At 44.3% G+C, this 72089-nt stretch overlaps 1 protein-coding gene across 1 annotated transcript; it reads left to right on the top strand.

Moving 5' to 3' along the window:
- Positions 1-12504: 12504 nt before the first annotated feature.
- On the top strand, positions 12505-63246 carry BTC (betacellulin). Its single transcript, XM_069976769.1, has 6 exons — positions 12505-12717; positions 42335-42433; positions 51036-51153; positions 53842-53988; positions 58831-58932; positions 62047-63246. Exons 1-5 carry the CDS (start codon positions 12684-12686, stop codon positions 58928-58930), a joined length of 498 nt encoding a protein of 165 aa, XP_069832870.1. The 5' UTR covers positions 12505-12683; the 3' UTR covers positions 58931-58932; positions 62047-63246.
- Positions 63247-72089: the final 8843 nt, after the last annotated feature.

The raw sequence follows: 72089 nt of genomic DNA, 5'->3' as shown, positions 1-72089 counted from the left end.
TTTATGAATATATGGAATAAAGCCATTGATTTCCGACCTAGGGAAATAGTGTTCACTGCTCTGTGCTATGGTCTTTATACTTCAGTTAAATGCAGTCTACATGTAGGATCTATAGGAAGACTATTTGGCAGAACGGATTCTGAGCTTCAGAAAATATCCTTTACAGTGTTAACACCTTCCCGTGTCAGTCAGTACATTTACGTCCTGATGAAGGAGGGGGGGGGGGGGGTCCATATGCGCATGGTGACACCGCTCTGAACCACCGCAATCCCAGGTGCTATGTGTAGCCCAGGACCGCGGCCATTAGCGGGTCCGACCACCGCACCTGCTAATTATACACTTAAATGCATCTGTCAAAACTGACAGCTGCGTTTAAATGTATGATCTGCCCCTTTCCCTGGTGTGTAGTGGGGGGATCTCCACGGATCGCGGAGGGGAGATCCCTTCTGCTTACCGGCCAGGGCTTAGCGTCGTACTGACGCTGATCCCGGCTCAGCAATCCATCTATTTGGTCTGCTGCAGACCAGAGTAATACAGCAATGATCTGATTGATCAGTGCTGTATTAAGTACCTATACCAGATCGTCCACAGACAGGGGCGGAGACCCGCGTGGCCACCAGAGTCCGCAAGTGGATGCGAGCTGTGGAATCCGTAGTGTGCACAAACCCAAAAGTAGTAAATGTGGCGCACAGGAACTGTCCAGAGCAGTAGCAGATCCCCATAGAAAACCTCTCCTGCTCTGGACAGTTCCTGTCGAGGAAAGAGGTAGCAGCAGAGAGCACTGTGTCAGACTGAAAAGAATACACCACTTCCTGCAGGACATACAGCAGCTGATAAGTACTGGTAGACTTGAAATTTTTAAATAGAAGTAAATTATAAATCTGTATAACTTTTTGAAACATTTTTGCCGGAGTATCCCTTTAATTAATAGTTACCTTCACATTGTTTTTAAGGTGAAATTCCCTAGTACTTTGACATGTCCCAGATTTACATTCCCATCGGAGTCTATTGATGTAAAAATCTGAAAGTGATGAACCTGATGGTGCATTTGATTTAATTGGTTCCAGCATCCACCAATAGCTACTACTGTACCTTTATGCTTCATTGAAGAATGTACAATGTCATCACTACAGCGGAGTACTCTAAGAGCTCCCTGTACTGGGTGGGAGGGCGAGTGGGGGAGGGGATGGTCTGCATAGCGGGGTCTACAGCACTGTACTCTGACCCAGGAAGTCTCCTTCACCTTCCAAATCATAGCAGATCCACTTCAGGCTGGGGCTTGCATCAGGGGACAGGACTGTGGGGTAATCTCTTCACAGCTGTAACCCCTCTCTCCTAGACAGAGTGTTGCATTTTTGTGCCCGCACCTGCCCTGCTCATTCCTTCATACTCCCTGCAGTCTCTGTCAGTCCTTGCGTTTCCCATCCACTCCTTTCCTGTCACACTCAGCTATACACACTGCTGCTATAATGTGCATGCACTTACACTCAGCCATACACAATGCTGTATAGAAAAGTTTCTGTCCCTGTCCTCCTGCACAGCTCTGTGATTCTCACTTCCTGATTGGTCCATGCTGAACACACCCCTTCCCCATTGCTGTCATGTGACCACACAGACCTCTGACAGCAGCCCTGCTTCTCTATTCTAGCCTGTTGTACTACGCTACTGCATTATGGGGATCTGCATCTCCATCCTGTATGTACAAACTGCTGCTGTTTCTTCAGGGTTATGCACTTACTATACATTATACTCCACATGCTCATTGCTATACTGTACAGTAACTTATAATATCACATATTCAACAATTTCTCATAGTTTCTTTCATCTGTTCTACATGTTATTCAGAATAAAAAAAATCATTATTTTTGGAGTGTGGAACCAATTGACTGCATATCAATGATTTCTTATGGGAAAATTTGCTTTGGTTTAAGAGCGGATTTGGATTATAAGCATAGTCCCAGAACGAATAATACTCGTAATCCAAGGCACCACTGTGTGTGTGTGTGTGTGTGTATATATATATATATATATATATATATATATATATATATATATACCCCAAAGAAGTCATTGCCTTGTGTGTTCTATAGAACAGGTTTTCATGTAGGAGCTCGTGCACCTTCATGCTGCTAGGACTGCCCATAGCAGCTACAGGGAAGGATACTATCAGCTCTCAGCCTGGGAACATTGCCAGTAATAATGAAAACCAGGAAATGACTCCAGCGCTAACCTCTTCCTGACTGCATGACCCATAAAAAGAGAGCAGCTGTTACCTGGAGGAGGATAGTGAGAGAAGGAGTAACCCCTCCTATAGCTGAGCAAAGTGTCACATTTGGATCCTTGGTGCAGATCTATACGCTTTGTGAACGTTGTTTTTACAGGCTGGCATTTTCAGCCTGACCGCCCTTCTGTCATTGGGCGTAAATTTCTAATTAACACAAAGTGTAATGAGACTCTCCGAGCTCTGCCATTCATCACTGAAATTAAGGGTGAAGGTTTAACCAGGAACTTTATAGCCCCGGGTAGTTAGTGGGTAATGCTATCCAAGATTGTAGCCGTGGTTCTGAGTTATGGACAGCTTCACAATTGCAGGTGTTTGCTCATTCAGATGGAATGAATTTTGATTTATGCAAGAATATTACAGACAGTATATAATACCACAATCCTATACATCTACATGAGCACCTTCATTCAGGAATTGCAATAGTACAGAAAATACAGTATGAACTCAATATATAAAAAAAAAGGATTCCATTTAAGGGCTTACTTTTTGCGCCATAAGCTATTGTTTTTATTGGCATAAAGTTTGATGTAAATGGGAATGGGAGGGCTTTTTAAGCCCCTCTAGTAGACATTTACAAGCAATCATTTCATTGCATATACTGATCAATGCTATGCCATTGCATAGCATTGATCAGTATTATCGGCGCTCTGCTCATACAGTCTGCCTGAGGCAGACTCTATGACCAGATTACCGGTTGGACTGCACAGAGTGAGGGCCCTATTAAACCAAAAGATGTCTTTTTTTCAGCCAAAGTCAGGAACGGACTATAAATAGAGACCAGGTCGTAAACATAAGACTGAGATTTCTCCTCTTTTCAAATCCATTCCTGGCTTTGGCTGAAAAAATCTGTAAGATAATCTGTCAGACATCTTTTGGTGTAATAGGGCCTTTAGTATGAGACCTCTGGTAGTCAGGGAAACTGACTAGAACCACAGCAATCACACTGTGGGGGTTCCCGATCAGTCTATGACAGGTACTTCTACTGTCACTCCCTTAAACACTGCGATTGCTACAGATCGCAGTGCATATGGGGTTAATGACAGGCTGTAGTGTGTATGTTATTACGCCTGGTGCATTGCTTAAAGGATTCCCCTAGAGGTCTGTAAATTACTGTAAATAACAATTAAAAAATCCCATCCCATGTCCCCTTTTCCCTTTGTAAACAAACATATTTGTCTTTGCAGCATGGGGAATCGCCTGAACTATTAAATTATTGCATTCCTGAATGGTGTAAGTGCAATAGAATTGTGTAAAATATAAGAAGTTCTCATAAAAGCTTTATGAGGATCAGAATACAGCATTTTAAACACCTTTTTTTCAAGTTACTTAAAGTGACACTGTTACCCTCTTTGTGCATTCTGACATCTCTACACAGGTGTAAAGGGTAAATTTAGCGTTTTTCATACCTTTCATATCATACGTCATGGTGTTTGTTCAAGTAAAAAGTGTCCTTTTATCAACTGCAGATTGTATTAAGTGGGCGTGGCCTCGCGGCATTAGCACCACTTAGCCCCGCCCACAACGGCGCCGTTGGCGCCGCATCCTCGCCGGCCATTGGATCATGCTGGCCAAAAGGTCTAGACACCACCCCCTTTCTGTCGACCAACCAATGGGCGTCAGGGGGCGGGGTCAACTGTATAATTGTGGGCGGGGCTAAGTGGCGCTAATCCCGCGAGGCCACGCCCACTTAATACAATATGCAGTTGATAAAAGGACACTTTTTACTTGAACAAACACCATGACGTATGATATGAAATAAGGTATGAAAAACGCTAAATTTACCCTTTACACCTGTGTAGAGATGTCAGAATGCACAAAGGGGGTGACAGTGTCACTTTAAAATGCAAATATTTTTTTTTTCACAGCATATTTTGTGGGAAAAATAAGGGTGTTATTGCGAAGTACAATAAGGGCTCATATGGATCTGTAAGCGCAAAAAATGTAAAAATGAAAACTGGCGTGGCCCTTAACCCTTTGAGGACCAGGCCCAAAATGACCCAGTGGACCGCGCAAATTTTGATCTTAGTGCTTTCGTTTTTCCCTCCTCCCCTTCTAAGAGCTCCAGCACTCTCAGTTTTCTATCTACAAGCCATGTAAGTGCTTGTTTTTTACAGGAATAGTTGTACTGTGTAATGGCGTCATTCATTTTACCATAACATGTATGATGGAATTCCAAATATATTATTTATGAAGATATAAATAGGTGAAATCGTAAAAAAGAATGCAATATGGTAACGTTTGGGGGGTTCCTGTGTCTACGTAATACACTATATGGTAACAGCGACATGACACTATTATTCTATAGGTCAGCCCGAACACAACCATATGCAGGTTACACAGATTCTCTAATGTTATATATGTATTTTTTTTATGAAATTCTTTTTTTTGGCAATTAAATATTAATAAAATGGGCCTATTGTGACGCTTATAACGGTTTTATTTTTTCCACCTACGGGGCTGTATGAGATGTCATTTTTTCTGCCATGATCTCTAGTTTTTATTAATACCATATTTGTGAAGATCGGACGTTTTGATCACTTTTTATTGATTTTTTTAAATATATAATGTAACATAAAATCGGTAATCCGCGCACTTTTTCCCCTCTTTTAGTGTACGCCGTTTACCGTTCGCAATAACGCTTATTATATTTTAATAGATCGGACAATTACGCACGCTACGGTATATTATATGTTTATCTATTTATTTATTTTTATATGTTTTATTTATATAATGGGAAAGGGGGGTGATTTAGACTTTTATTGGGGGAGGGGTTTTGGGGTAGTGTGTTGGTGTTTTGAACTTTTTTTTTTTTACACTTTTGAAGTCCCTTTGGGGGACTTTTACATCCAGTACTTTGATTTTTACACTGATGAATGCTATGCCATGGGCATAGCATTGATCAGTGTTATCGGCGATCTGCTCATTGAGCCTGCCTGTGCAGGCTCAGTGTAGCAGATCGCCGATCGGACCGCACGGAGGCAGGTGAGAGACCTCCGGCGGTCCGTTTCAACGATCGGGACCCCCGCAGTCACACTGCGGGGGTCCCGATCGGTAAGTGACAGGGGACTCCCCCGGTCACTTACACTTAAACGCCGCGGTCGCGGCGCGATCGCGGCGTTTAAGGGGTTAATGACACGCGCCAGCGCGATCACTGCAGCGTGTCATTACCGGTGAGGTCCCGGCTGCTGATTGCAGCCGGCCCCCACCTGCTATGAAGCGCGCTCCGCTTAAATATATATATGTCATGCTGGTGCTGCTAGTTCTCCTGTATGCAGCTCCTGCTCTGTGTGTGTGTGTGTATACACACACACACACACACAGCAGGAGCTGTATACAGGAGAACTAGCAGCACCAGCATGAAATATATATATATATATCATCCTGTGACTGGGTCTGACTCCTCCAGAGTCTTGACTACCGCAGAGATCAGGAGATACAGGAGGAGAAAGATATGCAGCAGCCGCATGTTTCTTTTGCTGCAAATCTTTCCTCGCCTGTTTCTCCATGATTTGCTCCTCAAAAGGGCCCGCCGACGCTCTGTCGCCCAAGGGTCCACAAAAAGCTGGAGCCTGCCCTGGTTAATGCTATATGTTATCTGTTAACCAATCACAGGTGATTGTCTTATTCTGTCCTATCCTGTCTCTTCCTTTTCACATACACTGAGCCCCACCACTCACAGGAGGGTTTAGTTTTGCCCCTGTAGGAGGAGTTAGTCTTGGTAGAGGAAATCAGGGGAGGCCTTACTTAGTTTTAAGAGAGAGAGGACACAAGACCAACTAGTTCCTGCAGAAGTTAAGCCGGGGCCTGGCTTAGCCAGGACCCCTGACAGGGACAGGAGATAACAGCTACCGCTCCTTTTATGCAAGCAACTAAGTTCACTATGCAGTGCTAAGCTCACCTTAGGAAAGAGAATCCACCTAGGATAACCCAAACCCCAGCCAGGAACCTCTCTAAATAGTACAGGGCAGTCTCCTGAAACAAGTGGAACTGACCCCAGTAGGACAAATCTACCAGGGAAAAGGTCTACGTATCCTATTGCGCAGCACAGAACTACTGAGAAGTCTTGGCAGCCTGCTACACCCAGATAACCACCGGCTGGGGCTCGTATTACCCACCTAGGACGGGTACTTAACAACTAGGGGGCATAAGGCGGATCAGAGCCACTTCTGGCATTCGTGAGTACAAGTATCTTCTTATCTCTACCTCTACACTTATTCCGGCAGAGTACATTCACAACATTGGGCAACTTCTCACCTCTTCTTCTTTCATATCTACAAAGCACCTTCTACGTTTACAAGCACTGGTTACCTCTGTGTTAGTACTCAAGTCGTGTGTCAAGATCTGCACCATTGTATCACGTTAACTGTTAAATCTGAACCTTCCTTCAGTTAAGTGTTCTATTTTTTGAATAGACTCTGGTCTATTCTGTTGGCACCTGCACCCACACTGCGGCAGGTGGTCCCCAGCCATCACCGAAGTGACTGAGCATCACCCATCGCTTTGTGGTTTTACATAAATGTGGGGATGCCGGTGCCATGGTCCTTTTTTTGAACTGCGGCCAGGTTCCTGTGCACGATGCCAGTTTATTCCTGAGCACCAGCATGTGTTTCACACAGGCACTGGTGTACATAAGTGGACACAAAGCAGCCACAAAGCCATGTACCTGTCTCAGTAGGAGGTTATCAAGCCTATAGTCTGCATCCACAGACTATCCATCAGAATGAGCTATAGCATATAGCTATAGCATGGCCTGAGCCCACCACAGAGTGATCCTAGGAAGCCACAGTCCCCTACGTTCTACATACAGTGCAATCGGTTTCTCTATCAGCAATCAGAGTTCAAACCAATCTCTCTATTGCCGGCAGCATTGCACCTAGTCAGCGCGCCTGCAGTATCAGCCAGATTTCCTCCAGTCAGCACATCTTCTCCAAAGTTCAGACTATACACACAAGTTAACCAGTAACTGAAGTAATATTTCATAAGCACTCGGCACATGTAGAAAGTATTTACTGCACAACCCACACCAGTCCTTCATTCATATATCAGTTATCAGAATGCGCAAAACGTACTCATTACACATATACAATCAATAGAGGTTAGGCTCCATTCACATTATGAATAAGGTTAGGCTCCATTAACATTATGAATAAGGTTAGGCTCCATTCACATTATGAATAAGGTTAGGCTCCATTCACATTATGAATAAGGTTAGGCTCCATTCACATTATGAATAAGGTTAGGCTCCATTCACATTATGAATAAGGTTAGGCTCCATTCACATTATTAACGCTGCGAGTCGGTAGGTGTGAAGGCACCCTCAAAGTATTCTTTTTCTGTATGGAACTTAAAGGGGTACTCCAGCAAAAAATGTTTTTCTTCAAATTAACTGATGCAAGAAAGTGCCAGAGATTTGTAATTTACTTCTATTAGAAAATCTCAAGTCTTCCAGTACTTATTAGCTGCTGTATGTTCTGCAGGAAGTGGTGTATTCTTTCCAGCTTGGAGAGCAGGAGAGGTGTTCTATGGGAAGTTGCTACTGCTCTCAATTTTTACTGTCAGGTACATAGGTGGCAGCAGAGAGCACTGTGTGCAGAGAGTGGCCATGTTTTTCTAATCCAGCATAACCCCTTTAACCCCTTAGCGTCCCATGACGTACCTGGTACGTCATGGTGATGCGGGGGGAGCTCAGAGAGGGGTCCCGCCGTGACCCCGCTCTGAACAGCGCTGCTCCCGGCTGCTATCTGTAGCCGGGGAGCGCCTTTTATTAGCCGGTGTGGGTCCCGTTGTCGCGCCGGCTAATTAAGCATTTTAATGCAGCTGTCAAACCTGACAGCTGCATTGAAATGCTTTATGTCTCATGTCCCTGGTGTCTAGTGGGTCGGATCTCCACCCGCCATGTGATCACGGAGGGGAGATCCGTTCTTCGGGCCCGGCTGGGCCTCAGCGTCGCAATGACGCTAATCCCGGCTCGATAATACATTGCTGTGGTCTGCAGCAGCCCAAAGCAATGTATCACCAATCTAATGGATCTTTGCTGTGTATATAGAAGCCCCCCAGGGAGACTTCTAGTTTATGTAAAAAAAAAGTAAAAAAGTGTTTTTATTAATAAAAAAAATCCCCATCCCTAATAAAAGTCCAAATCACCTCCCTCCCTTTTTCCCATTTTATAAATATAAATAAATAAATAATATAAACATGTTAGATATCGCCGCGTGCATAATCGCCCAAACTATTACATTATCACATTCCTGATCTCGCACGGTAAACGGCGTAAGCGCAAAAATATTTCAAAGTGCAAAATTGCGCATTTTTTGGTCGCATCAAATCCAGAAAAAATGTAATAAAAAGTGATCAAAAAGTCGCATATGTGCAAACAAGGTACCGATAGAAAGAACACATCATGGCGCAAAAAATGACACATCAAACAGCCCCATAGACCAAAAAATAAAAGCGCTATAAGGATGGGAATAGAGCGATTTTAAACACATTTAGTTTTTTTAAAAGGTTTTAATTTTTTTTTAATAATATAAAAGTTATGCAAGTTACATATTAATTTAATCGTACTGATGTGAGGAACATAGATAACCAGTCAGTTTTACCATAGGGTGAACGTCGTAAATGGGAAACTCCCTGAAATCAAAACAAATGCCTTTTTTTTCAATTTGACAGCGCAAATTATTTTTTCCTGGTTTCGCAGCATATGTTATGGAAAAATAATGCCTGTCATTGCAAGGGACAATTGGTTTCGCAAAAAATAAGGGCTCATATGGGTCTCTAGGTGAAAAAATGCTAGTGCTATGGCTTTTTAAACAAAGTGGAAAAAGTCCAAAAACGAAGATCAATAAAATGGCAAATTGTTAAAGGGGTACTCTTTTTCTTTCAAATCAACTGGTGTCAGATAATTATATAGATTTGTAAATTACTTTATATTTCTTTTAAAAATTTATATTAAAAAAAAAACCTCCTATCTTCCAGTACTTATCAGCTGCTGTATGTCCTGCAGGAAGCGGTGTATTCTTTCCAGTCTGACACAGTGCTCTCTGCCGCCACCTCTGTCCCATACAGGAACTGTCCAGAGCAGGAAAGGTTTTCTATGGGGATTTAGACAGTTCTTGTCTCAGGCAGAGATGTCAGCGGAGAGCACTGGGTCAAACTGAAAAGTAAACACCATTTCTTGCAGCACACACAGCAGCTGATAAGTATTTGAAGACTTGAGATTTTTAAATAGAAGTAAATTACAAATCTATATAACTTTCTGACACCAGGTGATTTGAAAGAAAAAGATTTTAGCTGGACAACCCCTTTAATGAAGCCATAGATGCCCAGATTATTACTCCCCATTGGATTCATGTCACCTGTACATTACTGCTGCAGAGGTTGTGGCCACACCTGGGTACCTTGTGGCCCATCACTGGCCAGCAGTGTGATGGTTTGCTGGCCCCAGTATAGAGCCCAGTGGCTCCAGTTTCCCTGGTTATATAGTACTATATGACAGCAGAGCTCCGTGCTGTGAGGATTACACATGCCACCTATGAGGCAGGAGCTGCGGCTGTTTCGGGCAGGGTGATTGGCAGGCACAGGGGCGGGACATGTGGCCGGGATAGAGGCAGCAGGTCACCTCCCTATCTGCTCCTGTACACACTGTATGCCACAAGCCGAGACGCTGCTGCCGGAGTGTGAAGCCTCAGCCTGCCGGGCGCCGACCCCCATGTGCCAGGCGGGACACCTTGATGGACACCTCGGTGCTGCTGGCGCTTGTGCTCAGTAAGAAGGGGAGGTGAGGGGGGCGACAGCTGTGCTGGGACCTGTATACTACTACTACTACCCACAGTATACAGTGCAGGAGAGCCAAACATACTACTCCAGTATACAGCGCAGGAGAGCAGAGCCTTCTACCCCAGTATACAGCACAGGAGAGCAGAGCCTACTACCTCCAGTATACAGCACAGGAGAGCAGTGCCTACTACCCCAGTATACAGCGCAGGATAGCAAAGCCTACTATCCAGAGTATACAGCACAGGAGAGCAGTGCCTACTACCTCAGTATACAGCACAGGAGAGGAGAGCCTACTACCCACAGTATACGGAGCAGGATTGCCGAGCCCACTACCCCAGTATACAGCACAGGAGAGCAGAGCCTACTACCCCAGTATACAGCACAGGAGAGCAGAGCCTACTACCCCAGTATACAGCACAGGAGAGCAGAGCCTACTACCCCAGTATACAGTGCAGGAGAGCAGAGCCTACTACCCCAGTATACAGCGCAGGAGAACAGAGCCTACTACCCACAGTATACAGTGCAGGAGAGCCGAGCCTACTACCCCAGTATACAGCGCAGGAGAACAGAGCCTACTACCCCAGTATACAGTGCAGGATAGCAGAGCCTACTACCCACAGTATACAGCACAGGAGAGCAAAGACTACTACCCACAGTATACAGCGCAGGAGAGCAGAGCATACTACCCACAGTATACAGCGCAGGATAGCAGAGCCTACTACCCACAGTATACAGCACAGGAGAGCAGAGCCTACTACCCCAGTATACAGCACAGGAGAGCAGAGCCTACTACCCACAATATACAGCACAGGAGAGCAGAGCCTACTACCGGAGTATACAGCGCAGGAGAACAGAGCCTACTACCCCAGTATACAGTGCAGGATAGCAAAGACTACTACCCCAGTATACAGCAGAAGAGAGCAGAGCCTACTACCCACAGTATACAGCACAGGATAGCCAAGCCTACTACCCCAGTATACAGCACAGGAGAGCAGAGAATACTACTACCCCAGTATACAGCACAGGAGAGCAGAGCTTACTACTCACAGTATACAGCACAGGAGAGCAGAGCCTACTACCCCAGTATACAGTGCAGGAGAGCAGAGCCTACTACCCCAGTATACAGCACAGGAGAGCAGAGACTACTACTCCAGTATACAGTACAGGAGAGCAGAGCCTACTACCCGAGTATACAGCGCAGGAGAGCCGAGCCTACTACCCCAGTATACAGCACAGGAGAGCAGAGCATACTACACACAGTATACAGTGCAGGAAAGCAGAGCATACTACCTCAGTATACAGCACAGGAGAGCAGAGCCTACTACCCCAGTATACAGCGCAGGAAAGCAGAGCATACTACCTCAGTATACAGCACAGGAGAGAAGAGCCTACTACCCCAGTATACAGCACAGGAGAGAAGAGCCTACTACCCCAGTATACAGCACAGGAGAGCCGAACATACTACCCCCAGTATACAGCACAGGAGAGCAGAGCCTACTACCCACAGTATGCAGCACAGGAGAGCCGAGCCTACTACCCCAGTATACAGCGCAGGAGAGCACAGCCTACTACCCCCAGTATACAGCACAGGAGAGCAGAGCCTACTACCCCCAGTATACAGCACAGGAGAGCAGAGCCTACTACCCCCAGTATACAGCACAGGAGAGCAGAGCCTCCTACCTACAGTAAACAGCACAGGAGAGCAGAGCATACTACCTCCAGTATACAGCACAGGAGAGCAGAGCCTACTACCCGAGTATACAGCGCAGGAGAGCAGAGCTTACTACCCACAGTATACAGCATAGGAGAGCAGAGCCTACTACCCACAGTATACAGCGCAGGAGAGCAGAGCCTACTACCCCAGTATACAGCGCAGGAAAATAGAGCCTACTACCCAAAGTATACAGCACAGAAGAGCAGAGCCTACTACCCCCAGTATACAGCACACGAGAGCAGAGTCTACTTCCCACATTATAAAGCACAGGAGAGCCGAGCCTACTACCCCAATATACAGCCAAAGAGAGCAGAGCCTACTACCCCCAGTATACAGCACAGGAGAGCCGAGCATACTACCTCAGTATACAGCACAGGAGAGCAGAGCCTACTACCCACAGTATACAGCACAGAAGAGCAGAGCCTACTACCCCAGTATACAGCGCAGAAGAGCAGAGCCTACTACCCACAGTATACAGTGCAGGATAGCAGAGCCTACTTCCCACAGTATACAGCGCAGGATAGCAGAGCCTACTACCCACAGTATACAGCACAGGAGAGCAGAGCCTACTACCTCAGTATACAGCGCAGGAGAGCAGAGCCTACTACCCCAGTATCCACACAGCCTACTACCCCAGTATACAGCACAGGAGAGGAGAGCAGTATACAGGACAGCAGAGCTCCGTGCTGTGAGGATTACACATGCCACCTATGAGGCAGGAGCTGCGGCTGTTTCGGGCAGGGTGATTGGCAGGCACAGGGGCGGGACATGTGGCCGGGATAGAGGCAGCAGGTCACCTCCCTATCTGCTCCTGTACACACTGTATGCCACAAGCCGAGACGCTGCTGCCGGAGTGTGAAGCCTCAGCCTGCCGGGCGCCGACCCCCATGTGCCAGGCGGGACACCTTGATGGACACCTCGGTGCTGCTGGCGCTTGTGCTCGGTAAGAAGGGGAGGTGAGGGGGGCGACAGCTGTGCTGGGACCTGTATACTACTACTACTACCCACAGTATACAGTGCAGGAGAGCCAAACATACTACTCCAGTATACAGCGCAGGAGAGCAGAGCCTTCTACCCCAGTATACAGCACAGGAGAGCAGAGCCTACTACCTCCAGTATACAGCACAGGAGAGCAGAGCATACTACCTCCAGTATACAGTGCAGGAGAGCAGAGCCTACTATCCAGAGTATACAGCACAGGAGAGCAGAGCCTAGTACCCCAGTATACAGCACAGGAGAGCAGAGCCTACTACCTCCAGTATACAGCACAGGAGAGCAGAGCATACTACCTCCAGTATACAGTGCAGGATAGCAGAGACTACTACCTCATTATACAGCACAGGATAGCGAGCATGCTACCTCAGTATATAGCGCAGGAGAGCTTACCACCGGGAGCTGTCACTGTACTAAATATATTGGATAGTGACACTGCTATATATGTATCCTGTGGACCTGTGTACAGTATGGGGGGGGCTGTTAGGTCATCTGTCACTTACCATGTCTCATCTATCACTCTGTATCTATCTATCTATCTATCTATCTATCTATCTATCTATCTATCTATCTATCTATCTATCTAGAGTATGGAAGCGAGTGGCACAACAAGTCCCAGCGAAGCGGGTGCTGGCTGACTTGGGTCAGACCACGAACCTCAGTCAATAGGATAAACGATGATCAGCGGCACACCGGTAACGTGAAATAACGTGGCAGTTTATTGTTCAGACATATCAGAACATTTAGCAGGTGCAGCACAGCATAGCACGACGTTTCGGAGGGGTAACCGCCATTTTCACTTTAGCTGAAACGTCGTGCTATACTGTGCTGCACCTGCTAAATGTTCTGATATGTCTGAACAATAAACTGCCACGTTATTTCACGTTAGCTTTGTGCCGCTGATCATCATTTATCCTATCTATCTATCTATCTATCTATCTATCTATCTATCTATCTATCTCCTATCTATCTATCTATCTATCTATCTATCTATCTCCTATCTATCTATCTATCTATCTATCTCCTATCTATCTATCTATCTATCTATCTATCTATCTCCTATCTATCTCCTATCTATCTATCTATCTATCTATCTATCTATCTATCTATCTATCTCCTATCTATCTCCTATCTATCTATCTCCTATCTATCTATCTATCTATCTATCTATCTATCTATCTATCTATCTCCTATCTATCTATCTATCTATCTATCTATCTATTCATTATCTATCTATCTCCTATCTATCTATCTATCTATCTATCTATCTATCTATCTATCTATCTATCCATTTATCTATTATCTATCTATCTATCTTATCTATTATCTATCTATCTATCTATCTATCTATCTATCTATCTATCTATCTATAGCCTGTATTCTGTGTATAGTTATCACAGCCTGTATTCTGTGTATAGTTATCACAGCCTGTATTCTGTGTATAGTTATCACAGCCTGTATTCTGTGAATGGTTGTCACAGCCTGTATTCTGTATATGGTTGTCACAGCCTGTATTCTGTATACGGTTATCACAGCCTGTATTGTGTGGATGGTTATCACAGCCTGTATTCTGTGTATGGTTATCATAGCCTGTATTCTGTGTATGTTATAACAGCATGGATTCTGTGTATAGTTATCACAGCCTGTATTCTGTGTACGGATATCACAGCCTGTATTCTGTGTACAGTTATCACAGCCTGTATTCTGTGTACGGTTATCACAGCCTGTATTCTGTGGATTGTTTTTACTGCTTTTATTGTGTGTATAGTTATCACAGTCTGTATTCTGTGTAGGTTATCACAGTCTGTATTCTGTCTATGGTTATCACAGCCTGTATTCTGTGTATGGTTATCACAGCCTGTATTCTGTGTATGGTTATCACAGCCTGTATTCTGTGTATGGTTATCACAGCCTGTATTCTGTGTATGGTTATCACAGCCTGTATTCTGTGTTTAGTTATCACAGCCTGTATTCTGTGTATGGATGTCACAGCCTGTATTCTGTGTATAGTTATCCCATGTATTCTGTGGACGGTTATCATTGCCTGTATTCTGTGTATGGTTATCACAGCCTGTATTTTGTAGATGGTTATCCCAGCCTGTATTCTGTCTATGGTTATCACAGCCTGTATTTTGTGTACGGTTATCACAGCCTGTATTCTGTTTATGATTATCACAACCTGTATTCTGTGGATGTTTATCACAGCCTGTATTCTGTGTACGGTTATCACAGCCTGTATTCTGTGTACGGTTATCACAGCCTGTATTCTGTATACGGTTATCACAGCCTGTATTCTGTGTATGTTTATTACAGCCTGTATTCTGTGTACGGTTATCACAGCCTGCATTCTGTTTATGGTTATCACAGCCTGTATTCTGTGAATGGTTATCACAGCCTGTATTCTGTGTATGTTTATCAGAGCCTGTATTCTGTCTATGGTTATCAGAGCCTGTATTCTGTGTTTGTTTATCACAGCCTGTATTCTGTGTACTGTTATCCCAGCCTGTATTCTGTCTATGGTTATCACAGCCTGTATTCTGTATACGGGTATTACAGCCTGTATTCTGTGTATGGTTATCACTGCCTGTATTCTGTTGATGGTTATCACAGCCTTTATTCTGTGGACGGTTATCACAGCCTGTATTCTGTATACGGTTATTACAGCCTGTATTCTGTGTATGGTTATCACTGCCTGTATTCTGTGTATGGTTATTACAGCCTGTATTCTGTGGATGGTTATCACAGCCTTTATTCTGTGGACGGTTATCACAGCCTGTATTCTGTGTATAGTTATCCCAGCCTGTATTCTGTCTATGGTTATAACAGCCTGTATTCTGTCTATGGTTATCATAGCCTGTATTCTGTCTATGGTTATCACAGCCTGTATTCTGTGTACGGTTATCACAGCCTGTATTCTGTGTATGTTATCACAGCCTTTATTCTGTGTATGGAGCAGCAACCTGTATTCTGTCTATGGTTATCATAGCCTGTATTCTGTCTATGGTTATCACAGCCTGTATTCTGTCTATGGTTATCACTGCCTGTATTCTGTCTATGGTTATCACAGCCTGTATTCTGTGTACGGTTATCACAGCCTGTATTCTGTCTATGGTTATCACTGCCTGTATTCTGTCTATGGTTATCAAAGCCTGTATTCTGTCTATGGTTATCACAGCCTGTATTCTGTGTACGGTTATCACAGCCTGTATTCTGTGTATGGAGCAGCAGCCTGTCCTCAGTTCATCATGGAGTCACATGGAGCCTGAATTCCTGTCTGCCTTCCTGCTGTATGATCCCTTATACAGCCAGTGGTTACTGTAATAAGTATATATCAGGGAGCTGTTATTGAAGCAATTCCACGTCTATTAGTGCAGACACCTTAATAACTCTCCGGGTCAGGAGGAGCCGTAAAATAAACAGTTATTATGATGGGGAGTAGGCTGGCGCTAGTGCTGATCTGTCTGTCTTTTGTTTCTTATATACCTGTCTATAAATTCATATGTTACTGTACTGTATATACACTAATATATATATATATATATATATATATATATATATATTAGATAATAAGACAGAATAGGATATGAGCAGAGTGCGTGTATGTGAGGGAGTGTCATCACACTGATGAGGAAAATGCGCTGTTGGCTACGCACATGGGGACTACGCATACAAACAGATCCCCGTAAAGCATCCTCCGATTGTTATGTTACTGCTTATAGAGGTAATACAATAGGCTGGTGGGTATTGCTACATGAAAAACATCAGAAAAAATTCAGTGGGGGGGGGGGGGGTAAGTGCTGTAAAATAACAAAAGAACCATCAGTCACCTTATCTGCCTCAGTGGTCCACCTGTGATTGTTTATTGTGCTATGTACTTACATGACTGTCATAGCCAATCACTGCAGGAGAAACAGATCTCAGCGAGACCAGCCAAATGATAACATTGCCGGCTGCCGGCTAAAGCGATCAATGCATTGAAGTCCTAGGTGCATAGCTCCCTGGGAAACATGAACATGCAAAAGAAGAGCCCCTGGAGCCTCATTGAAGAGTCTCGAAACACAGGACTAGCCCGATATCCCTCCGGGGAGGACCCAGCCAAGGGGTGGCTCCTGTAAGGAAACCACCATATTAAGTGGCCCTATAAGTCAATGTAATGACAAGGGAAAAACCAAGGCCAGGTATCCATCCACATACAGCTGCTTCCCGGAGGGATATCGGGCTAGTCCTGTGTTTTGAGACTCTTAAATGAGGCTGCACGGGCTCTTCTTTTGCATATTCATGTTTCCCAGGGAGCAATGCACCTAGGATTTCACTGCACTGAGCGCTTTAGCCGGCAGTGTTATCGTTTGGCTGATCTCCCTGAGATCTGCGATCTGTTTCTCTTATGGCTCTACTCGGCATTGCTACCACCTAGCCTAGCAGGATGCTCGACACTGATGAGGGGCAACTCCCCGAAACAGCTGTATGTGGATGGATACCTGGCCTTGGTTTTTCCCTTGTTATTACATTGACTATATAGGGCCACTTAATATGGTGGTTTCCCTACAGGATCCACCCTTTGGGCTAGTCCTGTGTTTCGAGACTGGCCACACATTTCCCCAGTATATTCCTGCTGGCCGCACATTTCTCCAGTATATCCCTGCTGGCCACATATTTCCCCAGTATATCTATGCTGGACGCACATTCCTCCAGTATATCCCTGCTAGCCACACATTTCCCCAGTATATCCCTGCTGGCCACACATTTCCCCAGTATATCCCTGCTGGCCACACATTTCCCCAGGATATCTATGCTGGCCGCACATTTTCCCCAGTATATCTATGCTGGCCACACATTACCCCAGTATATCTATGCTGGCCGCACATTTTCCCTGCCGGCCACACATTTCCCTAGTATATTCCTGCTGCCTGCACATTCCTCCAGTATATCCCTGCTGGCCACAAATTTCCCCAGTATATCCCTGCTAGCCACACATTTCCCCAGTATATCCCTGCCGGCCACACATTTCCCCAGTATATCCCTGCTAGCCACACATTTCTCCAGTATATCCCTGCTAGCCACACATTTCCCCAGTATATCCCTGCCGGCCACACATTTCCCCAGTATATCCCTGCTGGCCACACATTTCCCCAGTATATCCCTGCTGGCCACACATTTCCCCAGTATATCCCTGCTGGACACAAATTTCCCCAGTATATCCCTGTTGGTCACGCATTTCCCCAGTATATCCCTGCCAGCCGCACATTTCTCCAGTATATCCCTGCCGGCCACACATTTCCCCAGTATATCCCTGCTGGTCACGCATTTCCCCAGTATATCCCTGCCAGCCGCACATTTCTCCAGTATATCCCTGCCGGCCACACATTTCCCCAGTATATCCCTGCTGGCCACACATTCTCCAGTATATCCCGGCTGGCCACACATTTTTAATTACTGTCTGCCAAACCGTATGATTTTGGTTGGACCAGCTGACCATCTAATGTACATCTGGAATACTATGTCAAAGATATTAATAAATTAGAACGGATGGGTTCAAAAAATGGTGGAAGGTAAAGAGTTAAAGGGGGACTCCAGCAAATTTTTTTCCCCTTTCAAATCAACTGGTTTCAGAAAGATTTGTAAATTGCTTCTATTTAGAATTCTCAAGTATTCCAGTACTTATCAGCTGCTGAATGTCCTACAGAAAGTGGTGTATTCTTTCCAGTCTGACACAGAGAGAGGTTTTCCGTGGGCATTTGCTACTGCTCTGGACAGTTCCTATCATGGACAGAGGTGGCAGCAGAGAGCTCTGTATCAGACTGGAAAGAAAACATAACTTCTTTCAGGACACACAGCAGCTGATAAGTACTGGAAGATGAGAGATTTTGAAATAGAAGTAAATTACAAATCTATAACTTTCTGACACCAGTTGATTTGAAATTCGCATGCGAGTTTGTCTCACCGTATTATACGCAGCGAGTCTGTACGTGTGAACAGACTCTTAGGGTGCTAACACACACAACCGATGCACAGCAGATCTGCAGCAGATTTGATGGTGCAGATTTAATGCTGTGTTCAGTTATTTTCATCAAATCTGCTGTGTATACCCTGCGTATTCGCAGCAGAGGGGGGCGCGGACACAGAGTCCGTGCGATTCATCATTTTTTAAACTGAAAGATACGCCGAAAACCTACTCCACCTTTAGGTGGCGTAGGTTTTCGGCTGTTCGCACCGATGCGCACAGGATTTATGTAGAGGCAGTCCGCCTCTACATAAATCTCCGTAGCGCCGGAGATGCAGGGACATTTATAAGTCCGGCGTAAAAAACGTCGGACTTAATAAATGTCCCCCTAAATGTGTATATTCTGTAGTAAGGGTGCCTTCACACCTACCGGATCCGCAGCTGTGAGTATGTGCTTTAACCCCCCGCTGCCCGCATCTCCCATTGCTGCCCCCATCAGCCCCGCTGCCGCCCGCAAATAGAGTTTAGATGGGAAGTGTTTTTAATAAAAAACTGAACACAAGAACAAGGGAACACGTCTGAGGTTAGTTGGGAGAAAGATCAGTGTATTTCAATGGCCGACATCCCCAACATATTCCCAACCTCTCGCAGGTCACACAACCATAGCTGGTAATGACGCCTGAGAGTAAAGCCCCTAATCCACGGGGTGACTATGAGGAGCAAACAAGTGCTGTCAGAGCTCGTTTGCTCCTCGTTCCCCACTCGCTGCTGCCGCTATTACACGTGGTGGCAGCGAGTGGGTGAGTGCGGGAGGGGCTGCGGGGAGCTGCAGGGGGGCTGCCCGGGTGATCGCTAGATTGTCCGGGAAGCCCATAGCATACAGCAGTGGTCTGCTGCCGCCGCAGCAGTTCATTGCTGTATGAGTCGTTTGTCTTTCAACATGTTGAAAGACAAACAACTGCAACGATCAGCCGACATGAACGATGGAATAGCAGAGCGAAGACCTAAAGGCATTCTGCTCCGCCATAGCTTTCATCTGAATCCACATCCTGAGAACACAGTTGAAAGTGGTGCTGGCCATGGTAGATGGGTCCACAGCCAACATCTGGTCATCCACTATATGCAAGACTTGTGCAATGTGCAGTCTATGCCTGGTAATGGGTCTCTATAGGTATGAACTAAATAATAAATAACCAACACAGCACTTAGCCAATGGCAATAGAAAGTCCATCCACATCCGTTCAGACCCCACTAAGTCTGCTTCCACTGTACAAATTCATGCAATAAGATGTGTGCAATAATATACGACAAATACCTTGTGCTGTTACGCTTGAACTCTTGTTCCTTGTCGCAACAAGAACCTATACTCACAACGATGTTGACCTTAAATTCAGAGTTTGCTGTTTATTAGGCTTCTCATATAAGACACAACAACATGCTCACTGGCTGATGTGTACTCTCTCCTCAATCCAAACCATCCACCCCCATGGCGGACATTTCGGAGGATAGAGGATTGTGAGTATAAGTTCTTGTTGCAACAAGGAACAAGAGTTCAAGCGTCACAGCACAAGGTATTTTTCGTATATTATTGCACACATCTTTTGGCATGAATCTCTCTAGGTATGATATACATGTCTTCTGTGAGTAAATTGAACTTGATGAGCTTTGGTGCTGGGGTCAGCAGGAGATGTTGGCTGAAGTGGGATACCACGGTGGCCAGTCATTGGCTTGGCGGCAAAGTCTTGTGCTTACCCCAGTACCAAGAAGTAGAGTGTAACAGAGACCTCATGGTTAGGGGAGTGTCAGGGTTAAGACCATATTACAAGGTGTGCATGCGGATGTGCTGCTCATGCAGGAATGGTGGTGAATATTGTACTTATATACAATAAAATCAGAGGAAATAGTGCACGGTGGATCCGGATCTACACGTAAAACACAGTCACTTCCTGAATAAGGTATTTTGTGTCTTTGGAGTCTATTATTAGGCAGCGTGAGAACTAAGGTAGGGCATGTTAATGCTCAGGAATGCACCTGCCTGGCCATACCTGTGGTTACAGGAACACCCTACACCTACACTCACATTTAGGTTGCCAGTCTGAGCTTATTTTTAGCTCCGTGTGTAAAGTGGATTTGGTTCAGGCTTCCATCAATTACAACCTAATGAAATCCAAACCTAGAATTATCAAGGCTGGGAACGATGACGGCCGTCCGGCTGCTGTTTTCATCAGAATGTCATCCTCATGAAAGTTTTAGTCGACCATAACTCGAATCTGAGCTACAATGCTGGATTGTGTGAAGTTGCCTATTATCTTCTCTTACTGTAAAGAATCCCTTTTTCTGCTGGTTTAGAAACTCTTCACTCTACCCGTCACCCAACTAGCTGCCTCATCCTCCAGCACCTCCATACTGTCATCCTCTCCCCCATCTGCCTCTGTGAGTGCTTGCTCAATGAGCAGCAGACTCCTTTACAATTTGGCAATGTCTCTCAGTGTTACCAGCTGCTCATTTAGATCCAGAATCTGGGCTTCCAAACCAGCAACATGAACACATCTCACGTTCTCTTCTAAAATCCCAGAATCTAAAGTCCTCGAATTTTAAGGTCCCACACAAAAACACACCAGATGAAAAACACTTGCACACTCTACAACCCGTTTATCAGTTAGCAGTATATAGAACTTAGGTGCAGTATCTGCTGCTAGTGACTCATCTGTTGCAAAAACTAGGCTGTACCCATGTTTTCTTGGCAGTCCTAGGGTGGCATCCAACTTCTTCAGTCACTCCCCCTTTCATCTCATTCCTCACCCTTCTTTCCTCCATAGACTTGTATGGGCAACATGTAACCTGATCCTCTTTGATCTGCTAGCCCTTCCTGTAAAGAGAAGACAGAACCGAGCTGTTTTCTCACGGTAAATGAAAGTTTATCAGTGTAAAGAAGAAGGGTAATCGGAGAAGGGGCATTTTTTACTAACATTTTCCTTATTTTTGTTTGTACTATTGATTTGTCTAAAGCGAACACTTCATGGCCCTTAAAACTAGTGCAATCAGAAGTTTGTCCATTGGAACAGAAAAAAGTCTGACCACCACCTGTACTATAAGGATTTTACAGCGAAAGTGCGTGTGTGTCTGCCAAAGGGATGAACAAATGTGTAAGTTAACCCCTAGACAACCCTGGATGTAAATATCTGTTACCAGATGACCCTGGACGTACATTTACGTCCTTGGCCTCTAGGGAGCTCTGAAGCGCTTCATAGCAGGTGGGCCCGGGCCCTCACCGTTAATGACAGCCTGTCACTAACCCCTTAAACACTGCAGCGACCACAGCGTTTATAGCCTGTCACTAAACTAACCCCTTAAATGCTGAAGTTTAAATGAAATTGAGTTTTTTTTTTCTAATTTTCTAATTGTAAATTTTTTTATTTAATTTTAGTACAGTATTATGGGGGCAGCCATCTTGATTAATCCCCTCCCGCTGCTGCACAGTAAATGAACGTTGCTGCAGCCTATGCCTGATGCTGCAGCAATGTTAATTTATGATTGAGGATAACACAGGTGCAGAAGTTGCGCCTGCGTCATCCCCAGCGGGTCCCGGCTATCAGTGACCTGCTGCAACCAGAGTGCTGAGAATTAAAGGGGTACTCCAGCGGGGGGCACTTTTTTTGCTGGGACAGGGGAGGAGGTGGCTGAGGGAAAAGAAGTCCACTCACCTCCCCGATTCCGAGACGTGATGTCTCAGCCAGTCAGTGAAGGAGGCGGGATCTGTTTTAAGTGCGCTCAGATCCCGCCTCCTTAACTGACTGGCTGAGCGGACCTGAGGCATATCGTCTCGGGCCCGCGTCAGACATCAGGAAGTGACCGGAGCGCCGTGATGCGGGACCCGCTGCTGGAACCGGGGAGGTGAGTGGACGTCTTTTCCCTCAGCCACCCAGGTCCCAGCAAAAAAAGTGCCCCCCCCGCTGGAGTTCCCCTTTAACCCTATAGATACTGCGGTCAGCACAACAGCAGCATCTATAGGGCTCCAGACAGAGAATTTTCCCTTTACAGAGGGAGAATTCTCTGTCTGCTGTCCATTGGGGCTCTGTGAAGTGATCAAAGAGCTCCGATGGTAGCCATGGAAACCGGAAGCCTCAGGCATAAGCTGATGTCCAAAAACGACCTGGGCATTGAGGAATCAATGACCCATGGTTGTGAGAGGGTTGAGCTTCCTTTAACAGCATTTAGAGATATGCTTTACAGCAAGTGCCATGGTCAATGACACGGTAGCCTGGAGCAGGTCCTATTTACAATAATAGAGGTCCTTTCTAGGCATGCTCTGTGACGTGTGACCTTGCAAAGACTATTCTACTGGGAGGGGGAGGCTGCGCTCTGAGTTCCAGTTATTGTAAATGGTGTATTATTTATACACTCTACTACTGTCCGTATTGATAAGTACACTGCCCAAAATACTTGATTTAGACAATATACTACTCAAAAAAGTTAGGGATACTTGGCTTGCGGGTAAAATTTGTGGACACTTTAGTGATGTTATATCATAAAAGCAGGGCATTTAAGTACAAGCATGCAATGGCAATTTCCTCATCTCAAAAAAAAAAAGTCAATGTCCCAATAACTTGTGTCATGTGCCTGGGGCATCAGTTACAGCTTGACAATGACGTCTCATACTGTTTACAAGTCGGCTTATTGTCTGCTTAGGCATGGTTTTCCTCTCTTCTTGAAGGGTGGCTCTAAGGTCATTCAGGTTCTGGGGTACAGAGTGATGAGACAGTACATGGTGACTCAGCTGATCCCATAAGTTTTCTATGGGATTCAGGTCTGGAGAAAGTGCAGACCACTCCACTCGAGATCCCCCTGTCTCCAGCAGCCGTTTCCTGATGATGCGACCTGGATGAGTTGGAGCATTGTTGTCTATGAAGATGACATTAGGTGGCTGTGTTGTTCATACAGAGGCACAATGACTGGATTATGATGTTAGTCAAGTAGTATGGGCTTGTTTCTGTACCATTCACAATGTGTAGGGCAGTTCTTTATTGACCAGATAAACCTGCGCACACTGTAACACCACCACCACCACTAAAGGCAACAGTGGCTGATGCATAGCGCTCTCCTTGACATCTCCAAAAGCTTTGGTGACCATCATTTCTGCTCAGGGTGAATCAACTTTTATCAGTGAACAGCACTGAGGCCCACTGGTCTCTCGTGGCGCCATGCCACAGTAAGTCGGATTTTGAACAGCATGAGGGTTGTTGTCAAGCACTGATGCTCAAGGGCACATGACAAGTTATTGAGACAGTGACCTTTTTTGTTGGGGTATACCCACCACTGGTGTTGGTTCTTGTTTCAATAAATTGTTTGAGATGAGGAAATCACCATTGCTGCTTCTACTGAAGTGCCCTATTTTCATGATATAATATCAATATAGCGTTTTCCATACGTTTAATTTCATTGTATCTTGATGCTGAATCCTCCCAGAAAAAAAGTGTTGTGAACACAACTTAAAGGGGTTGTCTGAAATATATGTTAAAAATTCCAGCCTGCAAGGGTTATAAACAGTGTTTAGTGGTTGCCGAACTGTTTAGGTTGTGCAATGTTTTCGGAACCTAAATGCTCAGCATTTGGCTCCCGGCGTCTGGAGAAGTCGGATGCCTAGAGAGTTATAGGCTGTATCCATGTTATCCTGGCAGCCCTGGGGGGGGGGGGGGGACCACCTTTTCCAGACACGGGAAGCCAAATGCTTAATATAAATGATTCTATTCCTGATGCTATTACTAATAGGAGGGTCTCGTAACTGGTTGTCTCTTTTCGATTGCCTTCAGGCTTGCTCCAGTTTTTCAGAAACAAGTGGCGAACACAGTAAAACGGTTGTCTCACCATAGACAGTAGCGACTTGCTGAGATATGCTATCAATGTTATATCAGCGAGGATCTATCTGATTTCGATGACTGTTATAATGTCTTGACTTAGAAACCTCTTCTAAAAAGAGTCCAACAGCATCAGTGATGGATAAAAAAGGGTTCACAAACTTACTGTGTGACCAGGTACAGACACGAAAAATATAATTGCAAACACATTGAATCACCACTGATGATAATAAGCCCCTATTACACAGGGGTCAGCACTCGCTTGCACCCTTTTCCCCGTTCGCTGCCGGCGCTATTACACACGTTGGCAGCAAGCGGGTGAGTACAGGGGGGGGATAGCAGATAGCAGCAGTCTACTGCCACAGCGCCTATTCCCTGAAACAACGGCAGCAGATCGCTGCTATATTAGTCATCTTACATGTTAAAAGACAAACAACAGCAACGATCAGCCGACATCGTTCGTGTCGGCTTATCGTTGCCTTCTATTACACTAGACGATTATCGGCTGTAACGGCCGATATGGGCTGAATACGTCCGATAATCGTTTCGTGTAATAGGGCCTTTAGACTCTTTCTACTTGGGTATACGTAGCACCTAGCTTGCCATTGGTGGTCACCAGTGTGTATCAATTTCTTCTGCCATTACCTGGGGACAATAGGAGCTGTTGGACTTTCTATTTTGTGGAAACCTTTTTTAGTCACTGGGAAAAAAAAGTAGTTTTTCAGTAGTCTCAGTAATACATTCTTTATAACATAAGTTCTTTTTAACATAACAAAATGAGAAGGCAGCAACCCTTATATAATATATAAAGCACATAAAGCCTGTAACATTTATATGCAGAGACCTAGATATTGGGCGTTGGCTTGCAGTCCTGTAATATTGCCAAATAGTCATGAAAGTCTAAATTGGTGAGTGTGAAAACTAGTATAAGTACAGTGAAGATTTACAGGGTGTCTATACTGGCATCATCTATAGCGCACTGTAACATGACGCCAGCTTATATACATATAGAGGTGGCTAGATGATGGGCTTTTATTTTCTGTTATCTTTGGAGAGAGCTGGTAAAGCAAGGTAAAGCAGTGGCTAGATGATGGGCTTTTATTTTCTGTTATCTTTGGAGAGAGCTGGTAAAGCAAGGTATGGCGATACAACATCTATTGAAACCGAATCTGAAACTGGAGGGTCGGCATATGTGACAAATACATCATCAGCTGCTGCCACCTCACAAATTGCTTCTCATAACATTGCATCACTCCACGCACGTAATCTAATCACTTTTTAATATTTTCTTAAACAATTTTAGTCGTTTTTTTTTTTTTTAATCACGCTCTGTTGAAATCTATTGAAGTGGTGTTTATAGGTGCAGATGGTTTCATTTGGCTACAAGAGAGGCAGATCATGGCATTTACTAAGTGGGTGTGATAACGTTGTTTCTGACGTTCTCTTTGCTGTAGGCCTCCACATGGGGCAAAAAATACACACACACACACATATATGTACTATATGCATGTATATATTCTTATGGGGAGATTTATCAAGCATGGTGTAAAGTGAAACTGGCTCAGTTGCCCCTAGCAACCAATCAGATTCCACCTTTCATTTTCCAAAGAGTCTGTGAGGAATGAGGGGCAACTGAGCCAGTTTCACTTTACACCATGTTTGATAAATCTCCCCCTGCATGCATATATATTCTTTGTGTTTACATTGATTGGATTGTTTTCATACAAGTGTCTCCAGAGACTCTGACGTGACAGACTGATTAGTGTTAAAAGTCAGGTTGGCCTTGTCTTACAGAAATGTTTCATTATTGCAACAGGGTCATGTGATCACCAGTGTGACCCACAGAAAATCAGTGCTTAATGTGTCAAAGGAAGTTGTCTGTCCTGGGTCAGCTGACTTCCTGTAAACAACAGGATAACATCATCACTAGAGATGAGTAAACCTCGGGCACGCTCGTAATAACCTGACCATAAACGCTGCATACTGCTGGCTGAAGAAGTTAGATGCAGCCCTAGGGAGTCTTGGAAAATTTGAAAACAGGCTGTAGTCTATGGCTGTATCCATGTTTTCTAGGCAGCCTTAGGGCTGTATCCAACTTTTTCAGCCACTGATAATTAAATGTAGAGCATTTGGGTTCGGACGAACCCGAGCGTACACACAGTTTACTTATTTCTATTACTCACCTGTCAGACCTCTGCCTTCTCCACCCATATCTGCATGCAGCTGCTGATGCCCTAACTACTACTATATAGAAACAGAGGGACATAACTACTATATTGGGGAACAAAAGGCCTAACTACTATATGGATTCACAGAGAAGGCCTAACTACTATATGGAGGCACAGATGGCCCTGCCTTCTATATAGGGGGCACAGAGAGTATCTATCTTCTATATAAAGGCACATACATAATGGAGGCTTATCTACTATATGAGGGTACAGATGGTTGCCTTTCTACTATACAAGGGCATAGGGGGAGCCTGCATACTATCTGAGTGCCCAAATTGGGTCCAAATACTACATGGGGGCATAATGTGGGCACTGTTACAGTGTGCGACAATACATATTGTACAGAGATGAGGATGGTGCTGGAATGAGGAGCCTAAAATATTTTTTAAATTCTGCAGACAAAAGGTGCCACCAGGAGAATTCTTCATTATGGCCAGGCCAAATGGAGAAAAACAGGAAAAGCAAAAACATGACCTGCAATTCATGCGGAGCGACGTCCCCTGTGGGTCACTGAATGTAGCTGCACTTTTACCACTTGTAAAGTCTGCAGAACCGGTATGCAGCTGGATCTACTTCTTCATGGTCACTACTGCGGGAGAATATTGGTCTTTATGTAGTGAATTTTATTCAGTGACAGTTTGGTGGTATTATCCAGTCACTGTATAGTGAGGGTAGTGGTTATGGTGTGACAGCATTATTTGTCCTGTATATGCTAATATTATTAGTAATATTTTGTTTACATAGTGGATTTTTTCAGGGCTCGTATAGTGCACAGGTGTCTTACTGCAGCCCTCCAGTTGTTGCAGAACTACAATCACATCATGCCCGGAAGCTTTAGCTGTCTAGTCATGATGGGAATTGTAGTTTGGCAACAGCTGAGATTTTGACACCCCTGGTATAATGGTATTAGTTATTATGTTGTGATGATGGTAGTAGTCATGGTGTTGAGGTATTGTTACTTGTATATTAGTATTATTGGTAGTCTTGATGTACTGAATTTGGTCAGTACCAGTATGGTTATAATATTTGATAATTGTATCGTGGAGTTATTCGGTAACTATGACAATCATTTATATACACTGTGTGTGTATATATATATATATATATATATATATATATATAATTATCAAACATGGAAAATTGTCTTATGTTAACATTGAAGCACCTCGCAGCACCTCTTAATGCAGGTTGATGTGCGGTGCCAGATGACTTGACCCAGACTGTAAGATGATATATCTTTCAGAAAAACTGCGGCACTCCAGCGTTATTGAAAATGCAAATGTGTAGGTTTAAACACATGAGTACATAAAAGAGTTTATCTGAACATTTCTCCTCCATTGTTTTTTTTTTTTTTATTAGTACCACTTACTTTTACAGCCTTTTGTTTCCCCCATCCCAACTTTTTTTAGATGCATGGCGGCCATCAGGTTTTAAATAAGTAATTTTTTTCATGACATGGCAGGATGTCTTACTTTCACAATTTTATACTTGTTCTATTATCTATACTGAGTCAAATATAGGTCCATGAGATTTGAAAATCATTGCATTGTGTACATCACACAGCATCCTAACTCGGAAATAGGGAGGGTTGTAGATTTGACGTCTGCTTGGGATCATTATCGTGTTGCAAGACCCAGTTTTGGCCAAGCTTTAGCTATTGGATAGATGGCCACATATCTGTCAGGCCGATTCAGCGGATTATCGGTTTGTGTAATAAAGACAGTGATCAACCCAAGAAACGATCATCAGATGATCAACTTGTTGAAAAATTGTAGCCCGCCAACTACACCGCTAAATGTATTCGGCGCCCTTTGTAATACGACTCTAACTCTAGAATAAAAGCTACCCCGTATATGCTTTATTTGCTACAATATAGCTGGCTATTCTCTTTCCCGGTATAGGAGTGCAGAGGACCTCACCTGTGGGTGATCAGGCGTTGCAACATGGATAAAAGGAAACGTATTCCAGCAGTCCAATAAAATCCGGTATTTATTGTGTTAATTCCATAAAATTGTTACATACAAAAAACGTAGAAAAATTCTAGACGCGTTTCGGCCCACATATGCTGTGTCTACAATTTTTCTACGTTTTTGTATGTAACGATTTTATGGAGTTAACACAATAAATACCGGATTTTATTGGACTGCTGGAATACGTTTCCTTTTATCCATCTAACTCTAGAATACTTTACTATACAAAGGAGTTTATGGTTGACTCAATGACTGCAAGGTGCTCAGGTCCTGATTTAGTAATAGTCTTCCTTTATTATAAACAAGCGGATGCGCCTGGTAATACCGGTCACATTACACACCAGGCAGTCAGGTTAACTTCTGAGCAGAGAAATGCAACAGTACACAGATGTGGAAACACAGCCAAAGGGATTATTCCAGATAAAAGACAGCACCACCCCTGTCCTCAGGATGTCAGCGGCATTACAACCCAGCTTCATTTACTTCAATAGAACTGAGCTGCAGCACCACGAACAAATAAGAATGGCACTGTTTCTGGAAGAAATTAGCAGTTTTTTTCATCCTGGACAACCCTTTAAGTCCTATGGAAGCAGTAAGGATGTACTAAATTGTTAACACAGTGCTATTGCATTTTGACCTAGTTTTTGTTAAATAAATAAGGAAACAGTATAACTAGTTATGTGTTGTCCATTGGACATTATTTATGCCTAATTTTAAAACCTTCTAAAAACTTAGAGGGAGATTTATCAAACTGGTGTAAAGTAGAACTGGCTCAGTTGCCCCTAGCAACCAATCAGATTCCACCTTTTATTTGAAGAATGAAAAGTGGAATCTGATTGGTTGCTAGGGGCAACTGAGCCAGTTCTACTTTACACCCCTTTGATAAATCTACCCCAATTTTATTTTTTATTATACTATAAGCGAGGTGAGTTAATTTTTATTATGGGAGGGGGTTATTTATTAATAATAAAACATTTTTTCCCCCCACATACAGTAATTAGAAGCCCCCTGGGGGACTTCTATATACACAGCACTGATCTCCCATTGAGATCAATGCTGTGTATATAATAGAGCAATGATCCATCTGATCATTGCTCTATTATACTGGTCTGCTGCAGACCAGCTACATGGATTGCCGAGACAGAATCAGCTCATTACAAGGGATCTCCCCTCCATGATAGCATGGGGGGGGGGGAGATCCCTCACTAGACACCAGGGACAGGGGGCACATATACTATTCAAATGCAGCTGTCAGCTTTGACAGCTGCATTTGAATAGTTAATTAGCCGGCTGCGGCTATCGGCTAGCTGCACATAGAAACCGAGGACCGCGGGCTGCAGAGGGGGCTCCTGCCGGGAGCCCTCTCTGATCACCCTTAACGGGGGGTTAAAGCGACTCTGTACCCACAATCTGACCCCCCCCAAACCGCTTGTACCTTCGGATAGCTGCTTTTAATCCAAGATCTGTCCTGGAGTCCGTTTGGCAGGTGATGCAGTTATTGTCCTAAAAAACTACTTTTAAACTTGCAGCCCTGTGCCTAACAGGCGGGGCCTAGATTATGTATGCATTAGGCTGGCACACCCTCTCTGTCCCTCCTCCCCGCCCTCCTCATCATTAGGAATGCTCAAGGCAGATTGCCTCCTATTCCCCACCTGTGTCAACCCGGCACATGGGCTGGATTGTTAAGACACATGTGCAATGTTCAGCATGGAGAAATGTTCCACCTAATGATGAAGAGGGTGGGAAGAAGGGATGGAGGGGTGGTGCAAAGTTAGGGCACAGATATTCTAAGCCACATCCGTAGGGCACGGGGATGCAAGTTTAAAAGTTGTTTTTTAGGACAGTAACTGCATCAACTGCCGAATGGACCCCAGGACAGATCTTGGTATAAAAGCAGCTATCCGAAGGTACAAGTGGTTTGGGGGGGGGGGTCAGATTGTGAGTACAGAGTCACTTTAAGCAACCCATCAGGGCAGAGAAAATGAGGCAGAATAAAACCACAAACTGAACAGCTGCAAAGATTTGAAGCCAAAGCCAGGAATGGATTTGAAAGGAGGAGAAATTTCAGGCTTTCCTTTATAACCTGATCTCTGTTTATAGTGCTTTCTTGGCTTTGGCTTCAAATCCTTGGCGGGTAATCTGCCAAATAATCTTTCTGTGTAAATGGACCCTTAGAAAGTGATGACTGGAGTAATTCCAGCGTCACTAAATGTCAAATGCCATCAGTAAGTATTCTTTTAAATTTCCATTTTATTCTTATTCACTTAGAAAAGCGGAGGCCATGTTGTATAAATGAAAATTATTTTCTCACCACAGACAACTCCTTTAATATGGGCAGTTGCCTTCAGCTGATCCTTTCCCTTACCTTCCCTTTTGTGCCAAGTATTAAAAGTCGATCTGGCTTGCAGAGTCATTGATCAGAATGTCCTGACAACCTAGGAGTGCCAAAAAGAGAAACAAAGTGAGCTGCATGATTGATGTTATGACTCCATAGTGAGTTGCTTGTGTATATTTGGCTTCATGTACTGGTATCTTTGTTGTATTCCAGTTTGTAGAATGAATTTTCCATATCTATCACAGTGAGTGGTTTCATTTCTGGAAACACAGTTTAATATTAGGCCAAGAGAATGTGATAAAACACATACCTGAGAATTGAGCTTTAGTCTTTTCTGGCTTTTCCTTCTTGGTCTTGAAGTTTTAATGTTGAGGATTCTTACGTGTGGGAACTTGTTCTTAGGCCTCCTCACGCGTCAGGAAAATCTATCCTGATTCAGATAGATTTCCTGACCCATAGGGTTCTGTGGTGCACGGACACCCTTTAAGAAGGGTGTCCATGTCAGAAAATAGGCCTGGAAATTATATTTCCAGGCCTATGTCAGAAAATAGGCCTGGAAATTATATTTACAACCTATAATTGTGAGGAATTCTGGGACAGATGCCCCATAGAACCGGTTGAACTGTCATGAACTGGAAACTGTCAGAAATTCTGGATGCTTTCCTTGGCAATGGTGCCAGTGTCGGCACCCAGGTGAGTACCCCCGAATGTAGACATTGAACTGAACGCACTCCTAATCAGGAGCGCATATAGTTAAATGTGCCACTGTGTTTGACAGGGCCAGGAGCCATTGGCTCCCCACCCTGTAAACCACTCTTTTGGCAGAGGGTGCTACCCTAAGCGTTGCAGCTCACGATTGACGTCAGTCATGCACTCGCAAAGCCCGAAGACAAAGGGAAAAGCCGGAGCAGGTCACCGCTGCAGTCTGCAATAGGTGAGTATGTTTTTTTTTTTCTCCTCTGTTTTTATGATCAGGAAACAGTGATGGTGAAGCCTCCTGAAAGGCTTCCTGATCAGCATTTCCTCACTGTAAAAAGAGGCATGGCAGTGTGAAGGGGGCCTTAGACGTTGTTTTGACACTACAGTTTTGATGTATAAATGTGTTACCAGTTACTGCCATCCTTGTACCTGTTTTATTAGCTGTTGTGACTTTGTACATTTTTTTTCTTTCTCAGAGTTATTTTCATCTCATAAAGTGATATCTCTAGGACCTCTGAGTCCTTCACTGATCCTTAAAGAGGTTAGCCAACATTAGAAAAACACGGCCACTTTCTTCCAGAGACGGCACGACTCTTGTCTGCAGTTCAGGTGTGGTTTGCAATTACGCTCCATTCACATTAATGGAACTAATGCTGCATTTACACAAAACGATTATCGTGCGAATTCGCACGATAACGATCGCATTCAAACGATAATCGTACGTGTAAACCAGCGAACAATCAAACGACGAGCGAGAAATTGTTCATTTTGATCTTTCAACAACTTCTCAATTCGTCGTTGATTGTTCGCAAAAAATTTGCAGATCGTTCCGTGTGAACAGTTGTTCGCCGATTTAACCAATGTGTGAGATAGGCTTAAGCGATCGCAAAACGAATTTTCCGTACGATATAGCGTACTGTCTAAACGCTGATCGTTATGAAAAAAAAAATCCATATCCGTAGCACACAGCTGTTTCATTCTCTACATTTCAGGGGGCAGGATCAGAACTGGGCTGTTTGCTAGTATATACAAAAACAGGTATTTCCTCCCTTATTTCTCTAGCCCAACACAGCACAACATAATCCGCTTTGCTATGCCATGACATACATGCCAGCCTGTCAGTGTGCTGGGTTTATGTGGGTTGAAGAAGAGATTACTGATGCACTGGGTTTGTAATGCACTATGTGAGCAAAAACAATACAGCAGCAGCAGGATTACAGCAAAGAAAGGGTTACCCTTAGGCTCCGTTCCCACTGAGCAAAGGTAGCGGAATTCCGCGACGGAATTGTCCGCCGCGGAATGCCGTTAGCCTCCCGCTCATAATGGGACTCTATGGGAGGCGCGCGCTCCTGCCCTATCCGCGCTGAAGAATGAACATGTTCATTCTTCAGTGCGTACAGAGCAGCAGCGCGCGCCTCCCATAGACTCCCATTATGAGCGGGAGGCTAACGGCATTCCGCGGCGGACAATTCCGTCGCGGAATTCCGCTAGCTTTGCTCAGTGGGAACGGGTGATATACAAGTAGAAAAATTGCACCGGCACTACAGGTCTTCAATCACGCCACTGATATCAGGTGTGGGGTACTCTCACCTTAGGTGTATCGGTGGTGCTCTGTTCAAACAGTAGTCCATAGGCATCTCATATAGAAGAAATAAGCGAACGGCACATCACCTTGAAATAAATTCACCTTTATTGTTCCATAGGACAGTACAAAAGTCGGCACATCAGAGAGGACCTCACTCCTTGCCCACGCACGTTTCTCGCTTGTTAGCGCTTTCTCAAGGCATTCCTTGAGAAAGCGCTAACAAGCGAGAAACGTGCGTGGGCAAGGAGTGAGGTCCTCTCTGATGTGCCGACTTTTGTACTGTCCTATGGAACAATAAAGGTGAATTTATTTCAAGGTGATGTGCCGTTCGCTTATTTCTTCTATATGAGATGTCAGTGGGAACGGGTCCTTAGCCTCAGCACGGAGCTGCTACTGTTGCTGCTGTTGAGAGGTAATAGAGGAGATCACATTGCAGGACTGTGGACATACAGCAGTAGGATCACTTCTAGTTACACAAGAGGCAGCTGCCTTGAGTGCCGAGAAATGCAAACTGCTTTTATGGCCCAGGGGAAGGTCCGTCCTATGGGCTATATATCCTACTTTTCAAATGACTTCTGAAGCTTACGGGCAAATATAGGGCCCATTGATTTCAATTGGGGCTATTTACACTGTCCGTATATATTTAGATCCGCAGTCTGCAAAAATTGCATCCGCAAAGATTACTGACAAGCTCTAATATGAATTGTAATTGTGGCACATATTTTCCCATTGAAATCCATCGGAACGTCTATAACTTTTGCGGATTAGTAATTTTTACAGATCAAACGTCCGCAAATCTGTTAAAAAAAATACGGATGAGCAATCATTTAAAACCATTCCCACTTGTTTGAAGGGGTTGGCCACTTTATAGTAAAAGAGTTCAGTATACAGTATTAGTAACTGTATTCACTGTATATACTGACAGCAGATCCCTGTGTACCTCATAGGGCTAAAATCAGACTCCCCTCCTCCAGACTGTGCTGCCCTGCTCTGTGGTGACTCTGTCCATAAGATGGCTGACATGGAGGAGCATGTGATTATGCCCCGCCCCCCAGTGTCCACCACTGAGCCTTTATATGTCTATGGTGGACACTAGGGGGGCGGGACATGGTCACATGCTCCTCCATGTCAGCCATCTTATGGACAGAGTCACCACAGAGCAGGGCAGCCCAGCCTGATGTTAGCTCTATGAGGTACCCAGGGAGCTGCTGTCACTATATACAGTGAGTACAGTTACTAATACTGTATACTGAGTTTTACTATAAAGTGGCCAACCCCTTCTTTTGCTGACTTGCAAAAAAAATACGGATTACGGATACAATACGGACCAATTTTTTTGCGGATTGGGGATGATTGCAGACATCATATACAGCCTTGAAAATCTACTGAACGCATGACTGAGGCCTTAGTCAGCAAAAAAGCTGCTGACAGGTCCGGCTTAAGGTTAACTATAGTTATTCATGAACCTTCAGTGTTGAGCCTTGATTTTTTTATGTAGCTTTTAGTGTATATAAAAGTTTATATTGTGCAAGAAAGGAATGAAAATAATCAAAATTAACTCTTATTAGCAATATGACAGGACTTTTGTTTTAAATTTATCAAATTTGGTGTACTGTTTTTCTTCAGAACAGCAACAAATCTACTTTCTAACATCCACGTCCCTCAGTCAGGAGGGTGAGCCTACAAATCTTGTGGGCATTTTATCAAATATGTCAGTGGAAAATACAAGGGCGTGTGGAGATTGCTGTATGTATATTCATTTCATGCTCTGGGTGTTATTGCAGCTAAAGTCTGGATTCTATGACTGCATGGGTGAGATAATCTGATATGATTATGATACATCTGTCTCTGCTGAAAAGCCTCAGCTGTGAAGTCTATAGCGTCATACTGTAATTGCTGCAGAATTATGAACATTTAGGGACACCCTGGACCAAATGTATTGGGCACACGTCAGATGGAGATTTTCGTAACCATTCGTGTAAAGTAGAGCAACGTATGGAATAAAAAAAAAAAAGATTTGTGATCGTAGTGGGAGGCTCTGACAATAAGATTGTATGCCAGCTGGTAGAGTTAGGGTGAGGTGAGGTGACAAGTGCCAAAATGCGCCCTGTGATATATCACATACGGCTCTGGCCATTACTAATGACTGCGACTTTTCACTTCTAAGCCAAAAAAAGGAGGGTTGGAGGAAGAGCAGTAAAATGAAGAAATGTGTGATAACTATGTGCCCATCAGAATAAGGAATATACCTGGAATATATATATATATACAGTGGTACCTTGGTTTAAGAGTAACTTGGTTTAAGAGCGTTTTTGTTTAAGAGCTCACAGTTTTTCAAAATTGTGACTTAGTTTAAGAGCATTGCTTTGGTGTAAGAGCTTTCTGTACTGGGTGGGAGGGAGTGTAGGGGAGGGGCATGGTCTGCGGGGTTTACAGCCTTGTACTCTGACCCAGGAAGTCTCCCTCACCTTCCAAATCATAGCAGATCCACTTCAGGCTGGGGCTTACATCAGGGGACAGGACTGTGGAGGTAATCTCTCCATAGCTGTAACCTCTCTCTCCCCGGACAGAGAGCGCTGCTATGCTGCCCTGCTCATTCCTGCATACTCCCTGCAGTTTCTGTCCGCCCTTGTGTTTCCCATCCTCTCCATTACTGTACAGTAACGTATAATATCAAATATTCAGCTGTTTCTGAATGTTTGTTTCATTTGTTTTACATGTTATTCAGAATAATAAATCATTATTTTTGGGGTGTGGAACCAATTGTCTGCATTTCTATGATTTCTTATGGGAAAACTTGCTTTGGTTTAAGAGTGGATTTGGATTACAAGCACGGTCCCGGAACGAATTATGCTCGGAATCCAAGGCACCACTGTATGTGTATATGCGGTGCCCGGGCCCCTAGGGGCCACTCCGCTGAGAGGTGTTGTTGCGGGCAGGAACCGGAGCAGCTGCTAGCTAGAGGGTTGTCACGGTGTAGGCACACCAATGCCAAGGTTCAGAAACAACGGAAGTTGTATATTTATTGTAACGGTGGTAACTAGTAGCAACAGTCTCTCCAGATGCAACCGGGAACAAGGCAATCTTGAATAAAGCAGAGTAATGGGTGATGCTGCAATAGGCTGTGGGCGTAGCGTGCCGGATGATGGGAGTAGTAGTAATACTGAAGATGAGATGTTGGGTGGAATAAATCTGAAATGGATACTTGCGATAGATGAATTGAGTTGATGAGAAGAATAACTGGAAGCGACACCCAGATGAGGATCTTGAATACGTGAGACAGGAACACAGCCAGTGGACTGTAGCAGCAGAGCACCCGCAGACCTCTCCTGCGGTAGGAGGTAGGGCTCAGGAACAGCAGAGCAACACACCCTATCCCCTGGAAGGTAGGAGACAGGACTGAGGAACAGCAGAGCAACACACCCTATCCCCTGGAAGGTAGGAGACATGACTGAGGAACAGCAGAGCAACACACCCTATCCCCTGGAAGGTAGGAGACAGGACTGAGGTGGAACAGGAAGTCACATGGTAACCCCAGCCAAAGCTCGATGACCATTGGGGCTACCATGGCATCAGGGCACGGTCACGTGATACACCAGCCTTTGCATCATCACCATTAAGACATATACAGAAGAATATACATGGAATATGAGCATAGCAGTAAACCTGAATACTGCAGGGGGTTACACAATACACAGTTGCAGTGGACATTGCTTTCCAGAACAGAAATGGTTATAACAAAGATATAGAGATAAAGTGACAGACAAATACTCTGTTCTGGGACACTGCATATATATATATATATATATATATATATATATATATATATATATATATATATATATATAAAAAGTATATATAGGAACATACCTGAAACATACTCAGAGTAGTCACGCTTTTATGGCCACTTCCTCCTTCCGACATTGACGTAACTCATGAATACATGTGACGTGAGTTCGCTTGGTGGGTGTATAATGTGTATTGTGTAGAAATGAGTGAACTTTGAGCATGCTCGGGTTCATCTTAACTTGAGTGTGCGGCGTTTGATTCCCAGTGGCTAAAGAAGTTGGACGCAGCCCTAGGGAGTCCTGGAAAACATGGAAATGGTCTATAACCTATGGCTGTATCCATGTTTTCCAGACAGCCTTAGGGTACTATTACACGGGCCAATAAAGGCCCGATTAATATTGTAAACGAGCACCAATCTGCTAGATTGGCACGTGGTTACTGGGCCTATTGCATGGTCCGATAATTGTTAGCGATGTCCGTGCAGTCCTTGCCCAAACAGTTAATACATTACCTGTCCACAATCCCAGTCTTCTCCTGCGCTCTGCATTCTTCCCGATCCCACAGCGGCAGCTTCAGAGCAGTCTCTGAGCTGACAGGCCGCTCAGCCAATCAGGGGTTAGAAGCAGTTGGCTCCATACTCAGTGTAGCAGAGATGCTGAGGTACTGCGGCTCCAGCTCCTATTCAGTTCAATAGTAGCTGAGCCTTCCATACAGCAGTTGCCGCTGCTACACTGAGTATGGAGCCAACTGCTTCTAACCCCGTTGTCAGTGTAGTGTAGGTGCAGGGTGTCGGAAAACCAGACGATCAACTGTTGATAGCCTATCCAGTGGTTTGGCTATCAGCATTTGTTTCCTGTATAACTATGGGTAGCCTTGGGTAGTACCTTTTGATGTACGACTGACAAAGACTATGGGGGGAGCTCTATCAAACATGGTGTAAAGTGAAACTGGCTCAGTTGCCCCTAGCAACCAATCAGATTCCACCTTTCATTTTCCAAAGAGTCTGTGAGGAATGAAAGGTGGAATCTGATTGGTTGCTGGGGGCAACTGAGCCAGTTTCACTTTACACCATGTTTGATAAATCTCCCCCTATGTACTGCAATAAACTGAAAGGCAAGAAAACGACTTATGTAGTGATTTATTATTTATTTTTCATTATTTCGATTTCAGTACGTAAATAACGTGTTTCTTGTGGTTAAACCAAATATTTTACCTGCCCTTCCTGTATCAGATGTATAGATAGCTCAGCAGGGTGTGTATGCTTTATGGCAGCTTGAGGCTATTTTTACACAATATTTGTTTGTTTTTTTGGCCTTATTTTTGGAGGGACGGCTTTTTGAGGTGAACATACAGCTGTAATTATCAAAATAAAGTCGTATTTTTGAATAAAAAACAACGGCCCTACAAAAATAAATTATTATATTAAAGGAATAGTCCTGATACTTATTTTTAGTTGAATATACAAATAAAGCTCGGGTGTCAGCTCACCTGTTGTTATCAGGGAACAAATATTCGTAATTTGCGGGTGCATGGATCCTGGGAGCAGGGCCGCCATCAGGGCAGTATTGGCGGTACAGCTGTCAGGGGCCCGAGGCAAAACTGGAATCAGGGGGGCCCGGCCATCCAGCCTCCCTGCATAGAGACTCCTGCCAGCTGTACCGCATACTGCAGCTCCCTGTCAGCCTGCTCACTGTCTCTGTACAGTAATCGTACTATAAAGAGACAGGAAAGAAGGGTGACAGGGAGGTGTAGACACAAGCAGGGCCCCCTCCCCACTCCCCCGGGCCCCTCCCCCACACACTCACTATTTTCTCTGCTAGCTTCCTGCTCTCTATGATGCCGGGACAGAATAGGGGGAGGGGCCCGGAGCGGCTGTGAGGAGAAGAGCTGAAGCTGAGACCCACGCGGACCCCTGTAGCTTCCCTGTGGGAGGCCAGCCCACTTGCAGTAAGGATTCCAGAAACAAAAAATGGTGAATCCAGCACTTCCAAATGTGAAAAATAGACTGTTAAAACATTTAACTTTAATTCATGTTCAGTTTAAAAAATGAAACCCATGTTGGGAAGTGCTCCGGCTGGACGATGCGTTTCGCGCATGCATGCTTAGTCATGTCTTAGTCAGGGGACGAGCACAGAGGGTTCAAGCTGACAGGCCGACCGTCGAGCCTAGCAGAGTGCTGTAAATTCAATCTTCCCTACTGGTAAGGCTGGGTTCACAGTACGTTTTTGCAACCCGTTTTTGCATTTGTATGCATCCATTTTGATCTGTTTTTTCCTTTGATTTCTATTATAAAAAAAGGATCAAAATGCATTGTTTTTTTACGTACACAAAAACGTAGCTGACCTTTATTTTTGTGTGAGTTAAAAAAAACACATGCATTTTTATCCATTTTTTTTATAATGGAAGTCAATGGAAAAACGGATTGAAATAGATGCACACATATGCATCAGTTTTTCCATCTATTTTTTGCAAAAACCGATGAAAAAAAGGTTCACAAAAACGTAGTGTGAACCCAGCCTAAGGCTATGTTCACATTACGTAAGAGACTGGCCATTCCGTGACCCGCCGGGTCACGGAATGGCCGGTCTCTGCCCGGATCATCGCGGCCGGTACTTAAGTACCGGCCAGATGATCTGTCCGGCCGCAGAGCTCTGATGCGGGCGCATCAGCGCGCGCCCGCATCAGAGCTTCCCCCTGCACACTATGAAGCAAGCAGCCGGAGCTGCTCGCTTCATAGTGTGAACTGACAGGGCTTCCTACGGCCGCAATTCATTGAATTGCGGCCGCAAAAAACTAACATGTCAGTTATTTCCGGCCCCGTACGGGATCCTGGCCGTAGCGTATACGATGTGTGTAAGGCATTGTTCCACCGCGCCAAAAGTAGCAACAACGGCCGTACTTTTACGTAGTGTGAACATAGCCTAAAGCTGCATTCACACGTTCAGTGATTTTCCCAGTCTGTGATTGTGGTCTGCTAGCTATCTCCGTGATCCGTGCAAAACTGTCAGTTTTTCATCCGTTTTGCATCCGTGTCCGTTTTTTTCACGGATCTGTTTTACAGCAGTTTAAATTTACATCACATCCGTGTTTTTCACGGATGAACACAGATGTCACATCCGTGTACATCTGTGAAAAACACGGATCTCATTGATTTCTATGAGGAATCCGTTCCGTGCTTCTGTTCCGAGTAATGACATGTCCTGCAAAATAACTTTACGGACAACTTCACGGAACGTGTGAATGCAACCTTACCGATTCCCCATAGAAATCAATGAGATCCATGTTTTCACAGATGTACACGCATGTGACATCTGTGTTCATCCGTAAAAAGCACGGATGTGATGTAATCAATTTAATTCAAAATGCTTTAAAACAAATCTGTGAAAAAAACGGACATGGATGCAAAACAGATGAAAAACGGACTGTTTTGCACGGATCACGGAGGTAGCTAGCAGACCATATTCACCGTGAAAATCACTGAACGTGTGAATGCAGCCTAAGTGATCTGCAGAAAACACACTTCTGTTTACTGTGTTTGCTCCAGTTTCCAGTGTGAATTTTCTTTTTAAAGATTTTAAGTTCATATGACCAGTTACATAAGAAAGATCTCTATACATCGCTGCATGTTCTGCAATTATCGATAAGTTTACTGCATGCAATCTTTCCTCCCAGTTTCATCCTATACAGTAAATAGCGCTGCCATCTTTCTGTCAATCCGTATTACTAGGAGATCTAGCATGATCACTGAGCTACTTTTAGACACTGATGCATGAAGCAGCTGCCAAACTTACTACCTAGCAAAGCCACTAAAATAGAAAGACATGTGACGTGAGTGGCCATCATTTTGTTTTGGTTTCCATGTAAGTCATTTAGTGTCCACATATATGAACACTGCGCTGGATACAGAATGATCACAAACGTGCTATGTCATGTTAAACTCTACAACTGTTAAATCGGTACTCCTGCAATTTTTTTTTTCTTGCAAATCAACTGGTTTTAGAAAGTTATACCGATTTGTAATTTACTAAAAATCAAGTCTTCCAGTACTTATCAGCTGCTGTATGTCCTGCAGGAAGTGGTATTTTTTCCAGTCTGACACAGTGCTCTCTGCTGCCATCTCTGTCCGTACCAGGAACTGTCCAGAGCAGTAGAGGTTTTCTTTGGGGATTTGCTACTGTTCTGGACAGTTAGTACCTCTTTAGTCTGGATTACCACTATCATGGCTTTGACTTTTTTTCAAGCATTTTTCAATTTTGGCTTAAACAGGATTGTGTAGTGTATGTGTCATGGCAGATACATTTATTATATATGACTGCATAAAAAGTTGAGATGTTTTGCACAGGTTGTGTAATATCCATATGACAAAAAAGTGAAGAATTCTTTGTACGTCGCATGACAATATGATAAATTTTGCACTGGAAAAACAGGTGAAAAAGGTTACAAATGGTAAATTTATCCCAGAGTCTCATAGATGTTCTTAGGAGTCAAGGACAGTGCTTCTCAATTCCAGTCCTTATGGGCCACCAACAGGTCCTGTTTAGAAATGAGCGAACCTCGAGCATGCTCGAGTCCATCCGAACCCGAACTTTCGGCATTTGATTAGCAGTGGCTGCTGAAGTTGGATAAAGCCCTAAGGCTATGTGGAAAACATGGATATAGTCATTGGCTGTATCCATGTTTTCCAGACAACCTTAGAGCTTTATCCAAGTTCTGCAGCCCCCGCTAATCAAATGCTGATCGTTCGTGTTCGGATGGACTCGATCCCGAACCCGGTTCGCTCATCTCTAGTCCTTTTACTGTACATACAAAGATATATGACAGATTTTTTAAGCCAAAGCCAGGAATGGATTCGAAAAGAGGAGAAATATCAGTCTTTCCTTTATGACGTTTTCTCTTCTTAGTCTGTTCCTTGTTTTTGGCTTCAAAAATCGACCAGATAAATCTGTGTAAAGGGACCTTTAGTATTTCTAAGGTGATATAATTATACTCAGTACATCAGGTACAGTAATATCCCAGGTGTTCTTTGTATGGGAAATCCTCAAGTCATGACCTGTTGCAGGGCCATGAGGACTGGGGTTGAGAAGAACTAGTCAAGGGGAATCTTGTTCTCTAATGTTTGTCAAAGAAGTAAAATGTTTTCTTTCTGTTTTTTTCCTTTTCCCAAGGCTTTATTGTTTTCCCATGGGTGAGTTCAGATGGAAATTCAACTGCCCGACCTGAAACAAGAAGCTTTCCCTGCCCTGAGTACATAGAAAACTGCTCAGGTAATTTAAGGTGGAAGTCTGGTTAAGAAAGATTTAATCCTGTTCAATCCCCATCTATAATCTAAGCTTGTGTGTAATAGCTTTCTATTATATAAATGGGGCTGAAGCTGATGAAAATCCTCACATCCTGGGCCTCTCTGTCTCTACTCCTCTGTCCTGCCCCTCCCTTCTGAGACAGAGGTCATGTGATCACTGTCTCTTCTGTTGGCCAGGCAAGCTGTAACACTTTATCTGTAATCCTGCCCACCACTGACATTACACAGTGATCACCTGGCCAAAGCAGAAGCAGAACGAGTCAGTGGTGGGCAGGTACCAGGCAGATGGCACTGAGGTGCAATGCATGTTGGGAGGTGTAATTTTCTGGATGGGTGCTATGATCTAAAAGTCTAAATTTGGCGCTGGGAGCAGGGTTTACAGGCGGTAAAGGTGTCACACCATCGGTAGGGGATTGGTGAGTGCTTTTATGCTTTTTGTGCATTTTCATTTTGATCATCGGAATACCCCTCCAATAAAACACCGATTTTGCATGGCTGTCATATATTTTTCCAGTTTTTCTGTTGTTTTCACATTTCAGTGTAAATTTGAATTTGCTTCTGGTGTTTTATCTCCTGCAGGTTTCTTTTTTCCAATACAAGTCATGTAATTTTTTCATCATGTAAATACAGGACTGACGAATCATGGCATTTTACTGGCGTCCCCCCATAGATCAGACAGTACATCACGAGCCCGAGTCATCATGTGACACTGGGCCGGGATAGGACCGCACTGTATTCCCCAGGCTCGTTCTCACGATCCCTACGGGTCTGAACACTTAGACCGATAAAAACCTTTGACATGTATCTACGACATATCAAAGGTTTTCAAACAACAGGTACACTTTAAAGAAGCAGTCCTTAAATTTTTGTTCTTTATTCATAATGCATCTAGTACTGTAAGTATATATATCTAATATAGCTAGTATTAGCTAGTTCCTTTCTATCTGAAAATTCCTTGAATCCTTACCTTCAGTTACATGTTGTGCTCTCAATATGGTCACCATCTCAGACCTTCCTATGTGATCAAGCTTCACGGACTGAATTATATATATTTGCTGACTAGCTGCAATAAAAGTAAAAAAAAAAATTGTAGGACTGCATTAACCCCTAGACGACCCATGGAGTACAGGTACAGCCTGTGACCAGACTATCAACGCTAGGGAACTATGAAGCGAACTCAGGAGCTCAACTCGCTTTATAGAGGGTGACGACTGGCTGCTATCAGTGGCCATACTCTCACCGCGCTGCTGCCTGTCATAAACTCCTTAAACACCATGATCGCTGCTTTTAAGTGTGACAGGAGCAGCTCCTGTCACTTACCGATCAATTACAGGGGTCCCGATCGTGTTCCTTGACTGTCGTAGGATTTATAGTTACGTCTGTGCGGTCCGATCGGCGCTCTTCTAATAAAGTCTGCCACAGGCAGGCTCTATGTAAAAAGTGTTAAAAACTGTAAAAAAAAAAATAATAATAATAATAATAAAGTTTTTTAAAAACTGTCAAAGCCCCTCTCCCAACAAAAGGTTAAATCACCCCCTTTCCCATTATAAAAATACAACATGTAAAAATAAAATAAAATCATAGTGTGCATTATCTGATCTATTAAAATATATCAATATTGTTTCCGCATAAGCAAAGGTGCAAACAAAAACAGGGAGAAAAGGCCGGGATTGCTGAATTTTTGTTACAATAAAATGTAGTAAAAAGTGATACTAAAAAATACTGGAGATCATTCCGCAAAAACTGACATCCCATACAGCCCCGTAGGTGAAAAAATTTAAACGTTATAAGAGTCACAATAAGGCAAGTTTAATCGTAATTATTCGCAAAAAAAAAGTTTTACTGTAAAGAATAGTAAGACATTAGAAAAGCTGTGTAGACAGGCATATTGTTGTGTGTGGACTGACGCATAAAATAAAGATATAAGTGACTTTTACCGAAAAGTGCATTTCGTCGAAACGGGAACACCCAAAAGTTACAAAATTGCATTTTTTTTTTTTCCAATTTTACCCCATAAATAATATTTCTGGGGTTCCGTCATACATTTTATGGTAGGTTGAAGGCGCCATTACATAGTACACCTGTACCTGCAAAAAACAAGCCCTTACATGGCCCTGTAGATGGAGTTTAACTAAGCAGTCCAATAAACATACAATCTCTTACACCACAAGGTATTGCTAGGATTTGCCAACCACTGATATGATATCACTTTTTACTCTTTAAAAACAAAATCAACAACAAAAACTTTCTATAATATTTTGTAAAGCTGTTTTATAAAATACTTTAAAAAAGTTATTAAAGTAAAATCAAGCAATAATAGATGTGGCCTTACTATCCATACCATGGTGACAGAAGAAAGTGAGCTGATGGAAATATTAACTATCGGAGTATGCTAAGGACTCAGTGAAACCCAAACAAGTCTCTGAGAATATTATAGTCTCAGTTACAGGGATTTCCCTGTGATTCATCAATTGATATGTAGCCAACTAAAGGGTTTATGAAGCAGCAAGCAAATTAGTTTGGTAACGTGTGTGGCCTTGGATATCCAGATTGGTGTATTCCCTACAGAGGTAAAAAAAAAAAAATCAAAACCAAGTATGTGACTGTCAAGTGTAGAATCCCCTTACCAGACCAGAACAGGTCACACTATGACATCCTAGTTACTGCTGGGAGTCAGGACACGTAGTCAGCTGTTCTCACCAGGGATATTATGTGACCAGTCATTTGTAGGGAAGATTCAAGGAGTATTCTGGTTTCAGCAAACACAGTGTTTACAGAGCTGTAAAATATATTGGCACAATATGTAATCATATCTATCTATCTATCTATCTATCTATCTATCTATCTATCTATCTATCTATCTATCTCCTATCTATCTATCTATCTATCTATCTATCTACCTATCTATCTTCTATCTACCTACCTATCTATCTATCTATCTATCTTGCAGAATTCAAAACCTCATCAAGCATTAAAATCAGCTGAGCTGCTGCATGCAAGCCTTACAGTACCCCACCAGGCACAATGTCAGATGTTGTATAAAGTAGTGTAAAGCACCCTGTTTTGCCAGTAATCCTCCATCTGGAAATCTGAATGACACAGGGGGATAATCCTATAGGGTTGTTTTTCAGGGACTAGCTTCTTAGTTTCAGTGAGGTGAGTTTAGTGTGGAAGATCTTGACCGGCCCGCACAGAGCCCTGTCCTTCTTGTCCAACATCAGTGTCCTTTCAAATTCTGGATGAATAGACAAAAATTCCCACACATGGTCCTCTGCAGAGGCTGCTATCAAAAGTTTTTTGTAATGACAGTGCCTATGTAATGTAATGGCTGATTCACTAAATAAGTTCAAGGGAGGCCTGGATGCTTTTTTTTGAAAAATATAATATTACAAGTTGTGGACATTAGCACACTCACACCCTGAAGCTGCAGAAAATCACTTCCTGGTTCACCCTGTCTCAGCTCCTCTGTCCTCCCCCTTCCTTCTGAGACCAAAGTCACATGATATCCTTCTCTTTTGTTGCCAAGCAAGCTGTAACACCTAATTTGTAACCACACCCACCACTGACATTACACCAATCAGTGAGCACCTGACCAGGGGGTGGGGAAACAACTAAACAGTGACAGCCTCCTGAGCAGTACAGGGGAAAGGAAACACAATTGTTTAATCTCTCTTTCTAATCTGTCTATGTAAATGGATGGATGGATATATATTTTAACAGTCGTTATTTTGTCAATGGCTGTTGTTTGCAATCTTTAGTACATTGGGGGAACATAGCCTAATGCAGATTGAGCCAGTCATGGGCAGATATTACAAGATGAGGCGGATACTTGGTAGTTGGCTCTGAGGTACAATGCATGCTGGGAAATGTAGTTTCCCGGCCAGCACCATCTTGAATATAGACCGGCTTTTACAAAAACTTGTAACTTAGGAAAGGTAGCAGCTAGAAAGATGGGCGATGGCTCAAAATACTCAGGGGGATTTGGTAAGTAAGACCAGATAGGTTTGGGAGCATTTCATTTATTAAGTTCCCTTGTCTTTATAACAAGCTTACATTGTACAGTCATGGGCAAAAGTTTTGAGAATTACACAAATATTTTATTTTCACATGATCTGCTGCCCTCTGGTTTTTATGTGTTTGTCAGATGTTTTTATCACATACAGAAATATAATTGCAATCATATTATGAGTAACAAAAGGTTATATTGACAGTTAGAATGAGTTAATGCAGCAAGTCAATATTTGCAGTGTTGACCCTTCTTCTTCAGGACCTCTGCAATTCTCCATGGCATGCTCTCAATCAACTTCTGGAGCAAATCCTGACTGATAGCAGTTCAATCTTGCACAATCAATGCTTGCATTTTGTCAGAATTTGTTGGTTTTTGTTTGTCTTCCCGTCTCTTAATGATTGACCACAAGTTCTCAATGGGATTAATCTGGGGAGTTTCCAGGCCATTGACCCAAAATCTCTATGTTTTGTTTCCTGAGCCATTTAGTTATCACCTTTGCTTTATGGCAAGGTGCTCCATCATGCTGGAAAAGGCATTGTTGATCGCCACACTGCTCTTGGACGGTTGGGAGAAGTTGCTCTTGGAGGACATTCTGGTACCATTCTTTATTCATGGCTGTGTTTTTAGGCAAGACTGAGAGAGCCGATTCCCTTGGCTGAGAAGCAACCCCCCACATGAATAGTTTCAGGATGCTTTACAGTTGGCATGAAACAAGACTGGTGGTAGCGCTCACCTCGTCTTCTCCGAATAAGCTGTTTTCCTGATGTCCCAAACAATCGGAAAGGGGATTCATCAGAGAAAATGACTTTACCCCAGTCCTCAGCAGTCCACTCCCTGTACCTTCTTTGGCTTCTTTGCTGCCCTCCTTGAGACCAGGCCTTGCTCCAAGAGTCTCCGCCTCACAGTGCGGGCAGATGCACTGACACCTGCCTGCTGCCATTCCTGAGCAAGCTCTGCACTGCTGGTAGCCCGATCCCGTAGCTGAAAGACTTTTAAGAGACAGTTCTGGCGCTTGCTGGTCTTTCTTGGGCGCCCTGGAGCCTTTTTGGCAACAATGGAACCTCTCTCCTTGAAGTTCTTGATGATGCGATAGATTGTTGACTGAGGTTCAATCTTTCTAGCTGCGATACTCTTCCCTGTTAGCCCATTTTTGTGCAGTGCAATGATGACTGCACATGTTTCTTTAAAACCATGGCTAACAGAAGAGAAACAATGATGCCAAGCACCAGCCTCCTTTTAACCCTTTAAGGATGGGGCCCATTTTCGTTTTTGCGTTTTCGGTTTTTCCTCCTTGTGTTTAAAAGGCCATAGCACTTGCATTTTTCCTTATTTCTTGCGTCACTAATTGCACTTTGCAATGACAGGCTGAATTTTTGCATTTGGTACACTACAAAACCAGAAAAAAATTCAAAGTGTGGTGAAATTGAAAAAAAAAAACGCATTTCTTTTATTTGGGGGAACTGTGTTTTTACGCCATTCGCCCTGGGGTAAAACTGACTTGTTATGCATGTTCCTCAAGTCGTTACGATTAAAACGATATATAACATGTATAACTTATATTGTATCTGATGGCCTGTAAAAAATTCAAACCATTGTTAACAAATATACGTTCCCTAAAATCGCTCCATTCCCAGGCTTATAACGCTTTTATTCTTGGGTCTATGGGGCTGTGAGAGGTGTCATTTTTTGCGCCATGATATGTTCTTTCTATCGGTACCTTGATTGCGCATATACGACTTTTTGATCGCTTTTTATTACATTTTTTCTGGATTTGATGCGACCAAAAATGCACAATTTTGCACTTTGGGATTTTTTTGCGCTGACGCCATTTACCGTACGAGATCAGGAATGTGATTAATTAATAGTTCGGGCGATCACACACGGTGATACCAAACATGTTTATTTATTTGTTTACTTTTATTTAAAACCTGGTAAAAGGGGGGTGATTCAGACTTTTATTAGGGGAGGGGGATTTTTACTATAAACAACACTTTTTTTTTTTTTTTTTACACATATACTAGAAGCCCCCCTAGGGGACTTCTAGTATATATGCTTTGATCTCTCATTGAGATCTTTGCTGTATAGATATACAGCAAAGATCAATGAGATAGGCACTCGTTTGCTTTCGGCTGCTGCAGCCGGAAACAAACGAGTGCTGAGCCGGGGACGGCGCCATCTTGGATGAGTCCCCAGCCGGCATCAGACAGGGAGATCGCTCCTCCGGGACAACGTCCCGGAGGAGCGATCTCCCCCACTCGACCCCAGGGAAAGGTTTCCTCCGGTAATCGGAGGCAGCTGTCAACTTTGACAGCTGCCTCCGATTAGCTAATTAGCGGGCACGGCGATCAGACCGTGCCCGCTAATAGCGGCGGTCCCGGGCTACACACGGCACCTGGGACCGCGGCGCTTCAAAGCAGGGTCGCCGCGCGGCCCCGCTTTGAAGTGCTAATGAGGACATATGATGTACGGGTACGTCATATGTCCTTAAGAGGTTAAAGTGTCCAGTGGTGTCATTCTTACTTAATCATGACAGATTGATCTCCAGCCCTGTCCTCATCAACACCCACACCCGTGTTAATGGAGCAATCACTGAAACAATGTTAGCTGGTCCTTTTAAAGGCAGGGCTGCAATGATGTTGAAATGTGTTTTGGGGGATAAAGTTCATTTTCTAGGCAAATATTGGCTTTGCAAGTAATTGCTGTTAAGCTGATCACTCTTTATAACATTCTGGAGTATATGCAAATTGCCATTTTAAAAACTGAAGCAGTAGACTTTGTAAACATTTATATTTGTATCATTCTCAAAACTTTTGGCCATGACTGTATATTATTTACCTTACATGTAAAATATAAAATAGTTCTGTCTCTTAAAATGTTTGGAACCTTTAACTTGCTACTTGTAGTAGTCATCAGGACTTTACATTATTGTACTGTACATGAAGAGAATCTAAAGAGAATCTGCCAAGGGAGAAGAACCTAATGTTATAATGAAGTGTGTTCTTCCGTGACTCACATGACTGCACAATATAGGAAAGATCAACTCCTTACGAGCTGACATCATGTATAACTATCATAGACATGTCCAGAAATTGTTTTCTCTGGGCCGGGCTGGAATCAGCATTGGGAGACAGAGCTCTAGAATGAGAAATAACTCATTTTATTATTGTTAGAAGTTGTCTTTCATACATTCTCTGTAAAGTTGTACATGTACTACATTATATATACTATTGTAGATTATAAGTAATCTCTATAGAGACCTGCCACCACATAAAGGTATTTATAGTAGGGGTTCATTATGCTCTGCTCCAGAGGCCGTTGTGAACGGGGGGGGGGCTTTGTGTTAAAGGGATACTCCAGAAACGAACTGGTGGCAGAATTTTATACAGATTTGTAATTTACTTCTATTTAAAAAATCTTAAGCGTTCTGGTACTTATCAACTGCTGTATGTCCTGCAGGAATTAGTGTATTCTTTCCAGTCTGACACAGTGCTCTCAGGAACTGTCCAGAACAGTAGCAGATCCCCATAGAAAACCCTTTAGTTCTCTGGAAGTGCAACATTTCGCTTGAACAATACAGCCTTTGTCAAGCATTCAAGCAAATTGCGGTGTAAAGGACAGTGCCAACCACAATGTGCCACAATTGTTCACTTCTAGGTCACTGTGTTCCCTCTCTCTTAGCACTGCTCCTTCCTCCTAGGTACTTGTACTTGTGAATGACTAGTCAACAAAAATGAGCAAACATCAAGCACGCTTGGGTTAGTCTAAACCCGAACTCTCTTTTTTGTCAGTTTTGTGCGGCCGTTATTCAACAAACAGTTTTTCGTGCAGCCGCAAGGGATCCCAGCCGGAGTGTATACAGAGGGGGACATTTATCAAGCGTCCACCTGAAGCGTACACCAGGGAGAAGGTGCAGTTTCACCCCTTCTCCCTGACGTATGCCTGCTGTACGCCCTGTTCGCCTGATTGGCGTGCTGGGGGAGCTTGGGGGGAGTGACGAGAGGGGGAGGAGGCGTGGCCTGGAAGCAGGTGTAGATTTAGTATGCTGGGCGCAGATTCAAGCGCCTGGCCGACCGGATTCACTAAGAGGTGTGCACCTCTTAGTGAATCCTGCAGGGGAACAGGGGGCGGGGCCTAACATAAGACTGGCGTACTTTTACGTCTGTCTTCATAAATCCCCCCCAGAGTGTATACACTTCGACCAGGATTTTATAGACTTCAATGCAATGTATATTTTCAATTAATCACGGACGGTATTGCAATTTGCAACACCGGCCGTGATTAATTGAAAATATACATTGTGTGAAATTATCCATAGGCTGTGCCCATCTTTTCCAGGCAGCCTTAGGGTTGCATCCAACTTCTTCAGCCACTGGTAATCGAATGCAGAGAAATCAGGTTCAGACTAACCTAAGCGTGCTCGAAGTTCACTCATCCCTGCTGGTCAACAATCACAAAAAAAGGTTAAAAAAAAAAAACACAAGGTGGAACTACTACATGAAATTAAGTGTAATAGAAAGCTTCTGTCTGGAAACTGATGGACAATCTATTTTACTTGCAGGGATTTCTGAACCAGCCAAATGGAGAGGCCATTTTTCCCGATGTCCAAAGTCTTATAGACATTACTGTGTAAAGGGAAAGTGCCGATTTGTAACCATTTTGAAGGAGCCAGCCTGTGTGTAAGTAGTGTTCCTTATTATAAAGGTCTATATCTATGTATAATTCTGCAGTGTTTAGCACAAAGAACTGTATACTGCAGAAGCATATATACTGTTTCAGGCTATGTTCACACTACGTATATGTCTGGTCGTAGTTCGTACGCGGCCGGACATGTGCGGCTGAAACTACGGCCGTGGGAAAAATAGACATGCGGGCGAATTGCGAACATACGCCCGCAGTACAGTTATGCTTCCTAGCTTGTTTCGAAGCGATCTGAGGCAGGTCATTTACTTGGAAATCTTCGCCCAGCCCAGTAAACCACACAGAACCTTTTTAATATAAAAATCAAGTTCGATTTGGCTGAAAAAAGTACACCGTACGGGAACGCATGGAAATCTACGGCCGTGAGTTTGAACAGTTCCGGCTGCAAACAATGGTCTTGTTAATTTTTCACGGCGCCGTATACGATCCGGCCGTAGGCTCATACGTAGTGTGCATTGTGCGGCCGGATAGCGTATACTTTCAAGCACATCAACCTCAAAACTTCGGACGTATATTCGCGGTTCACACTACGGCCGGACATATACGTAGTGTGAACACAGCCTTAGGTTTGTTGACACAACGTATGTTTTGCATAAATCACGGCCGTTGTTGTAATTTGCAACAACGGCCGTGATTTAAACAAAACATACGTTGTATTTGAATAAATGCAATCCCAGACTGAATGTATACACATAGGGGGAGATTTATCAAACATGGTGTAAAGTGAAACTGGCTCAGTTGCCCCTAGCCACCAATCAGATTCCACCTTTCATTCCTCACAGACTCTTTGGAAAATGAAAGGTGGAATCTGATTGGTTGCTAGGGGCAACTGAGCCAGTTTCACTTTACACCATGTTTGATAAATCTCCCCCATAGTATACGCTCCGTCCGGGATTCCAAATGACATGTCAGTTTTGTTTGACCGCTGTTCAATGACATGTCTGTGGCCGCATAGACATGTCAGTGCACACAATGGTATGTCCAACGGTGAATTGGGATGCGGGCGCACACGCATGCGCCTGCATCCGAATTCAACAGAAATAAAGGTCATCCGGTTGGTACTGCAGTACCGGCTGGGGTGATCAGTTCTGACACCGGCTGTTCTGTGACCTGGTCGGGTCACAGAGCGGCTGGACACATACGCAATGTGAACATGGCCTTAGACTTCATGAACATAGTGCAGATTTGTTCTTGTGCCAATTTGACGCCTGGGCCTGGGCCTGATGAACTAAGCTGTCTATGTGCAAACTTAGAGTAGATGGTCTTCAAGTGCCCCAGATATACTAGTGTGGTGCAGACTGTTTGTACTTTGCTTTAAGTGCACCAGACCTGTAAGATGAGATCCAAGGTGCTCAGGAGATCCCACAAGTAGTGAAAAATTGAGAAACTTATGGTACTTTTACACAGAGCGATAATTCATCCGATCGCACGATTAACGATTTTAAATGAACGATGCTTTTTTTAAACCGATCAGCGTTTAGACACAACGATACATCGTACAGAAAAATCGTTTTGCGGTCGCTTGAGCCCATCTCACACATGCAGTAGGTGAAATCGTTGAAAGACTACACGGAACGATCTGCAAATTTTTTACGAACGATCAACGACGATTTGACAGCATGTTGAAAGATCAAAATGAACGATTTCTCGCTCGCAGCTTGGTCGTTCGCAGCGTTAACACGAAACGATTATCGCTCAAATGCGATCGTTATCGTGCAAAAACGAACGATAATCGTTCCGTGTAAAAGGACCATTTGGCGCTGATCGGAAGGATGAGATGGTACAGTGTCACAGACGATGGGAGGTGTAGTACCACATATATATATATATATATATATATATATATATATATATACATACACACTATATATTTATTCAAAAGACTACACATTTTGAGGATGATTCCTCTTAATCAAGTCCATCATCTGGTGATGAAGAGGAATTATCCTCGAAACGCGTTGTCTGTTGAATAAAAGTGGATATGTAATACTACACCTCCCATCATCTGTGACGCCGTACCATCTCATCCTTCCTATCAGTGCCTGGATTCCTCAGTTTTTCACTTCTTGTGGGTTCTCTCGAGCACCTTGGATCTGGTGTGGATGCATGTCACCTTTCTAGTGCATTCATTTAGCTATCACCCTCTGCAGAATCATGCTATGTGCGCCCCCTGGTGGTCTTTTATTTCTTTTAAGATGCTTTTTTTTTTTTTTTTTTTTGCACAGTTATAGTGGAACCCTTCAAAACGTAGACCTTACATGTTTTCGGGTCTGGCGCAGAAATGCCTCTAAAGTGTCTTTTTGGGCAGAATTCTGGCACGACACATTAGTATATCTGGGCCCCTGTGTAGGGATCGTGGCTGATATCTCATTGTTCTAATAAAAATGACACCATATGGATCACTGGACTAATAATATTCATGTGACAGCTAGTGTTTCTCAGTAACTATTGTATTTCGTGCTGTCAGGATGATAGAACACGGCGGCTGAGCAGTAGCCTGCTCGTATTGTACAAAAAAATTAAGAAACAAGCTTTCTAGCATGGCCTGGATGGAATAAATCTGTCCATTTGCAGCTTGTATGAAGCCATTAGAGAAAAGCAAGGCTTGGATCAGAATGTTTCATTATAAATAATAGTAGTAATTTATTTCTCATTTTCTTTTCTAGATGCGAACAAGGCTACACTGGGTCGAGATGTGAAAGATTGGACCTATTTTACTTGAAAGAAGACAGGGGACAACTTGTTGTGATTGGCCTGGTTATTGCAATGGTGGCGCTTATTATTGTCATCGTTTCTATATGCATTTGCTCCCAGTAAGACATTTGTACTGCAATATATATATATATATATATATATATATATATATATACAAACAATATATTTCTATGGATGTTGAAGATGTGGAGACTGTGGGAAATTCACTAAATCAAAGAGGTACGCCGGTAAAAAAAAAAAAAAAGTTCAAATCAACTGGTGTCAGAAAGTTGTACAGATGTGTAATTTACTTCTATTTAAAAATCTCAAGTCTTCTAGTACTTATCAGCTGCTGTATGTACAGTAGGAAGTGGTGTATTTTTTTTTTCAATTTAACACGGTGCTCTTTGCTGCCACCTCTGCCCGTGACAAGAACTGTAGATACAAGAGGTTTTCAAGAGATTTTCTACTGCTCTAGATAGTTTCTGTCTTGGACAGAGGTGGCAGCAGAGAGCACTGTCAGACTTTTTGTCCACTTCCTGCAGGGCATATAGCAGCTGGTAAGTACGGAAAGACTTCAGATTTTTTAAATAGAAGTTAATTACAAATCTATATAATTTTTTGACACCAGTTGACTTAAAACCTTTTTTTTCCGGAGTACCCCTTTAATCTTTAGTTGTAATTGAGCTAATGTATAAAGCCCATGTGCTATGATGACTCCCTTATTCTGAAAGAATAGAAGATGGTATCCTCCTCTTCTATCTCTCTAAGAAGCAGCAGCAGTATGGAGGCAATTATAGAGCAGTACTGAGCAGTCAAAGTGGTAAATCAACCCTGGGGTTAGCGCCAATACTTTTCCTCCTTTCCATTCCCCTCTCCATAGACTTGACTCAGCAGCATGTAACCTGATCCCTTAGTGAGCCACTAGTCTGTATTGCCTACCAAGACAGATCTGAACTGGCTTATCGAGGGAATTATGGGTTTATGATGGATATGGAATAGTAAAGGAGCCTAAGGAGAGAGAATGATTTTTCTCGGTCCATATACATAACAGAATTCCTTATAGTCCCCTGTACTATTGCTTTATACAGTTTGTTGACCATTTATGATTCAGTGCATGTCACGGCCGCGGCGGCGTCCCGTGCTCCGGTCCGCCGCCGCGACCTCTCCATGCAGCTGCCGGGGTCCTTGTGCAGGGACCCGGCGCTGCTACATGTTCGGCCCCGGGGGGCGCCTTACCTCGCCCCGCTCCTGTCTCCGTCTGTGCCGGCCGGCGCGCGCGTCCCCGCCTCCTAGGGCGCACGCGCACCGGCTGTCTCATATTTAAAGGGCCAGTCCGCCCCTAATTGGTGTATGCACTCAATCACTCCCTATATATTCCAGCCCTGCCCCACTACAGGTGTTGGAGCCTCTACATGCTTCCCATAGCGTTTGGCCCAGCTCCCTGTTGTTCCTGACCTTAGTCCTTGTCCCTTGTTCCTGTCTTCAGTCCTTGTCCCTAGTCCTTGCCCGCTGGCTTCCCATTGTTCCTGAGTCCTGTCCGCCACCGGCGGTCACGTCTACAGTCCTCTGCCGGCACTATCTCCTGCCTACTGCTCCTGCCACGCCTCGCCTGCCGCCACTAGCAACCAAGCCAGGGGTAGCGACCTGGGGGTCGCCTGCCGCAGCAAGTCCATCCCGCCTTGGTGAAAACCAGCGGCCCCTTAGACTCCGCTCCCTGGTGAGGTTAGTGCCATCGCTAGTGACGGTCCAGTGGATCCACTACTCCAGGCGTAACAGTAGGCTCCAACCATGGATCCCGGCGAGGTGCCTGATTACCGCGAAGTAGCCCGAGTGGTCGCCCTACAGGCGCAACAAATCCAGAAACAGTCGCAGCAGATCCAGCAACTCACTGCCGCCTTACAGCAGCATACTACAGCCCAGCGCACACCACCTCCTGCTGCTTTTTCTACACTTCGACTGGCTCTCCCAAGCAAATACTCTGGTGACTCCAAGTTGTGCAGAGGATTCCTGACTCAGTGCACCATGCATATTGAACTTTTAAGTAGTCAGTTTCCCACCGAGCGCTCTAAAGTGGCTTTCATCATCAGCCTATTGGAGGGTAGAGCTCTGGCCTGGGCCACGCCGCTGTGGGACCGAGATGATCCTGTTGCTGCCAATCTCCGAACCTTCCTAGTCGAGTTTCGCTCCGTCTTTGAGGAACCTGCCCGTGCCTCTTCAGCTGAAACTGCTCTCCTCAACCTCTCTCAAGGGAGCTCCTCTGTTGGTGACTACGCCATCCAGTTCCGCACCCTGGCAGCAGAATTAGACTGGAATGAGGCCGCTCTAATAGCCACCTTCAAGAAGGGCCTGTCCAGTCGGGTGAGAGATGTGCTTTCCGCCCGAGACCTACCTACCTCCCTGAACGAACTCATCCTACTGGCCACCAGGGTCGATACTCGTTTTTCTGAGAGAGAGGAGGAGGTCTGGCATGAACGGCGACTAAGCCTGTCCCGTCGCCATCACCAGCTGGCGCCGGTCTTCCAGAATCCTGACGTTCCGGTGTCCCAGTCGACTCCTGAGATTCCTATGCGGGTGGAACGGGCTCACCTGATGCCTGATGAAAGAATTCGTCGTCTGGAGCTGAATCTCTGCCTCTACTGCGGTGGTTCGGATCACTTTCGGCTGAGATGTCCCCAACGTCCTCAAGCATCCGGGAAACGCCAGCACCTAGGTCCGGTGGGAGAGGTCTCCCTAAGTGTGAATGCCACCTCTCCAAGATTGTCTGTGCCAGTCTCCATCCAGACACCCTCAGGACAAACTCACCAGACTACTGCCTTTCTCGATTCTGGGTCAGCAGGCAGTTTTATTGCAGCTACATTGGTCCAGAGATGGCGGCTACCCGAAACCCCACTGGCCAGACCCCTGACTATCTCCTCGGTCACGGGCGAGATTCTTACCGACCATGTGCACTAGCAGACCGCACCTCTTGTCCTCCAGGTGGGCACTTCACATCTGGAAAAGATCTCCTTCTACGTCCTGCCCCATTCTTCTTCCACCATCCTCCTGGGACTCCCTTGGCTGCAATTACATGCCCCTAAGCTGGACTGGAGAACCGGGAAGATTCTTAGTTGGGGTCAGGACTGTTCCAACCAGTGTCTGAGGTCACCTCAGCCCAAGTACTCTATGTTGTCACCCGACCCCGCCAAGCCTCTATCCGGCCTACCGGCGGAATACCAAGATTTGCCTGATGCCTTCCCTGCCACGGAGGCGGACTCTCTACCACCTCATCAGGCGTACGATTGTCCCATAGACCTCCTTCCTGGAACTTCTCCTCCACAAGGTCGGGTGTACCCTCTCTCGGTACCCAAGACTGAGGCTATGTCCTCTTATATCCGGGAGAACTTACAGAAGGGTTTCATCCGCAAATCCACATCCCCTCACCACATAGGGAGGGACTTCATCACCGATTTGCCTCCATCTGCAGGCAAGAAAGAGGAGGAGGCCAAAGGGGGGGGTACTGTCACGGCCGCGGCGGCGTCCCGTGCTCCGGACCGCCGCCGCGACCTCTCCATGCAGCTGCCGGGGTCCTTGTGCAGGGACCCGGCGCTGCTACATGTTCGGCCCCGGGGGGCGCCTTACCTCGCCCGCCCCGCTCCTGTCTCCGTCTGTGCCGGCTGGCGCGCGCGTCCCCGCCTCCTAGGGCGCGCGCGCGCCGGCTGTCTCAGGTTTAAAGGGCCAGTCCGCTCCTAATTGGTGTATGCACTCAATCACTCCCTATATATTCCAGCCCTGCCCCACTACAGGTGTTGGAGCCTCTACATGCTTCCCATAGCGTTTGGCCCAGCTCCCTGTTGTTCCTGACCTTAGTCCTTGTCCCTTGTTCCTGTCTTCAGTCCTTGTCCCTAGTCCTTGCCCGCTGCCTTCCCATTGTTCCTGAGTCCTGTCCGCCACCGGCGGTCACGTCTACAGTCCTCTGCCGGCACTATCTCCTGCCTACTGCTCCTGCCACACCTCGCCTGCCGCCACTAGCAACCAAGCCAGGGGTAGCGACCTGGGGGTCGCCTGCCACAGCAAGTCCATCCCGCCTTGCAGCGGGCTCTGGTGAAAACCAGCGGCCCCTTAGACTCCGCTCCCTGGTGAGGTTAGTGCCATCGCTAGTGACGGTCCAGTGGATCCACTACTCCAGGCGTAACAGTGCACAAACAAGAAACTATGACACAAGCAAAACACGTGTAACATAAATCATTTTCAGGTTCTTGTTGACATGGTGGAACTGATGTGTCCTTGTAGAGCTCTGTTCTTTCTCCAGACATTGTCATTGTGCAGTGAAGTAGATCTTATTATACCGTATTGTTCTTCTTCTAAACAAAAAAAAAGCACACCTGGCAGGCAGATCCAAATAATTTTGTTGGACTACAAAGATGGTGGTTTGGTAAATGTGTAGGTGGCATATGGCTTATTGTCATAGTGGATGTGAATGACCAGATTGATTTACCTTTAGACAAGTAGACATTTCCCTATTGGCTACCCTGGGAGGAGGATGCCAGTGAGCGGGAACTGCTTCCACATAAACAGACTACTGAACTGAACCACAGTCATCCTAGGAAGTGGAGGGCAGCTGGATGCCCGGGCTGCCCTTAATCATGCTTACGGAGGTATAGGTTACTTATTATTATTGAAATTGAATAGCTGTTTCAATAATAATAAGCCATTAATATCACTTGATGAGGGTCCCACCCCCACGACCCCTGATGATCAGTTGGTTTGGGGGGCCATGGTGCTCCTAAGAGCGCTGTGGCCTCTTTTTTGCTTACCAGTCACAACTCTGCCATGTGATGGTGGCTGTACCTGGTAGTGCCTCTCATCCCATCCACTTTTAAGCCCCTTAAAGGATCACCAACATTGCCGTGTTAGGCATTTTGATACAATTCTGCATTGTATTTGGAGCCACCTTTAACTATAATTCATCCTTTTTACAGTCACTGCAGAAAAGCACACAGAAGAAAAAGGAAAGGAAAGGAAATGGAGAGCCTCAGTACCGATCCCACAGGGAAAATGGAAGAAACTCATTTTCCCTAAAGGTAAATGTTTGGTGTTTATTAAAGATGAGCGCTACTCGAGCATGCTTGATTCCGATCCTTTGGCATTTGAATACCGGTGGCTGCAGAAGTTGCATGCATCCCTAGAGAGTCCGGGAAACCATGGATACAGCCATAGGCCTTTGGTTGTATCCATGTTTTTCTGGACACCCTGCAGCTGCATTCGACTTCTTCAGTCACCGGTATTCAAATGCCGAAGGATCGGACTCAAGCATGCTCGAGTAGCGCTCATCTCTAGTCTTTATCGTTCCTGATTTTAGGTTGCCGTAGATGTTTAGCTCAAGCGGCCTATAGATGAAGGATAACAGACGGCCATTTTCGGTGATTTAGGCTCACGCTACATTTTTGCAATACGTAATTTTTCATCAGTTATGTGCCGTCAGTCAGTATCTTTCAAACCAACACACAAAGCCCAGCTCACCTTGCTTACTTGACCTCAGGTGCACAGTAGAGAGCAGAGAGCACTTATTTCTGCGTAAGCTTTCTTATTTGTAATTTGTAATGGAAGACCTTATATTGGTTAGGTCTGCGGTTGTTCACCAAAAGATTTTTCTTTCAAATCACTAAACTGACTTGTTTAGTCTAGTTTTCAAGCCAAATAACCCCTACTCAAATAATTACATAAAAGCATGGGGGATAAGGATATGCAAAGCAGATCTTGATGTTACTATATCTTTTGGAGGTAGTGTTTGACTCCAATAAGAAGCCTTAGAACGTGATTGGGAATGTAAGACAAGTCTCCAGAAGGTGAGTTTATCAATCTATAGACAGCTGTTTCTGGGTTATTTTTCCTCATCAGGACAGGGCAGGATGGTTCTGACTGCAGAGAAGCTTTTTGTCATGGGACCAAAGGGAATTTGTTGTCTACATATGGGTAAACTTTTCCTGTGAGAAGTTTGCTGGCTTGGCTTACGTTCCCAGTCATGTTCTAAGGAGTCACACACTGACTTGAAGGCAAAGCTAAAACGTGACACCAGAGAGCTGCTTTGCATATTTTTCTTTCCAAAATTCCCAGTTGAGCCTGAATGGCCTATAAGTCTCCACATGTGGTGTTCTCTCATCATAGCACAGTGTGAGTACCACAGTATGAGACATAGTTAAAGGAGAACTCCGGTCAATCACAGGGGGCAAGGGTTAGGGGAACATAATAAAGAATTATACTTACCCAAACCTGTGCCCCCACAGCTGCAGTGCCACCATTCCTAGACCCTAATGGCCTCCTGCTCCTGCAATGTCATGACTCAGCTGAGAGATACCTGCTCAGCCAGTAGTGACAATGCCGGAACTGGAGGAAGCCAGGAGACTTAAGGCTGTAAGGACACTTGGGGGGGGGGGGGGGGCAGGGAATGAGTGAGTATAATTCTTTACTATGTTCCCCCCACCGCCTTGCCTGTTAGGGATTTTTAACCTTTAGATGGAGTTAGTAGTAGTACAGTCAGTGCACCACCATCTCCCATCCTGTACAGTACTGTATAAGACTGCTGGAGTGCATATACAGTACAGTAGTAGTACAGTCAGTGCACCACCATCTCCCATCCTGTACAGTACTGTATAAGACTGCTGGAGTGCATATACAGTACAGTAGTAGTGCAGTCAGTGCACCACCATCTCCCATCCTGTACAGTACTGTATAAGACTGCTGGAGTGCATATACAGTACAGTAGTAGTACAGTCAGTGCACTGCCATCTCTCGTCCTGTACTGTATAAGACTACTGGAGTGCATATACAATACAGAAGTAGTACAGCCAGTGCACCACCATCTCCCATCCTGTACTGTATAAGACTGCTGGAGTGCATATACAGTACAGTAATAGTACAGCCAGTGCACCACCATCTCCCATCCTGTACTCTATAAGACTGCTGGAGTGCATATACAGTACAGTAGTAGTACAGTCAGTGCACCACCATCTCCCATCCTGTACTCTATAAGACTGCTGGAGTGCATATACAGTACAGTAGTAGTACAGTCAGTGCACCACCATCTCCCATCCTGTACAGTACTGTATAAGACTGCTGGAGTGCATATACAGTACAGTAGTAGTACAGTCAGTGCACCACCATCTCCCATCCTGTACAGTACTGTATAAGACTGCTGGAGTGCATATACAGTACAGTAGTAGTACAGTCAGTGCACCACCATCTCCCATCCTGTACAGTACTGAATAAGACTGCTGGAGTGCATATACAGTACAGTAGTAGTACAGTCAGTGCACCACCATCTCCCATCCTGTACAGTACTGTATAAGACTGCTGGAGTGCATATACAGTACAGTAGTAGTACAGTCAGTGCACCGCCATCTCTCGTCCTGTACTGTATAAGACTACTGGAGTGCATATACAGTACAGAAGTAGTACAGCCAGTGCACCACCATCTCCCATCCTGTACTGTATAAGACTGCTGGAGTGCATATACAGTACAGTAGTAGTACAGACAGTGCACCACCATCTCCCATCCTGTACTGTATAAGACTGCTGGAGTGCATATACAGTACAGTAGTAGTACAGTCAGTGCACCACCATCTCCCATCCTGTACTCTATAAGACTGCTGGAGTGCATATACAGTACAGTAGTAGTACAGTCAGTGCACCACCATCTCCCATCCTGTACTCTATAAGACTTCTGGAGTGCATATACAGTACAGTAGTAGTACAGTCAGTGCACCACCATCTCCCATCCTGTACAGTACTGTATAAGACTGCTGGAGTGCATATACAGTACAGTAGTAGTACAGTCAGTGCACCACCATCTCCCATCCTGTACTGTATAAGACTGCTGGAGTGCATATACAGTACAGTAGTAGTACAGCCAGTGCACCACCATCTCCCATCCCGTACAGTGCCGGGATGGGGGGAATCTGTACAGGATGAGTGAGGAGACAGTGACTACTGTACTATAATTGCTGGTTTTGTTGAACATTTCTTTAAAATGTCCTGTACAGTATATAGTGCTGTTCTGTACTGTATTGTACTGATTAAACTGGGCACTTATCAATGTAATTAATGAGTATGGCACAGTCAAATATGAGAATGAATATAGCTTTATCATGACTACTCAGGTTATTTCTTTGACACTCGATATCCGTGTGTTTTCACAGATTACAATGAAGCTACAATACCTGCAGGCAGGTTTCATGCTGCTGTTACCAAAAAGAATAAGCTGCACCATTGAGTAATGATGACGGAAGGTGGATGAAACATTGATACCATTGGGACTGTAACACTAATTTTTTTATTATAACATTTTCCAACATGTAATTTTTTATAGAATTTTTTGCATCATTTGATGCAGTATTATTACCCTCACTCATCTACAAGTTGTTCTGCAGATACTATGGCGAGTATTGCTATTACAGGACAGCTTAAGAAGGATGTATTCACTTCATTTAAATTATCCGCACTTGGATGCTAAGAGGCTATTGGAGAATGTGTATATAGAAAATATTATATTTTGATAACTTACATTATGACCAATATATTATTTGTATGTGCATCTAGTAATATTATTGCTGTTGTATCTCTTAGGAAGAGGCTCAGGAAAATGAAGACGTTGGTTAGGTGACTCTGTCCGTGGGTGGGAAGGTTTGCTGTCTACTATCGGGGTCCTACTGCAAATATTGTTTATGTGCATTGCTGCCAATGTATTGTATCATCTAATAGCTGTCAATATCAATAGAAGTCCAATACATTTTCTGACTAAAGGTGGGCGCGCACCTTCAATAACTGTCGGGCAAATGATTGCTTTGCCGACAGTTCTCTCTCCTGTCCTCCCCATACACGGGAACGTTTAGCACAGACGAATTTTGGGGAGGAGAGAGGTAAGACGGAGTCTGACAGCAGTGGCGGCAGCTTATCTCTCCGAGAACAAAGGGGTCCAGCTTTAAAATTCTATCTTGTCTAAACCCCTATTTCCACCGACATCATGTGTCTCAAGAGAGCCCCCTACACTTTATACTGATGAGCGGCAGGTTCGGTTAACATTAGTATAAAGTGTATGGGAACCTTACTGCCATAAATATAATTATACAACAGATGGGTGTCACATACTGGGGAGGGTGAGTAGACTCAGATAACCACATTCCTTGTCTTGCACCTCCATAAAAGATTTTAGACTGTTTTAGTATATAGCAATGGAGGTCAGCATTGTTTTTAGAGGTGGTTTAGACTTTAACACATAGCAAGCAGCAGGTCAAAGTCATAGCCACATCCATCTGGTATTTGCTGTCAGATCAACATTTAAATAGTTAAAGTGACTCTGTACTCACAATCTGGCCCCCGGAACCGCTAGTACCATCAGATAGCTGCTTATAATTCAAGATCTGTCCTGGGGTCCATTCAGCAGGTGATTCCGGTATTGTCTTAAAAAACAACTTGTAAACTTGCAGCACTGTGTCAAATTGGCGTGGCCTAGAGTACCCGTGTCCTAGGATTGTGACACCCCTCTGTCCCTCCTCTCCGCCCACCTCACCATTAGGAATGCTCCTGTTCATCACCTGTCTGAATACTGTACATGTGTTGGATCGTTAAGGCACCTGTGCAGTGTTCAGACAGATGATGAATAGGAAGAATGGTGAAGAGGGCGGGGAGGAGGGGCGGATGGGCGCAATCCTGGGGCATGGACACTGTAGGTCACTCCAATTTGACACAGGGCTGCCAGTTTAAAAGTAGTTTTTTAGGACAATAACTGCATCACCTGCCGAACAGACCCCAGGACAGATCTTGGATTAAAAGCATTTATCCGACGGTATAAGTGATTTTGGGAGGGTCAGATTGTGGGCACAGATTGGCTTTAAAGGGTTGGTCCATGAAAAATTTTATTTGTTGTTCAACCCAGCACATAATTCTGACCATTTTTTGAATCTACACTGAAACAAGTTTTTCAGGACTGTATTTGATGTCTGCAATCATCCACAATCTGCAAAAAAAAAAAAAAAAAAGTCCGTAATGCATCTGTGTTGCATCTGTACCCATCTGTATTTTTGGCAGATCAACAAAAAAGGGGAAGGTGATAGCTAAATTAGTGGCAATCACCCGTATTTTTTATGGATTTGCAAACTTTACAGGCGTTTCATCCTTAAAAAAATTCTGGATCCGCAAAAAATTACGAACGCTCCTGTAGACTTCTGTGGGACATTCTATGCCACAATTCCAGTCCGTGCTAGAGCTTGTCAGTGTGAACAGCTCAGTTGAAATCAATGGGCCTTGAATTTGCAGATCGGCTATTACGGACAAAACTACAGAACATGTGACTGCAGCCTAAAAGTAATGTTAGTGTTGTACCACTGGCTCTCTCTCTTTGGTACATTTAAGGAGGACACTCATGCTTAGTATTGCTTCTCTCTATGCTCCAACAGGTATAAAGAGGTGTGATGACCCCGACGCCTCTGCAGCATCTTCTTTGCTTGGCAGAAGAGGACATTGCAGTTGCTCTTGCTAAGCATCTCCTTTAGGCTATGTTCACATTATGTATGAGACCGGCCGTTCTGTGACCCTGGCCGGGTCACGGAACGGCCGGTCTCTGGCCAGATCATCTCGGCCGGTACTTAAGTACCGGCTGGGTGATCTTTCCGGCCGCAGAGCTCTGATGCAGGCGCATCAGCATGCTCCCGCATCAGAGTTTCCCATAGCCCACAGTGAAGCAAGCGGCCGGAGCCGCTTGCTTCACTGTGTGAACTGACAGGTCTTTCTGCGTCCGGAATTCACTGAATTCCGGCCGCAGAAAACTGACCTGTCAGTTTTTTCCGGCGCTGCACAGATTCCGCCGGCTGGAGCGTATACGATGTGTGTACGCTCCAGCCGGGATCCCATTCAAAATGAAGCTATGTCCCACCCCGCAAAACTACGGCCCTAGTTTTACGCAGTGTGAACATAGCCTTAAGCCTTAACATGTACTTAGTGGAATCTACTTAGTTAAGCTATGGAAGAGAAGCAGCAGGTGGTGCTATACTACCATTATTCCTGGAATATCTGGGGATACAAGCACTTTATTAGCAAGTGTAAATAAAGTTTAGAATATGGGGCTGGATTTAAATGCCATGACAGTGGCACCTATCTCAATGTACTGTATGTGGGTGCATCTGTTGCTTCCAGTGCGGCATTAAAAATATACGTCCGCTATGAACTGGTGGAGATTTCCACTATAATTTGTTATGTATATCTGAAAAAGGTTATGCAGGCTGGAGGTACAACTGTGCAAAAGGTCCGGGACTTTGGTGGCGCTGACGGCATCCGATGGATTTCGCTCCTTAAATGATGGGAGGAGTAGTGGTGGATGTAAAATCAGAACTTTATTGCAAGAATTACGCGTTTCAAAGTACAGCCTCTTCATCAGATTAGTATAGCAATAGGATCTACAATCTGGACATTTATACAGTAAAAGACCGGGAACCCACAGTTTGAATAGCCCAGGAAACATTCTCATTGGTCATTTGCATAAACACTTAAAACGTTAAATATTAAATGAGAAGTAATAAAAATAATAAATTACAACAACACTGTGTCTGTGTCTTTATTATATTTATTAAATTTATTATTTTTATTACTTCTCATTTAATATTTTACGTTTTAAGTGTTTATGCAAATGACCAATGAGAATGTTTCCCGGGCTATTCAAACTCTGGGTTCCCGGTCTTTTACTGTATAAATATCCAGATTGTAGATCCTATTGCTATACTAATCTGATGAAGAGGCTGTACCTTGAAACGCGTAATTCTTGCAATAAAGTTCTGATTTTACATCCACCACTACTACACCCATCATTTAAGGAGCGAAATCCATCGGATGCCGTCAGCGCCACCAAAGTCCCGGACCTTTTGCACGGTTGTACCTCCAGCCTGCACAACCTTCTTCTGATTCTCTATCGGGATCCCCCCGCCCCGCGGACTTGCTGCAAGAGGCTATATATTTGATTATGCGATCGCGGTGTTGGGCTCGTAGCACGACCACCCCAGGTGAGCGGCTCTGAAGCCACTATTTTAATCTGAATTCCTGGTTTGCAGTAATATACTATGGGGGAGATTTATCAAGCATGGTGTAAGGTGAAACTGGCCCCGTTGCCCCTAGCAACCAATAGAATTTCACTTTTCATTCCTCACAGACTCTTTGAAAAATGAAAGGTGGAATCTGATTGGTTGCTAGGGGCAACAGAGCCAGTTTCACTTTACACCATATATGCTAAATCTCCCCCTATGTGCGCCCCCAGTGTTTTTTAATCTTTCCAGTTATATATGTACATCTAATGTACATGAGATCTTATGTATCGCAGTCCAACCACAGTTTTTATCTAAAGACGAAGCCTTTGTTCAGGTTTAGTCCCAGAATATCAGCAAGTGGTTATAGCTCTTATATAACAGGGTTATGAATAAATGTACCACAATACCCAGAAGCTTTACCTCCCTACATTCATAACCTCTACAGACTTTCACCCAGTTCTTATAGTATTTTTACTTCATTGGGTAACATTGAAGAACATTTGATTGGATAAGAGTAGGGTAATCTAGTTTTTTTAATGACTCAATCTCATTGGACAGAAAGACTGTGTCAGTTATTATTCAGATGTTCCTTCCTCTTGAAGGGAAGGTTCCATGGTCGGCCTATTGTTTACAGATGTGTTATCTAAACAATAAAACCTACCAGGGAAAACAAGGGGGATCTCTGAAGTTACTTCCACACAATGCCCCCATCCTGCGTATCAGTCAGGAGTGGGATGTTTATCAGATCTACTTTCTTGCACAATGGGGGGGATTAATCAAGACCGACATACTCGTCCACCAAACTTAAATTAGGCCCCGCCCCCCTTTCCCCCGGCCGAATTCACTTAGCGGCGCATGCCTCTTACTGAATCTGGCCAGCTGGGCCCCCGAACCTGCACCTGGCGTACCAAATCCACACCTGCTGGAAGCAGGTGTAGATTTGGATCGTGATTTATGCCTGTGAGCAGGCATAAATCATGAGAAATAAGGCGCAGGAGGAGGCCAATCTGCGCCTTCTCCCTGTCGTACGCCTCAAGTGTAACCTTTGTAAATGTCCCCCATTGTCATGCTAAAAAGTTGCTAATTTTTACGCAATAATTTGACCCTTTGTAAATATCTCCTAATATCCTATAATACGTCCGGGCTGTTTTGTTATTTAAATCTATTTATAAACTCAAGTCTTCAAGTACTTATCAGCTGCTGTATGGCCTGCAGGAAGTGGTGTATTCTTTCCTGTCTGAAACAATGCTCTCTGCTGCCACCTCTGTCCAGGACAGGAACGGTTCAAAGCAGGAGAGCTTTTCTATGGGGATTTGCTATTGCTCTGGACAGTTCCTGTCACAGTCAGAGGTGGCAGCAGAGAGCACTGTGCCAGACTGGAAAGAATACACCACTTCCTGCAGGGCATATTATATGGCTTTCTGACACCAGTTGATTTGAAATAAGAAAAACTTTGCCTTAGTAAGGGTGTTTTGCAGGACTTTCACATTGATGGATGTTCTGAATACTCTGGCATACAGTATAAACAATGAACAGGGCCAGATAAAGATGGCTTCATAGTGGGGGTGATCCTGGAATACTGGAGCATAGCTCCCATTAAAGGGGTACTCCAGCGGGGGGGCACTTTTTTGCTGGGACAGGGGAGGAGGTGGCTGAAGGAAAAGACGTCCACTCACCTCCCCGGTTCCAGCAGCGGGTCCCGCACTGTGGCGCTCCGGTGCCCGGTTCCCGGCCACTTCCGGGTGTCTGACGCGGGCCCGAGACGTGACGTCTCAGGTCTGCTTAGTCAGTCAGTGAAGGAGGCTGGATCCGTTTCAAGTCTGCTCAGATCCCGCCTCTGTCATGTCTCGGGCCCGCGTCGGGCACCGGAGCGCCACGATGCAGGACCTGCCGTTTGAATCGGGAAGGTGAGTGGACGTCTTTTCCCTCAGCCACCTCCTCCCCGATCCCAGCAAAAAAGTGCCCCCCCCCCCCCCCGCTGGAGTACCCCTTTAATGTCAGTGCGAGCTGACCTGCAGTAACCAGGCATGGCCACTACACAAAGAATGGAGCCCTCGGCTTTCAGGCTCATTTATTTTTTATATGCCAAAGATGAAGCTCTGAGCTGAACCTGAGAATAGGCCATCAGTGGTAGGAGTCCCAGAAAACCCTTCTATTTATTGTCATTTTGTTAGATGTATACTACAGTCAGATCAATAGAGTATAAGGGCTAGTAAAAAGACATCACAAGGTTACTAAAATGGTGAAATTTCTTACAGAAATACTATTCAAAGGGAGAGATTTATCAAACTGGTGTAAAGTAGAACTGGCTCAGTTGCCCCTGGCAACCAATCAGTTTCCACTTTTCATTCCTCACAGACTCTTTGTAAAATGAAAGGTGCAATCTGATTGGTTGCTAAGACAATTGGCAACTAAGACAATTCTACTTTACACAAGTTTGATAAATCTACCCCAAAGTGTTTATTTATATTTAGAAATAATCCTCTATCACTTGCTCCTCGCTCCCCGCTCACTTCCGGCGCTATTACACACATCGGCAGCGAGAGGGTAAGTGCTGGGGGAAGGGAATGCAGGGAGCTGCGGGGGTGCTGCCTCGGTGATCGCTAGATCGTCCAGGCAGCCCATAGAGGATAGCAGCGCTCTGCTGCCCCTTCTCTTATTCCATAGAGCGACAGCAGCAGATCGTTGCTATCTTAGTCATTTGTCTTTTAGCATGCTGAATGACAAGGACGGACAATGATCAGCCAACGTTGTTCATGTCGGCTGATCATTGTCTTCTAATACACGGGACAATTATCGGCCGAATGCCTTTACTGTATGGTCATCCTATGAATCCTCTGTTACTTGCAGCTACAACACATAAAGGAAGGTCATATGCAATAATATATCATAGCTCACAGATACTATTTTATTTAATTCTATTTATTTATAGTAGACATGTAATACTATTCTGTACATTATATTATATTCTAGGCAGTATATTAGTTGTTTATTAATACGGCAGACCTGGCATATGCCGCTATTGTGACCGTATTCAGCACAGTCTATAGAGAGAAGGCATTTCAGTCTACCATTTTTTGTGTGTATTGTTAGTACACAGATGTTGTGCGTGGGCTCAAGCACCTATTTTTATATAGTATAATCACTAGTTATGGAGTTGTATCCTGGTGAATGAAGATAACTGGATCTGATGGACGGTACTGCCCTGGAAGAGAGCCACAAATTCCTTTATGCCTGATGTTGGTCTCTACCATTACAAGAAAGTTTAATACATTTTCATATGACTGCTGGGATTCCACCACCTAAAGGGGTTGCCCAAAAAGACTTGTCCATGGGTTGTGCCTGGTTTTCAGCTCAGCTCTATTAAAGTGAATGGGGCTGGTAGGAAACATCAATACATCTATTGAGTACTGCTAGTGCTTTTATAAGCTCCATCCTGGTGACTAGCTCCCTATGAAGGGATTATCTAAGCACCTAATGTACACAATATAAAATTTTTAAAAAAGGCATACTCACCAACTTCAGTCACTGGCAGCTCCCAGTGTAATGTCATCCAGTCCCCGGCTCATACCACTACTTCTTAATTTAGAGGCCTACTTGTATCAGCAGGAACTGAACAGCCAATCACTGACTACAAAGGTGTCCCATCTCAATCGGTAATTCAGCCGATGTGTAAAAGTATAAAAATAAAAGAATTTGCAACACACAAATGGTTTTTTTTTCCATTTAAGGGGTTCCCGGGAAAAATTTACACTTGTTCCCGGCAGCATGGCTATGTCAGTAATGTATACTTACCTGTCCTGCTCCTCCACTGCTGCTGGTTTCCGGGCTATCCGCTCTGAGCCATACTGTCAGCATTTTGAAATCAATCGTTAATGTGCCACTCACACCGGAAATGGCACTCAGCATAGAGTCAATGCTGACTGGCCCTCTCTAACAGGAACAGGAAGTCATCGGGTGGTAAGAAAATGCTGACAGCGGTGCAGAGCGGGCAGCCCGAGAAGCGGCGGGGGAGCGGGGCAGGTAAGTATACATTACTGACATGTCCTCAGCGACCCCAGCAGCTTGGTTAAGTATGAATCTCTCCTGGGCAACCCCTTTAATATGATATTCTGAATTCTATTAGTAACACAAGGCACTTATAGGTAAACATAATGATATGTATCACATGCCAAAAAATGTTCTCAAACGCTATAATCATATAGGATGAATAAAGTTTTTATGAATCCTTTCTACAAAAAAGTGGCAGTACCTGCACATTTATTGTTTCTTTCATCTCTGTATATCTCATATGTAGGAAAATGACAGAATATGCACACCACTTTCTTGGTTACTGGGTTGTTAGGACCAGCAATGGACCCCCAGCAGTCAGACTTGTATATGCTCCTATGGGAATGTTTCAGCATCTGTATACATGTTTATTGCACTTGGCTTCAGTTTCGTTATTACTGATAATAAACAAATTGTCTATGACCAACTGTAATCTGTTATTCTAACTACAATGGCTAGTTAACCTATTTAACTCCATATTTCACTCACTGATCTGAAATATGGAGTTAAATAGGTTAACCAGCCTTATTAATTTGATGGCCTATCCTTAACATTAGATTGATGGGAGATCCCATTGGATACCATGTTAATCAGTTGTTTGAGGGGGGTGCAGAGCTTATGCTAGTACCACAGTCTCTTTAGTATTGACCAGCCCTCGTTCCTCTATCCCTAGCAGTGGTCCAAGGTCCTACAACATTGTCTCATGCAGGTGAACATGGCAACACTGCATAAAGAATAGAAATATTCTGGGTATTTTAATAATTTTTATGTTTATTGCAGCAATTTGAGAGATGCAAATACAGCAATAAGCATCAAGGTTTTTCATTGGGATGCTTTACCTAAAAACAGTCAGTAGATGGCGCAATCAGCTTTTGCTATCTGTTCACGCTACAAATTACACAGATAGTTAGTAGAACAATGTTTTCTACAGTACATAACAATACCAAAAATTATAGTTATTGTTCACAATATATTAAAGGATTTTTTGGGCAGAACCCCAAAACAGTGGCGGCCATAACCTGCTAAAGTATATTGATGACTGTGTCTGTCGAAGAGACCTCATAGCTAATGACAGCCATTAATAGTCCCTCTGACCACGTCCAAGAAACATCTGCCTAGGCTGGGGATACACAGCAATTCTGGCAGCGACAGGGATCATGTGACCAGACATCTCCATGTCACACCCTGTACAATCCGATGCATCGCACCTAATGTCCCAGCCTTACATGTTATATCCTCTTCTGATTGTGGTATACAATGAGCATAGCACGCATACTGTAAGACTTATTTCTTGTGGGGGACTTTCATGCTCATCCAGGATTTCGGGGGAGTCTCAGCTTTTTTGACATAAGATATAAAGGGATGTAGGTGCGGAGACATAAGTAATACAGTGGGACTCACATACCAATAAAAGATGTCCGCTTTGCATCTTATTTTACTTGCATGGCACTTACAATTGACACCTCTCAAAAGAAAAAGCACAGTCACCATCTTGTCATTTAGAGCCTCGTTTGTGAAATCTCTTCACTCAGAACAAAGTGCCCTTACTTAAAGGGTAACTCTGATATTTTTTTTCCCCAACTCACCTAGTGTCAGAAAATTACATAGATATATAATTTACTTCTATTTAAAATTTCCAGTACTTATCAGCTGCTGTATGCCCTACAGGAAATAGTGTGTTCACAGTGCTCTCTGCTGCCACCTCTGTCTGTGACAGGAACTGTCCAGAGCAGTAGCAAATCCCCATAGAAAACCTCTCCTGCTCTGGACAGTTCTTGTCATGGACAGAGGTGGCAGCAGAGAGCAATGTGTGAGGGTATGTGCACTAGGGATGAGCGAACCGGCCGAGGTTCGGGTACGTAACAACCTAAACTATCGGATTCTGATTCCCGCTGTCTGCCCGCTCCGTGTAGAGGGTGGATACAACCTTGAGGACCTCCTGGAAAACTGGGATACAGTCTATGGCTATGGCTGTATCCCAGTTTTCCAGGTGGTCCTCAAGGTTGTATCAACCCTCTCCACGCGCGCATCTCCGCTGCTACCATAGGCTTCATTCTATGGTTGAGCGGGTTTATTCTGGCAAACCATAGAATGGAGTCTATGGTAGCAGCGGAGACACG

This window comes from Dendropsophus ebraccatus, chromosome 7 (genome assembly GCF_027789765.1).
Source record: "Dendropsophus ebraccatus isolate aDenEbr1 chromosome 7, aDenEbr1.pat, whole genome shotgun sequence".
Lineage (NCBI taxonomy): Eukaryota > Metazoa > Chordata > Amphibia > Anura > Hylidae > Dendropsophus > Dendropsophus ebraccatus.
Note: the sequence above shows the minus strand (reverse complement) of the source record. Positions and strands in the feature narration are given on the sequence as shown.

What these genes read in the sequence shown, in the direction of transcription:
- BTC (XM_069976769.1), top strand. Translation starts at nt 12,684, where the DNA reads ATGGACACCTCGGTGCTGCTGGCGCTTGTGCTCG. An exon ending in GTACATAGAAAACTGCTCAG is followed by an intron (nt 42,434 to 51,035) that starts GTAATTTAAGGT and finishes TTTTACTTGCAG; the next exon opens with GGATTTCTGAACCAGCCAAA. An exon ending in TTGAAGGAGCCAGCCTGTGT is followed by an intron (nt 51,154 to 53,841) that starts GTAAGTAGTGTT and finishes TTTCTTTTCTAG; the next exon opens with ATGCGAACAAGGCTACACTG.